This window comes from Oryctolagus cuniculus, chromosome 12, assembly GCF_964237555.1.
Source record: "Oryctolagus cuniculus chromosome 12, mOryCun1.1, whole genome shotgun sequence".
NCBI classification, from domain to species: Eukaryota; Metazoa; Chordata; class Mammalia; order Lagomorpha; family Leporidae; genus Oryctolagus; species Oryctolagus cuniculus.
This window is the reverse complement of record NC_091443.1, coordinates 94,205,085-94,277,173: the sequence shown is the minus strand read 5'-3', so window position 1 is coordinate 94,277,173 and position 72,089 is coordinate 94,205,085.

Genomic DNA, 72,089 nt, shown 5'->3' with positions numbered 1-72,089 from the left:
CTAAGAGGAGCTTTTGTCTTTTGAAAAAAGAAATGGAACACTTTTGCTGAGGGAACAGATATTAATTCCTTCCGAATCGAGTGTAAGAATTTCAGGTTATTTCAATCAGAATTCCACAGCCAGTCTGCTGGGAGGGGTGGATGAATCCGGGAACACCTGGTTTACTTTTGACTAAATCAAGCTTAATATTACTAAGGACTCTTGGCTTTCATTGTTTTTTTTTCACATTTTTCTTATATCTCATAGTTTGTAATGAACTTCTGCTGTGAGCCTGGTATTGAGACTGGAATATGGAGTTCAGGGCATGGGAGGAATGGTCTTTTTCATTGAGGGCACAGCTGTTGGCTTGCTCCAATTCTGGATTTCTGTCATTGTTTTGGGTGCTTCAGACGGTTTTTGGTTTCTTGATCAGCAATTTCCTAAATTGTCTCTAGGTCTGAGTTTGTTTTACCTTTTTCCTTCCCAAATTTTGTGTTCTGACGCAATACAAATAAGAGTTTAGACAGAGTATTCATAAGGAAATAAAAAACACAACAAATTGGCATTTCCTGCTTAGAAATCTACAGGCAAAATGACTAAGAGGAGATTTTGTCTTGAAAAAAGAAATGGAACACATTTGCTGAGAGGACAGATATTAATTCCCTCTGAATCGAGTGTAAGAATTTCACGTTAATTCAATCAGAATTCCACAGCCAGTCTGCTGGGAGGGGTGGATGTATCCAGGAACATCTATTTTAGTATTGACTAAATGAAGCCCAATATCACTAAGGACTCTAGGATTTCTTTGTTTTTTTTTTCACATTTTTCTTATTTCTCATCGTTTGTTATGAACTTTCTGATGTGAGCAATGATTTTTAGGCTGGAATTTGGAGTTCAGGGCACGGGAGGAATGTATTTTTCAATGAGGGCACAGCCTTGGGCTTGCTCCAATTCTGGCTGTCTGTCATTGTTTTGGGTGCCTCAGCCGATTTTGGTTTCTTCAGGGGCAATTTCCTAAATTGTTTCTGGGTCTGAGTTTGTTTTGCCCTCTTCCTTCCCAGATTTTTATTCTGACGAAATACTAACCAGAGGTTAGAGAGAGTATCCATTAGGAAATAAAAAACAGAACAAAGTGGCATTTCATACTTAGAAATCTACAGGCAACATGACTAAGAGGAGTTTCTGTGTTTTGAAAAAATAAATGGAACACTTTTGCTGAGGGGACAGATATTAATTCACTCCAAATAGAGTGAGTGCAGTTTCCAGTTAATTAAATGAGAATTCCACAGCCAGTCAGCTGGGAGGGTGGATGAATCCAGGAACAGCCACTTTCCTTGTGACTAAATCAAGCCCAATATCACTAAGGACTCTTGGATTTCTTTGGTATTTTTTTCACATTTTTCTTATTTCTCAGGATTTGTAATTAACTTTTTGATGCGAGCTGAGTTTTGAGGCTGGAATATGGAGTTCAGGGCATGGGAGGCATGGTCTTTCTCAATGAGGGCACAGCTCTTGGCTTGCTCCAATTCTTGCTTTTTCTCATTGTTTTGGGTGCCTCAGCTGATTTTTGATTTCTTGAGCGGCAATTTCCTAAATTGTTTCTGGATCTGAGATTGCTGTTCCTACTTCCTTCCCAAATTTTGTGTTCTTCTGCAATACAAATAAGAGTTTAGACAGAGTATCCATTAGGAAATAAAAAACACAACAAACTGGCATTTCATGCTAGGAAATCTAGAGGCAACAAGACTAAGAGGAGTTTTGTGTTTTGAAAAAAGAAATGGAACACTATTGCTGAGTTCCCTCCAAATCGACTGTGAGTGTGGTTTTCAGGTTAATTCAATAAGAATTCCACAGCCAGTCATGTGAGAGGGGTGGATTCATCAGGAAGCCTACGGTTTCCTTGTGACTAAATAAAGCCCAAGTTCACTAAGGAGTCTAGGATTTCTTTGTTTTTTTTTTAACATGTTTCTTATTTCTCATCATTTGTAATGAACTTTCTGATGTGAGCAATGGTTTTGAGGCTGGAATTTGGAGTTCAGGGCACGGGAGGAATGGTCTTTTTCAATGAGGGCACAGCCTTGGGCTTGCTCCAATTCTGGCTGTCTGTCATTGTTTTGGGTGCCTCAGCCGATTTTTGGTTTCTTGAGCAGCAATTTCCTAAATTGTTTCTGGGTCTGAGTGTGTTTTGCCTTCCTCCTTCCCAAATTTTGTGTTCTGCCGCAATACAAACCAGAGTTTGGAAAGAGTATCCCTTAGGAACTAAAAAACACAACAAACTGGCATTTCATGCTAGGAAATATAGAGGAAACATGACTAAGAGGAGTTTTTGTGTTTTGAAAAAAGAAATGCAATACTTTTGCTGAGGGCACAGATATTAATTCCCTCCAAATTGAGTGTGACTGCGGTTTTCAGGTTAATTCAATCAGAATTCCACAGCCTGTCAGCTGGGAGGTGTGGATGAATCCATAAGCAACAGCTTTCCTTGTGACTAAATCAAGCCCAATATCACTATGGACTTTTGGATTTCTTTGGGATTTTTTTCACATTTTTCTTATTTCTCCTGGTTTGTAATGAACTTTCTGATGTGAGCTTTCTTTTTGAGGCTGGAATATGGACTTCAGGGCACATGAGGAATGGTCTTTTTCATTGAGGGCACAGCTGTTGGCTTGCTCCAATTCTGGCTTTCTCTCATAGTTTTGGGTACCTCAGCTGAATTCTGCTTTCTTGATCAGCAATTTCATAAATTGTTTCTGGGTCTGAGTTTGTTTTGCCTTGCTCTTTCCCAAATTTTGTGTTCTGACGCAATACACATAAGAGTTTAGACAGAGTATTAATAAGGAAATAAAAAACACAACAAATTGGCATTTCATGCTTAGAAATCTACAGGCAAAAACGATTAGAGGAGCTTTTGTGTTTTGAAAATAGAAATGGTACACTTTTGCTAAGGGGACAGTTATTAATTCCCTCCAAATTGAATGTGAGTAAGGATTTCAGGTTAATTCAATCAGAATTCCACAGCTAGTTGCTGGGAGGGATGGATGAATCCGGGAATATCTGGTTTCCTTTTGAGTAAATCAAGCCCAATATCACTAAGGACTCTTGGATTTCTTTTTTTTTTCACATTTTTCTTATATCTCATGGTTTGTAATGAACTTTCTGATGTGAGCAATGGTTTTGAGGCTGGAATATGGAGTTCAGAACACGGCAGGAATGTTCTTTTTCAATGAGGGCACAGCTTTGGGCTTGCTCCAATTCTGGCTGTCTGTCGTTGTTTTCGTTGCCTCAAACGATTTTTGGATTCTTCAGTGGCAATTTCCTAAATTGTTTCTGGGTCTGAGATTGTTTTGATTTCTCCTTCCGAAATTTTGTATTCTGACGCAATACAAACCAGAGTTTAGAAAGAGTATTCATTGGGAAATAAAAAACACAACAAACTGGCATTTCATGCTAGGAAATCTAGAGGCAACAGGAGCAAAAGTTTTTGTGATTTGAAAAATGAAATGGAACACTTTTTCTGAGGGGACAGATACTAATTCCCTCCAAAGCGAGTGTGACTGCGGTTTTCAGGTTAATTCAATCAGAATTCCACAGCCAGTCAGCTGGGAGGGGTGGATGAATCTGGAAGCAGCCGGTTTCCTTGTGACTAAATCAAGCCCAATATCACTAAGGACTTTTGTATTTCCTTGGCATTTTTTTCACATTTTTCTTATTTCTCATCGTTTGTAATGAACTTTCTGATGTGAGCTTTCTTTTTGAGGCTGCAATATGGAGTTCAGGGCACAGGAGTAATGGTCTTTTTCAATGAGGGCACAGCTTTGGGCTTGCTCCAATTCTGGCTTTCTCTCATTGTTTTGGGTGCCTCAGCCGATTTTTGATTTCTTGAGCAGCAATTTCCTAAATTGTTTCTGGGTCTGAATTTGTTTGCCTTCTTCCATCCCAAATATTTTATTGTGACTCAGTACAAACAAGAGTTTAGATAGAGAGGCCATTATGAAATAAAAACACAACATATTGGCGTTTCATGCTTAGAAATCTACAGGCAACATGACCAACATGAATTTTTGTGTTTTTAAAAAGAAACGGAACCCTTCTACTGAGGGGACAGATATTAATTCCTTCCAAATCGAGTGTGAGTGTGATTTTCAGGTTAATTCGATCAGAGAAACTTATGGGATACAACAAAAGCAGTGTTAATTGGAAAGTTTATATCAGTAAGTGCCTACATCAAGAAATTGGAAAGGCGCTAAATGGATGAGCTTTCAGTTCATCTCAATCTTCTAGAAAATCTGCAGCAAACCAGACCCAAATCTAGTAGGAGAAGAGAAATATTTAAAATCAGAGAAGAAATCAACAGGATTGAATCCAAAAAAGCATTACAAAACATCAGCCAAATGAGGAGCTGGTTTTTTGAAGAAATAAACAAAATTGACACCCCATTGGCCCAATTAACTAAAAAAAGAAGAGAAAAGACCCAAATCAATAAAACCAGAGATGATACAGTAAACGTAAAACAGACACCACAGAAATAAAACGAATCATCAGAAATTACTACAAGGACTTGTATGCCAGCAAACAGGGAATCCTATCACAAATGGATAGATTCCTGGACTCATTTAACCTACCTAAATTGAACCAGGAAGACATAGAAAACCTAAACAGACCCACAAGTGAGACAGAAATTGAAACAGTAATAAAGGCCCTCCTGAAAAGTAAAGCCCAGGACCAGATGGATTCACTGCTGAGTTCTACCAGACATTTAAAGAAGAACTGACTTCAATTCTTCTCAAACTAATCAGAACAATCAAAAAAGAGGGAATCCTCCCAAATTCTTTCTATGAAGCCTGCATCACCTTAATTCCTAAGCCGGAAAAAGATGCAGTATTGAAAGAGAATTACAGGCTTGCGCCACGGCTCACTAGGCTAATCCTCCACCTTGAAGTGCCAGCACACCAGATTCTATTCCCGGTCAGGGCACTGGATTCTGTCCCGGTTGCCCCTCTTCCAGGCCAGCTCTCTGCTGTGGCCAGGGAGTGCAGTGGAGGATGGCCCGAGTGCTTGGGCCCTGCACCCCATGGGAGACCAGGATAAGACCTGGATCCTGCCTTCAGATCAGTGCGGTGCGCCAGCTGCAGTGTGGTGGCTGCGGCGGCCATTGGAGGGTGAACCAAAGGCAAAAGGAAAACCTTTCTCTCTGTCTCTCTCTCTCACTCACTGTCCACTCTGCCTGTCAAAAAAATGAAAAAGAAAAAAGAGAATTACAGTCCAATATCCGTGATGAACATAGATGCAAAAATCCTCAATAAAATCCAGTCATTTGCAACAAGATTCAGGAATCTGGAAAACATTGTGCTGAGTTAACTAAGCCAGGCCCAAATGGACAAATATCATATGTTCTCCCTGATGAGTGACAACTAACTGAGCACCAAAGGGGAAACCTCTTGAAGTGAAATGCAAACTCAGAAAAACAGTGACTTCATCAGCTCTTGTCCTGACTGTTTATCAGTATTTTCTCTTTGTTTTGTTCTAGTACTATCGGTTGAACTCTGTGATTAACACACAACTATTCTTAGGTGTTTAAATTTTAACAGAAAAATGATCCCTCTTAAATATAAGAGTGGGAATAAGAGAGGGAGGAGTTGTTCAATTTGGGACATGCTCAATCGGACTTACCCCAAATGGTGGAGTTAGAATCATGCCAGGGGATCCCAGGGGATCCCAATACAATCCCTTCAAGGTGGCATGTACCAATGCCATCTCACTAGTCCAAGCAATCAACTTCAGTTCACAATTGATCACACTGATAGGTCTAAGAGTCAAAGGGACAACACAAACAAGACTAGTGTCTGCTAATACTAGCTGACAGAAAAAACACAGAGAGAACAATCCATCATGGGAAGCAGGATACACAGCAGACTCACAGAATGGCAGATGTCCTAAGTAGCACTCTGGCCTCAGAATCAGCCCTTAAGGCATTCGGACCTGGCTGAAGAGCCCATGAGAGTATTTTAGGCATGGAAAGCCAAGACACTCTGGCAAAAAAGACCTAAATGAAAGATCTCTGTGAGTGAGATCCCAGGGGAAAGAACAGGGCCATCAAAGAAGCAGGTACCTTTCCCTGAAGGGAGGAGAGAACTTCCACTTTGACTATGAACCTGTCGGAATAAGATCAAAATTGGTGAACTCAAAAGGCTTCCATAGCCTTGGTAACTCACGACTAGAGCCTAGGGAGATTACTGACACCATAAACAAGTGTGTCAATTTGTTAAGTCAACAACAGGAATCACTGTGCACTCACTCCCCATGTAGGATCTCTGTCCTTAGTGTGTTGTCCAATGTGAAGTAATGCTATAACTAGTACTGAAACACTATTTTACACTTTGTGTTTCTGTGTGGGTGCAAACTGATGAAATCTTTAATTAATATATACTAAATCAATCTTCTATATATAAAGATAATTGAAAATGAATCTTGATGTGGATGGAATGGGAGAGGGAGCGAGAGATGGGTGGGGTGTGTGTGGGAGGGTATTATGGGGTGGGCAAGCCATTGTAATCCATTAACTGTACTTTGGAAATTTATATTTACTAAATAAAAAATAAATAACAAAAACAAGTGCCCGTATTATCAGAGAAATGAAATTATCATGCAGTACTGCTGCAAATGTAAAGTGATGCAGATAATATGGCCCACAGTACTGAAGACCTGCTGATGGTGTTCACTTTCTCACTCATAAAGTTCAGAAGCAGTGCAGGACATCAGAAAGAAAGAGTGTGGTATTGTTTTGATGGCCTCCATCTTCTTTTAAAAATGTCCATATCCAAGCAATTCTGAGACCTAGCGGGATTACCCCCAATTAATCCTTACTCATCTAGAAAGGCTCTAACTCTTAACACTATTGTATGATTAAATTTCCACCTTCTTCATGTCTCAAGTTGGATATATTCACAGTAAATCATATTCAAACCATTTCAGCATACAGTGAAGTATAATATGGTACAATATAGTACAATATGGACTGATTGTAAAGGCATACCGGTACATGAAATAAGCCATTACAAAATGATAATTATTTTGTGATTGAACTTCCATGAGGTTACTAGAGGAGACAAATTCATAGATTATAAAGTAGAGAATTGACTTCCATGGTCTGTGGTGGAGGGGCATAGGGATTTAGTTTCTGAGGCACAAAGTTTGACCTGGGGAGATCAAAGAAAGATAGATGGATGGTGTTGATTATTGCAGAAGAATGTGTATGGGCTTACTGACATAGACATTCACACTTTAAAATGTCAAATGATAGGTTATACTTTTATCTTACATAATACTTGATTTTAACAAACTAATAACCAAGTCCTCTTCCATAATCTTTTGCAATTATACATACATACATCTATTTTAATGCTAATTTAGATGTAAATTTAGATGTAACCAATGAAATATGATGATATAACATTTAACAGTATTTGAAAACATGACAAGCTATTTTATCAGGAGAGGGTAGAAATATACAATTTTGTATTATATCAAATTACAGAAAGAATCATATATACATGTGTGTATGCAAAATGTACAAGGCATATCTGAAAGTGTATCCTTATTCATTTACTTTTATTTGAAACACACACATGCACAGAGAGAGAGAGAAACAGGGAGGGAGAGATAAAGAGAAAGAGAGAAGGAGAGAGAGAGAGAAATAGACAAGAAGCATAGCAATCCCATAATCTTCTTTACTCCACAAACGCCTAAACAATGAAGGCTGTGTCAGGCTGGGTATCTTCAGGTGATGACAGAGACTCACCTGCAGTCTACTAACATCTGTATTAGCAGGAAGCTGGAATTAGGAGCAGATTCAGGACATAAACACACACTATCTATATGGAATTCAGGTGATGACAGAGGTATATTTTCTAAAATTTTATTGATTTGTTTTCATTTTGATTCGAATGGAGAGAGAGAAGAGGGAGAGTGGGAATATTTCATTTTCCAATTAATTCCCCCAAAAATCACTTCATCCAAAAATATACCAGGATACTGAAATTTAATTTGGTCACCCATTTGGCAGGGAGGGAGTCAAATATTTTAGCCATCAACTACTGCCTCTCAGGACACATATTCACAGGAAATGGAGAAAAAGGAGAGTAGTGAAACTTGAAATCAAGCAGTCTGATAGGGTATGTGGGTATTCAAAATGGCAACTTAAGCTAGTGACAAGCACTCACCATCTTAGTAACCAGGGTTCATGTTCTATGTCTCCTTTTTTTATGTACTTGATTTTGAGTCTGGTTCACTCGCATGTCCTAACTACTGATTGTATTCCCCTACTGACTCCTAAGCCTGTCATCCCATCTGAGGAGAGATAAAAGCTCAGCACTGAGCTAATGCATTCTTCAAGATGTTTGCCAAATTAATAATTCTCAATTTTTAAACTGAAAGCAGTAGTTATTATTTATATTCTATTTTATAAATATCAAGAAAATAGATTTACTGTAATTCAAAAACAATTCTAAGAATACAAGGATATATATATGATTACTTCCATTTTTAGAGAGTATATTCAGATATAAAATAAATATTTCAAAACAAAACAGCAAAAGTACTAGGATTTTAAACCAGATGACTTTAAAAATGAGAAAGTGGGAGGAGTTTAGGAAAAAAAAAACCATTTTGATGTATTGGCCAAGGCTAGCTCATAGTAATACCTTATACAAGTAAATGGAGAAATGAATAATGAGGCTTTCACTTTAGATATGTTCAGCATAAATTCACATTGGATAGCTACAAATAAGTATTCAATGGGGAATAGCAACTATGTTCTGAAAACTGTGGGAGAGGCTACCGTGGGAAGGAAGCAGGAATGTCATATCCAAGAGGGTCAAATCTGTAAACAAGATGTTGTGAATGGGAGAGTGTATGGAATACTTGGATGTGTAATACTGAGAAGAAAGTAGAATTATATTAGCAAGGAACTGGTTTGGAAGCAAAGCAGAAAGAACTTGAACCAGCCTAAATATGGAGTGTCCACATTGTAGGCAGTGGTATAACCCATTATACCACAGTGCTGTCCCCACTATTGTCTTTCTTAGCTTACTTTACTCCCTTTGTGTCTTTCTACCTGCCAAATACATAATTTATTTTATTGCATAAAAAATTCAAGTACAGGGGCCAGCACTGAGGCTCACTTGGTTAATCCTCCACCTGCAGCACTGGCATCCCATATGGGCACTGGGTTCTAATCCCAGTTGCTCCTCTTCCAGTCCAGCTCTCTGCTCTGGCCCAGGAGGGCAGTGGAGGGTTGCCCAAGTGCTTTGGCCCCTGCACCTGCATGGGAGACCAGGAGGAAGTACCTGGCCCCTGGCTTCAGATGAGCGCAGCGTCGGCCGTGGCAGCCACTTGGGGAGTGAACCAAGGGAAGGAAGACCTTTCTCTCTGTCTCTCTCTCACTCTCTAACTCTGTCAAATAAACAATAAAACAAGACAAAACAAATTCAATTACAGAAAACACTTTCAATAGTATAAAGCGATAATGAAGAAAGGAATGATTTGCCTTAAGATATTTTTTTGGAAAGGCAGCAATGCAACATGAATCTATAGACAGGCTGGGAGAATTGTATGGAGAGCTCTTTAAGGACTTGCCATGGGAGCTGGCATTGAGAAATAACAGGTTTAGCTACCACCTGCAAGGCTGGTATTTCATATGGATGGAGCTTTCAGTCCTAGCAACTCCACTTACAATCCAAGCTTTAGAAAATGTGCCAGGGAAAGCATTGGGAGATGGGCCATTGCATTGGGTGGGAGATCCAGATGAATCTCTTGCCTCCTGGCTTTAATATTGCTAAACTTTGGCCATTGTGACTCTTAGGGGAGTGAACCACCAGATGTAAGATTCTCAGATTCATTCTACCCTTCTTTTATTTTTGTAAATCTGCCCCCTTCAAAATAAAGCAATAAATCCTAAAAAAAAAAAAACAAAACACCTAACTGCTGCAGATTCTGTTCCCTACACATTCCTATTCCTGCCCATGAATTCCATTCAACCTCCAAGAAACTATTAGGAACCACACTATTCAAGAAATTCACCCACAAAAAAATAATATTCAGTCATTTGTTTTCTTAACACTAGGTAACTTTTTCCTAGTTTTTTTTAATTTTTAAAAATATTTATTTATGTGAAAGTGAGAGTTACACAGAGTGAGGAGAGATAGAGAGAGAGAGAGAGAGAGAGAGAGAGAGAAAGGTCTTCCATCCATTGGTTCACTTCCCAATTGGCCACAATGGCTGGAGCTGTGCCAATCCCAAGCCAAGAGCCAGGAGATTCTTCCGGGTCTCCCACGCAGGTGCAGGGGCCCTAGAACTTGGGCCATACTCTACTGATTTCCCAGCACAATGTAGATAACTGGATCAGAAGTGGAACAGCCAAGGCTGGCGCCATGACTCAATAGGCTAATCCTCCACCTGTGGCGCTGGCACCCTGGGTTCTAGTCCCAGTCAGGGTGCCGGATTTTGTCCAGCTCTCTGCTGTGGCTCAGGAGTGCAGTGGAGGATGGCCCACGTCCTTGGGCCCTGCACCCGCATGGGAGACCAGGAGAGGCACTTGGCTCCTGGCCTTGGAGCAGCCATTCTCACTGTCTAACTCTTCCTGTGAAGAAAAACAAACAGGCAGAGCCAAGATGGCAGAATAGTGAGGGCATGCACCAATAGTCCGGGAAAAAAAAGTTTAATAAAAGTGGAGTTACTGTAGCCACAGGAAAAGGCTCAGGAAAAAATTGCAGAGGAAACTCTCCTGGATCTAGTGGAGGTGACACGGAGGACCTACGGGGAGAGCAAGGTCACCCATCACGTGGAAGCCGAGCTGATGGAGCCGCGCCACCACAGAAGCAGAAGCCAAACCCCAGAAGCCACGCTGCTGCAGAAGCTGCACCACAGAGTCTGCGTGCCAGCACTGGAAGGGGAGGTGAGATGAAAACCTCGGTAACCCAAGACATTGGCGGGGAAAGGCAGAAAAAGCCTACAGGGAATGAAAGCCCCACTGGGGAAAGCTCACCAGGTGGACTGGAGGAGAGAAAAAATGAACAAACAAGGGGAACCGGCATGGACATTAACCTCTCTCTCCACTCACCTTACAAAGCTGAGCAAGACAAAGAGCCAGCACCATTTTATGTATGTAAAGAGGCGCCGGCCATTAGCCAAGCAGAAAAACCTGACTCTGGTGGGGAGAAATAACAGGAGTTTAAGAACTAGTTCGTGAAAGTGAAGAGCTAACGAACTGAGACTGTGAAAATCTGAGGGGAGGGTGAGAGAACTCACCGAGTACACAAACTCGGTAACTTGGGCAAACGGGGGAGAGACTATTGAGAAATTTGAGACCACACTGAGGGCTGCATAAACTCTTTGTGTGGTCCCAGGGGTAACCAGACAAATACCCACAGGGGCCAGATTTCATATATCAACTACCCTCAATTCCACTCAACTGTGTGGAATTACTTCCCAACTGAGTCAGAAAAAAAAGAGAGAGAGAGAGCGAGCGAGCAAGCGAGAGAACAATCTGGGTGAGTCACCTTTGGCACACGCTTATCCCCAAAGAACCAAACAGAGCTCTCTGGCCACACCCATCACAGCCTCTAAGGATCCATCAAAAGCAGACAGTCCACTTCATCTAGAGTCACAGTATAACAAGAAGAAAACAAAGAATATCTCCAATATGCCAAACAACAAATGCAGAAACTGAGGTAACAAGAACAAGGAAGACACTATGACACCCCCAAATGAAATAGACACCCCAATTCAAGATTATGAAGATGATGAGCTAGAAGAAATGCAAGAAGTGGATCTCAAAAAATTGATAAGAACATTAAGAAGTTCTCAAAAACAAATTCTTGAACTACAGAAATCCTTAATGGACAAGATAGAAAATCTCTCTTGCGAAAATGAAATATTAAGGAGGAATCAAAATGAAATGAAACATGTAGCAGAACATGAAACTGCGATACTGATGAGAAATCATAATGAAATGAAGAATTCAATTGATCAAATGACAAACACATTAGAGAGCCTTAAAAACAGAATGGGTGGAGCAGAAGAGAGAATATTGGACTTAGAAGACAGAGCACAGGAAAATATACAGTCAAACGAAAGAAAAGAAGAGGAAATTAGAAATCTAAAACATATTGTCAGGAATCTTCAGGATACTATTAAAAAACCCAACATTCGGGTTCTAGGAGTTCCTGAAGGCATGGAGAGGGAGAAAGGATTAGAAGGCCTTTTTAGTGAGATACTAGCAGAAAATTTCCCAGGTTTGTAGAAGGACAGAGACATCCTAGTACAGGAAGCTCACAGAACCCCTAATAAACGTGACCAAAAGAGATCCTCACCACGTCACATTGTAATTAAACTCACTGCAGTGAAACATAAAGAAAAGATCGTAAAATGTGCAAGAGAGAAACGTCAGATTACTCTCAGAGGATCTCCAATCAGACTCACAGCTGACTTCTCATCAGAAACCCTACAAGCTAGGAGGGATTGGCGAGATGTAGCCCAGGTACTAAGAGAGAAAAACTGCCAGCCCAGAATATTATACCCTACAAAGCTCTCATTCATGAATGAAGGTGAAATAAAGACCTTTCACAGCAAACAGAAGTTGAAAGAATTTGTTGCCACTCATCCAGCCCTGCAAAAGATGCTTAAAGATGTGTTACACACAGAAACACAGAAACATGGTCATCAATATGAAAGAAGGCAAACGAAGGAAACCTCACAGCAAAAGATCACAGGAAGTTCAAAACATATTAGAAAATAATCTTTGGCAAATGGCAGGGCACCGTTACTACTTAGCAACAGTCACATTGAATGTTAATGGCTTGAACTGTCCAGTGAAAAGACACCGATTGGCTGACTGGGTAAAGGAACAAAACCCATCTATTTGCTGCTTACAAGAAACGCATCTTTGCAGCAAAGATGCATACGGAGTGAAAAGGAAAGGCTGAAAAAAATATACCATGCTAGCAGAAATGAAAAAGAGTGGGCATAGACATCTTAATATCGGACAACATAAACTGTTCTTTAAGTTCCTTTTTAGTTCATGTCTTGATCTGACTGTGGCATCAATGCAATACTGCATTCAGAAAAGAAATTAAATCATATTCCATATTTATTACCACTTTTTATGAATCTGGGAAATTGAAGAGTGTTTTACTGCCTTGAATATGAGGGAAATTCTACAAATATAGGCCAGAAATTTTGCTTTTCGAATTTGTTCATTGGTTATTTTGATTTTTCAAACAGTGAGTCAACTTATTTTGTTTATATAGCAGATTCCTATGTTATTGAATATTTTTGATAATTTTATTTCATAAGGTGGTGGCCCTGGGTTTAAGTTTTTTTAAAAAAACTTATTTCTATGCATTTCAGAATATTCTTTAACTGTGTTGCTAAACTTTATTAATTTGGTCAAGAACAATGCTGTTTGGATTTCTGTCACTGGTTATCTGTGTTGCATATTTTTACTTTTTCTTAAGATTATACTAGTCTTTATTAATTCTACTCATTTTATAAAAAAATATTAATTTATTTGAAAGGAAGAGATACTGAGAAGCAGAGGCAGAGAGAGAGAGATGTATTCTATCCAAGATTTACTCCCCAAATGGCTGAAATGACCAGAGCTGGGCAAACCTGAAACCAGGAGTCAGGAGACTCTTCTGGCACTCACATGTGGGTGCAGGGGCCCAAGGATGTGTTCCATCTTCTACTGCTTTTCCAGGCCATAGAAGAGAGCTGTATTGGAAGTGGAGCAGTTGGGACTTGAACTGGCACGCATATTGGATGCCAACACTGCAGACGGCAGTTTTACCTGATACACCACAGTGCCAACCGTCTGCTCCTATGTTTAAAAACACTTTTCCTTTATTATTTGTTTCTGTGGTACAGTCTTACTAAAGGCATTATATTGATGATATTCTCCATTTTCACTATCCTATATTGCTGTATAGTTCATCTTAGATCTTAAGAAGGATGTCAGGATGATTAGGTCTCTGTCTTCTCACATAATATCTTGAGCCTATAAATTTATCTGTGCACTGATTTATATGACATCTCCTCTATTTCTTTCTGTGTTTGCCAATCCTCCATCACTCTGCCAACTATTTGCCCTATGTGCCTTCCAGCTATGCCAGACTAGTATCTCTGATCTTGCTCCTGAAACCATATATTATCAGCAATTTTACCATTTTCTGTGGCTGGATCTGATGTTCATCCTTGTAATCTTGCATTTAAAAATCTTTGACATTCAAGCCTGCTCTTAGTAGCCTATCCTTGTGCCTGCAGCAAGGGCTGGCTTCAGGGTCTCCATCCCTTTTGTTTACACCACCTCTTTCCTCAAGTGGCTCCTACTGTGCTTGTATCTTACACCAATCCTCATGAGTCTCCAGCTCCTCTACATGTAGCCATTATCTTCCCCTCACATGCTGACCTCTCTGATTCATACAGCCCATGTCAGGACACCTGTGTCTCCATTCCTTTGTACACATTGACTTCACTCCTAATTCCTGGTTATTGCTGCATTCCTCTAAAGAAGGCTAAAATTCCCAATTGGTTTGCAATATTTGTCTCACTGTTGCAAATATATTGAGAATTACTGCCTGGCCTGAAAGTTGGTTGGTGGACAATCAGTTGAGAAATCACACAGATATTCGCTATCAGTACAGCTGCAGTGTCCTTTCAGATTTTTCAAAACAAAATGCTAATGTTACACACAAATGGCGTAACCACAAACAATGCCTGCCCTGCAACAAGGAAACAGAAACCACTTATTATTGAATGAGACAACTGTGCAGAATAGATATTCAAAATATAACCTATTTAAATACTGGATTTTGAATATAAGTATATATTTGACCCTCAGGTCAAACCAAATCTCCTGGCTCTGATGTCTAATAGCCCCTGAAATTAGGCTCTCACTATCAAACTGACCTGGAAAATCCCCAAGCACAAACATCCAAGAAGCGTGCACAGCAGCAGCTTCCTGACACACTACTGAGTGTACCACCATGTGAATTCTCCCTGACTTCCCTTTATCCATTATCCACCGGCTGGTACCCAATCTGGCCATCCACAACAAAAGCAGAATACTCTGTACTTGATGCTGTGCTGAGGGGGCTCCTAAGTTGATGGATTTCAGGGAAATCTCATGGGTTCCTCTGGACCTTCCTTGACACTGATGAGGCTCATCCACCCATATAGTCACCAGATAGTCACCAGTGATAGGCCCACTGGCATACTGGGTCTGAAACCCCACAGGCACTCCTCGCATTAAATAAAAGTTAAAAAAAGAAGGCAGTGAGAGAGGCATCCTCTGCAAGCTAAGGAGAGAGAGGCCTCAGAGGAATCCAACTCTGCCTACACTTCAATTTTGAACTTTCAGCTTCCAGAGCAGTGAGACAATAAATTTTTGTTGTTTAAGACCCTCAAAAAAAGAACATATCTTTATAAAAAGAGGTACAAATATTTTAAGCAAAATGTTAATAAAGGGCAAAATATGAAATCACAAGAGATCAATAAAAAAGCAAGATAGAGTCAAAGATGCCAAGGTGTTTAACATTTCAAAATAAAACATGTAAATAATTCATGTGGAAGAGAAACACAAAAAAATCACATGGTAACTGCAATTAAAAGATGAAAAGTTTCGAATAAAATTAAGCATCTAATCACAAAAATAAACTGTGAGCAAAGCAGTAAAAATAGTTATTACATGTTATAACTAAGATGGACTGCAATGCACCTATAATATAAAGCATAATTGTCATAGAACACTGAAAGCTATTTCCCTCGGAACACAGCTGTACAAGACGCTCTCCTTTTATTTTCTGTCTTCAATAATGTCCTAGATGTGCAGTTAGGAAATTTAAAAAAGAGAAAATTTTATGTATAAGGATATGCTTTTAAGCAGCAAAACCATCAATAAATGTTAATTAAACTATTATATATGGAGATAATCCCATAAAATTCAAAACAAATAAAAACTGACGAGAGAATTATGCAGGATTACTGTGTATAAGATCAATATATAAACCCAATGTGTTATGACATGCCAGTAAGAGTGAAACAGACAACAATATTAAATTACAGAATACAGAACTACAAGTGAATATCTGTAATGGAAACAAGAGGAAGAGAGGTCAATCTATGTAATGTATTTTTTAGTATCTTAAAATAGTCCTGGAGTCAATTTTTTTTAAAAGTCAAATGACCTTAAAAAAGAGCCAAGAATATAAATAATATAAAGACCCAGATAAAGACCCAGAATACCGGAAAGATTCAGCATTCTGTTACACATGAGACCATTATTGAAAGTCCAAGGGTCACAAGATTTTAATAGGGTCCTGGCAAAAGGAGGGAGGGATAGTGCTCTGATGTCATGATCATCAGGGAGGTGAGAGCGGCCCCTGCTGTTGGGAGGATCAAGCTGCAAAGATGAGGCAGTTTCAGACCTGAGACCAAGCAGAGTTCCTCTCTGCCCCCACCTGCCACAACCCCAAGCTACGGCCCTCATGCTAGGAGCATTTGGATTGGCTGTGTGTTCTCTGATGTTATGCATGTTCATTGTTAGGGAAGACTTTAAAATCAGGTGTTCAAAGGCAACACCGCTGAACCACACAGCATCTTCTTTCCTGGCATCCCAATGTTAGGCTTTCTGGGTTTGTTCCTGAGAGAGGTCTCAGGTGTTTCACCCATTGCTGCTCTGTGAACTTCCCTCACCACACTCAGGAGCCCTCAGGAGGATGCTGGGACTCGTTGGAAGCTGGAAAGTGGTGAGTGTCAGAGACCAGTATTCTATGGTCACAGGAGGTGAGCTGGGCCAGTAGCCAGGACCTTGGTGTCCTGTCCTGTGTCTAAAGGAAAAGGGTTTGTGTGAACCGTGGGGCCGCACAGCTTTCCAAATTGATGGTGATTACAGAATCCACATGGAGAAATGAACTTCCACATGTGATCTGATATCCTTTGGTTGAGAAACGAGGTCACTAGTTTACAATTCAGTCCTGTCAGCACGGCTCTTCCTAGGTTCTGAGTCAGGTTTTGTTTGATGCTAATAACAGAATAGTGCAGGCTCAGTAATTTAGAAAGAAATGATATTTGTCTCATGGGTTGGGTCCAAGGTCGGAGGGCAGTATCTGTTGATGGTCATCTTGTTGGCAGAGGTTTGGGTGGCACAGAGACCATATGACCAAATAATGAAATTGCAGGAGGTTCAAATATGAAGTAGTTTCTATAGCACACACCTGGGAATAAGCAGTCACTCAATAATCACATGAATTGATTTAGCCTAATCACGTCATTAGGGTCCCACCTGTTCCCAATGATTAATCTCTCTTAATTGGGATTAAATGCCTTCACACCCTTGTGTGGAGAGTAAAATCTTTGTAAAGGCCAATCATTCTTCACTCCCCAACCCCAAGCTAACTGGTGTGAGAACTGAGAATCAAATAAACTGTTGAACACACAGTAGTTTCATTATGCATCCAAATTTGGTTTAGTCAAATGATAGCTTGTAGCATTTGAGAATATCTCAGAATATCAGATTCTGCTGGCTATAAAATGGTTTATAAATTTGAGAGTTCATTTGTGACTGGTAAAAGAAAAAAATTCTTTTCTCCTCAATTCCTGTACCTTTGATTTTAAGACTCAGATATTTCATGGGCAATATGAGTGGCTATGATTCTGTCTAATACACAAATTTCAGGCCATAGCTAAGCTCATGCAAATAAGATAGCTTTAAAGGGGATCTCTGGATAACTTCATACTTTTGACTGGAGCCAGAAAATCAAATACATGCTTTTCTTTTTTTTAACTTTTATTTAATGAATATAAATTTCCAAAGTACAGCTTATGGATTACAATGGCTTCCCCCCCATAACGTCCCTCCCACCCACAACCCTCCCCTATCCACTCCCTCTCCCCTTCCATTCACATCAAGATTCATTTTCGATTTTCTTTATATACAGAAGATCAGTTTAGCATACATTAAGTAAAGATTTCAACAGTTTGCTCCCACACAGAAACATAAAGTGAAAAATACTGTTTGAGTACTAATGCATTCAATCTCAATGTACAGCACACTAAGGACAGAGATCCTACATGAGGAGTAAGTGCACAGTGACTCCTGTTGTTGATTTAACAAATTGACACTCTTGTTTATGGCATCAGTAATCACCCTAGGCTCTAGTCATGAGTTGCCAAGGCTATGGAAGCCCCCTGAGTTCACCGACTCTGATCATATTTAGAAAAGGCCATGGTCAAAGTGGAAGTTCTCTCCTCCCTTCAGAGAAAGGTACCTCCTTCTTTGATGACCCATTCTTTCCACTGGGATCTCACTCGTGGAGATCTTTCATTTAGGTTTTTTTTTCCCCCAGAGTGTCTTGGCTTTCCATGCCTGAAATACTCTCATGGGCATTTCAGCCAGATCCGCATGCCTTAGGGCTGATTATGAGGCCAGAGTGCTGTTAGGACATTTGCCATTCTATGGGTCTGCTGTGTATCTCACTTCCCATGTTGGATCATTCTCTCCCTTTTTGATTCTATCAGCTAGTATTTGCAGACACTATTCTTGTTTATGTGATCCCTTTGGTTCTTAGTCCTATCATTACGATCAATTGTGAACAGAAATTGATCACTGGTACTAGTGAGATGGCATTGGTACATGTACAAATACATGCTTTTCATTGGTATATGCCTGGGATGTGTTGACGCTAAAATCTTCATCCATTATGTCTACTAACTCTATATAATGTCAGAATTGAACGTTGGTAAGTCATAGGTGTTATAGATGTGTTGTTTGATATTAAGCAAACAACACACATTTGGTGTTAGTGATCACGAAAATGACTGCACAGGTCACAGACTTAAACTGATTTTAAGTGTTTGGCTTCTGGTGAGAATTAAGACCTTGGAGGAGGAAGCCAATGCAAACTGTTGGGAGGGAAAAGTAAAAAGTGTAGAACTCTCGGAATTAAATGTTCTGGCTGCTGAGGATTGTCTTAGTTCCTGAGAGTTAATCCCCTTAGTCTGCATCTCCTGAGAGTGATCCCCAAAGTCTGGGAACCTGAGTTTGGTGTCCCTTGATACTGTGGGATAAATAGGCTGTTTCCTTTCAATTGCACTTAGTACACCAGTTTAGAAATTATGTGCCATGATTTCATGTGAGACATATATACTCTTGCATAGATCCCTAATATACAGTAATAAAACCTGAAAGGAAGACAATTGTTGACATCTTTGTTTTCTGCTAAATTTGAATAAGAATGTTAACATCCATAGAACTAATATTCAGGAAAATATAGGGGCCTTGGTCAGTTCAGGTATTTTCCCAATCTCTTCTACTTCTGCCCCCAAGAGGGAAGTCCTGGTTCTTTGATGTTTTTGTTTCCTTACTTTCTGTTTCTCTAAACCATGAGTTTTGCTAGCTTTGTTTGGTATTTGTGACAATATCTTTCTTGATTTTTGTTCCTCATCTGCTAATTCTTGGCCTTTTTTGTTACATTATGGCAAAATGCTGTCATGTTATAGATTGTGTATAGACTGTGCTTCTGTAGGAAACATTGATAGTTAAAATGGATTGTCTATCTTTTCTTCCATTTGTACTGATTTTTGTGCTTTTTCAACACTTGAAGTGACCTCATTTATTTATTTTCTCCATCTAGTGTTAGCTGATGTACCTGCACAATGACATATGGATAACTATTAATTACCCCTGGTTGGGTATTTATGCCATTGTATTTATTTGTTCTGATAAACACTGGGCAATCCTTGCAGTTTTGTAAGCATTTTTCTTAAATATTCTGATGCTCTATCTATGAACACTGATATGAAACACTGTACTATCCTCATAGAAAATGATCTGCTCATCTCACTGTGTAACCCTTTTAAATTTTCTGACACAAATCCTGATTAACCTGAAGTGCATATTGCTTTTCCAGGCTTCAATGTAATGGTGTTATAATGGACCATGTTTCTGCATATTTTCTATTTAATCATTTTATATCTTCATTCTATTTTACTTTTGAAACCTGCACATATGTATCTTAAGTTCACAAAAATGTAATGTATTTAGCACATAAAATTGGTTTGGAACACTATTTCTTTGGAAGCTCAGATATCTTATAAAAGAATGCTCTCAACTCTTTACTCCTATTGTTTATATAATTTCTGTCATTATTTTTAATGATCAGAAACTGTAACAACACTGTTTATTGTTAAGCTTTTATTAAAATGATAATATTATCTGTTAGGCTACATTGGAATAAAGAATATAAATATTTTGCTATACCTCCATTTGCTTTCAGTCTTTACTTGGATGACTTCCAAGACTATGTTGCTCTTTATGTCTAATGAATTATTTTCTAAAATTGACTTGATAGAAAACAAGAGACAATGAATGAGAGAAAGAGCTCCTATTCACAAGTTCACTTTGCAAATGTTCACATCTTCCAGGGAGGGATCAGATCTAAACCTGAGAGCAGGTAACTCACTTCAGGTTTTCCATGTGGGTGGCACAAACCACATGTCTTGAGACATCATCATGACTTCCCAGGGTCTGCTTTAATTGGAAGCCGGAGTTAGGATCAGAATCAGGAAATGCACCCGGGTTCTCAATTGTGGAATACAGTTTTATTAATCTTAACAGTTACCCTAAGCCTTTTTTTAAACTGAAATACGTGGATCCAAGTTTGAACATCATGCCTGTAATTTGACAACAGTATTAAGAATGAATGAAACAGTATAAAGGGATGGGGTCATGAGCAGTGAGTTAAGCCACGACTTGGGATGCCCTCATCTCATATTTATCGTCCTCATTCAGGTCCTGGCCATTCCCCACTTCCAATCCAGATTCTTGCTACAATGTATCTGAGGGGCATTTGATGATGTCTTCAGTACTCATGTACCTTCTGCCTACATTGGAGATACAAAAGGTGTTCCTGGCTCCTAGATTAAACTGGAACCAGCCCCAGGTTTTGCAAACATTGACAAGTGAACTAGTGGATGGAAGATCTATCCACTACTGTCCCTCCTCCTTTCAAGTAAATAAATACATATTAAAACCTTACAACGATTCTTCCATTTAGGTTCAAGTTTAGCTTTGCAACAATGGCATTCATAGAATATCAGAAAGTCATGCAAGGGATGAGCAGAAAGTTCAATGGGAAAGGCAACCTTGATTTTTAGATTTTAAGATTATTTAAATAATCCTTAGCAGGACTGGAGATTATTGCCTTATTACTTCCTTATGCTTTGTAAATGATGTCATTTGTTAATCACATATTACAGATAGTTCATTGATAGAATATAGAGACATTTCTGATTTTTAAAATTTTGCTCAGTCTTTGATTAACACTACTTGTATATTATTACAGGATACAGTGAAGCATTTGAGTACATACACAACATAATTTAATCAATCTAGAAAATGAGGATTTTCCTTGCTTATTTTGTGTTTAAGGCCTACAAGCTCCCCCATTCCAATTTCTTATACAGTGTATCTTATCATGAACTAAAGTCACAACACTGTATTATGGAACACTGCAACTGGTTCGTCCTTTCTAACTCTGTTTCTATATCTGTTATCATACCACCCAGTATCTCCAGTAATGAATCTTCCCATCCTAATTAAAAACATTTATATTTATATCCACCATTTTTTAGAAACCCATAGATCAGAGAACATGTGAAATTTATTTCTTCCTATGCCAGTCTTACTTCACTTAAGGATCTCCAGTTCCACCCATTTTGAAGCAAATAATATTTCAATCCTTTTTAATCACTGAATTAGGATTGGAAAACCTGTAACACATTGATAGATTCCTAGGTTGGTTCCAAATATTTACTACTATGAATACTGCTGTAGTCAAAACAGAAAGCAGAAATCTCTTTTGCATGCAGATTGAATTTCCTTCTGATACATACACAATGGTTGGAGAGGTTTATCCCTTCTCATTTTTTGAGGGATGGCCATACTAAGTCTTCATAATGCTCAGGCTAACTTGCATTCTTATCAATATCTTATATTTTAAAATATTTATTTATTTGAAAGTCATAGTTACAGATAGAAAGAGAGAGAGAGAGATCTTCCATCCACTGGTTCACTCCCCAAATGGCTGCAATGGCTAGAGCTGGGCCAAAACAAAGCCAGGAACCAGAAGCTTCTTCCTGTGTCTCCCATGTGGGAGCAGAGGCCTAAAGACTTGGGCCACCTTCCACTGATTTCCCAGGCCACAGAAGAGAGCTGGATCAGAAGTGGAGCAACTGGGACTCAAGTCCCCATACAGGATTTTGGCACTGCAGGTGGCGGCTTTAATTGCTACACAACAGTGCAGGCTCCAATAACTTATTAAAGTTTAATTTTCTTCATACCCCACTAGCATTTGTTAGTGAGGTGACACCTAGTGTCTTTTGATTTGCATTTTCCTATATAATAATTATATGGCATGTTTTCCCATTTTTGTTGACCATGGGTATTTCTTCTTTACAGAAATGCCTGTTCAGATCCTTTCCCAATTCTTAGATGTATTTGTGCATAATTTCAGCAGTTTCATATGTATTCTGAATTTCAGTTCTTCATGAAATGCAGAATTGGCAAATACGTTATCCCAGTCTACTGGGGTATTAAAATAATTTTATTCATATAAGGTGAACAAATTTCATGTATTTCATATACACAGACTTAAGAGCATAATATTTCCCACCCTAACCTCCCTCCTGCCCATGCTCTGACCCTCTGTCCTCCTTCCTCTCTTATTGTTTCTTTTTATATCCATAATTGCATAATTTCAATTTATTTTATAATCACAAGCTTAACTCTGCACCAAATAAAGAATTGAATGGAACAAGTAGAAAAATCACTGTTTATCAAGAGTATAGACAAGGATTGTAAGCAATAACCAAAACTCAACATTGCATTTTTGTGCTTTGTTTCTTTGTGCTTTGTTTATTTGTTTATTTTGTGCTGGTTTATTTGACTGAGAATAATGGCTTCCACATGCATATACTTTGTTGTAAAAGACAAGATCTTATTAATTTATATAGCTGAGTAGTTTTGCATAGTGTATATATACCACATTTTCTTTAACCATTATTCAGTTGATGAATCTCTAGGTTGATGTCAGATGTTAGCTATTGATCTGCAATAACCATAAGGTGCAGACTAGTCTTCCTTATGCTGATTTCATTCCATTTGGGTAAATTTTTAGGAGTGGGATGGCTGTGTATACGGTAGAACAATTTTCAGATTACTGAAAAATTACCAGACTGTGTTCCATAATGGTTGTACTCTTTTACAATTTAAGCAGCAGTGGATTATAGTATTTTATCACCCATGTATTTGCTAACATTTATTGTTTTATAATTTTTGAAAGATAGCCACTCTAATTGGGGTGAGGTTTCACCCTCATCATCCTTTTGATTTGCATTTCCTGATGGCTAATGATCCTGAGTATTTTTAAATGTTTCTGTTGACCATTTGAATGTCATCCTTCAAAAATGTCTGTTTTGTCCTTTGCCCATTGCTTGACAGGATTTTTGTTGTTTTTGCTGTTCTGGATTACTTGAACTCTTTGTAGATTCTGGATATTAGACCTTTAACCATTGCAAGATTTGCAAATATTTTCTCCTGTTCTCTTGGATGCCTCTACAATATGTTGAGCAATTCCTTTGCAGTGCATAAGCATCTTAGCTTAATGCAATCCTATTTGTTTATTTTTGCTTTGATTGCCTATCATTCTGGGGTATTTAACAAGAGTTCCGTGTGTATGCCAATGTCTTCCTGAGTTTCCCAATATTTTCATCTAGTAATTTGATGTTATCAGGTTATTGTTTTATTTCATTGATCCATCTATAATTCATTTCTGTATAAATTGTAAGGTGGTGGTCTTGTTTCATACTTCTACATGCAGAATCCAAGTTTTCCAGTAACATTTGTTGAAGAGTACCTTTTTTTCAGGCATTGATTTTGGCTCCTTTGTCAAAGATCGGTTGGTTGTACACGAGTGTATTACATTCTGGAATTTCTACTCCAGTCCATTGGTCTACATGTCTATTTTTGTGCCAGTATTAGGCTTTTTTTGATTCTAACTGACCTGTAGTTGTCATGAAATTTGATATTGCAATGCCTCTGGCTTTGTTTTATTCTTTAAGTTTGCTTTAGCTATTCAGGATCTCTTGGGCTTCCATATGAATTTTAGCATCATTTTTTCTATCATTTTTTTTCAGAAGAATGTCATTGCTATTTTGATTGGGATCATATTGAACATGTAAATTGCTTTCAGTAGTATGGACATTTTGATTCTATTAATTCTTCTAATCCATGAACATGACAGATATTTCCGTTTTTATGTTCTCCTATTTATTTAAAAAATGTTTTGTAATTATCATTGTAGAGATATTTGACCTCTTTATTTAAATTTATTCCCATTTGTTTGGCTATTGTGAATTGAACTGATCTTGCATGTCCTTTCTCAGCCATAGCATTGTCTTTTTATACAAATGCTATTGGATTTTGTGTATTGATTTTATCTTGCAAATTTACCAACCTCTCTTGAGTTCCAATAGTCTCTTGGTGGAGTCTTTTGGCTTCCCTATATATAAAATCATATCTTCTGTCAACAATAATAATTTGACTTCAACCTTTCCAGTTTGTATCCCTTTGCTTGGATTTTGCTTGCTGGTGGCTCTCAGTAAGCCTTCTAGAACTATATTGAATAGCAATTATGGGGGTGAGCATCCTTGGAGATCTTAGTGGAAATGCTTCCAATTTACCCACACAATTTGATGGTGGCTCTGTGTTTGTCATAAACTACCTTGAATGTGTTCATGAATATTCCTTCTATTCCCAGTTCAAGGTTTTTATCAAGGACATATTTTATCTAGTGCATTCCCACTTGGTCTGGGTGAGTTATATTTCTAATGTGTTGTTATGTTTGATTAGCAAGTATTTTGAGGATTTTTTGCATCTGTATTTATCAAATATATTGGTCTTAGTTTGCTTTGTGCATATACCTGGTTTTAGAATTAAAGTGATGCTGGTTTTATAGGAGTTAAGAGGGGTTTTATCTTCACTCTGATGTCTTCTTTGTTTGTCTTCTTTGTCTTCTTTGTTGTGAATTATCTTCTTAGTTTGATATAAGGTTTCTCTATTAGTTTTTTATTGCCTGTTCTTAGGGTATCTTATCAAGAAGCCATTGCTTATGTCAATGTCTTAATAGTTTTCTCTATATTTTGTAAGTTTGAGTTCTTACATTTACATCCATGACTCACTTTCAGTTGACTTTGTATAGGAAAAGAGGGGTGGTCATCTGGGTTTAGTCATGTCCATATGGATATCCCGTTGCCTCTGGACAATTTACTGAATAGACTATACCTTTTCCAGTGTATTTTTGTTAGCTTTGTAAAAGATCCATTGTCTGTATGTATCTGTATTTCTTTTTGGGAGCCTCTATCCTCTTACACTGGTCTATTCATCAGTTTTTATGCCAGGGTTTACCATACTTCTATGGTATGTATTGAACTCATTTGTTGTAACTCCAGACATGTTCTGTTTCTCAAGAGTTACTTTTCTATGTGGAACATTTTTTAATATATGTGAAGATATGAGGTTTAGGTTTATTTTTCTAGATACATGATGAATTCCATTGATTTTGATGGAAAACATATTGTGTCTGTAAATTAACTTGGATAATATGGAAATATTAGAAAGTATTTCAATCTGTGAATATGAGCGGTCTTTTGATCTCAGATTCTTTATCATGGCTTTAGAATTGTGGCTGTAGAGGCATTTTACATCACAAGTCAAATTTATCCAGGGTATTTTATTTCTTATTGTGAATTTAATTTCTTTTTTAATTTATTTTTTCAGTGGGTTCACAATAGTATAGGTATATAAAACTTATTCTGATTTTTTGTGCTTACTTTATATCCTACAAATCTACCAGTCCATTTACCAGTTCAGGTGGCCTGTTGTTGAACTCGTTGCATTTCCATATAAATAGAATAAAATCATCTGGAAAAATAAATAATTTCAATTTCTTCTTTTCTATATCTGTGTCTTTTATTTCCTTCCCTTTTCTTTTTGTTTTGCCTAGACCTTACATTGCAGTATTGAATATAGAAGTAAAAAATGTGCATCATTTTATGGTTCCAATTATAGGGTAAATGCTTTCATTTTGTTGGCATTCAATAGAATCTGGCTCAGGTTCCTCAAATGCAAGGGTTTTGTAATTGAAGTATATGCAATCTCTAAGTGTTCTGCTCAATTTACTTCTCATAAGTGAATGTATAATTTTATACAAAATGTTTTCTGCATCTAGTTTATTATACTGATGTTTATTTTTGATTGATGTGAATTATTGGAATTATGAATTACATTCATATTTTCCCTGTTTCTATATTACATCTGGCTTGATTATGATATCTGACCATTTTATTTTATTTTTTGGGGGGGGGATTCCAAACTGGATTCAATTACTATCAAATTTTGCACAGATATTCTAATATAAATTCTATTAGGATGACAGTGTTGCATTATATTCAGCAGGAACTCTGCTTTGTAAGTTTTTATTTGAAAAAAGAGAATCAGAGATAAACAGAGATCTTGCATCTATCAGGTCACTTTAGAAAAAACCGGCCTCATATAATGAGTTTGGAAAAGTTGCTCCCTAATGATTTGTATAATACTTTTCAAAAAATTGGATTTTTTTGGATTCCAAACTGGATTCAATTACTATCAAATTTTGCACAGATATTCTAATATAAATTCTATTAGGATGACAGTGTTGCATTATATTCAGCAGGGACTCTGCTTTGTAAGTTTTTATTTGAAAAAAGAGAATCAGAGATAAACAGAGATCTTGAATCTATCAGGTCACTTTAGGAAAAACTGGCCTCATATAATGAGTTTGGAAAAGTTACCTTCCTAACAATTTGTATAATACTTTTCAAAAAATTGGTGTTTTTTTTATTTTGTAGATTTTAGCAATGAAGATGTTTGTTGTTGATCTTTCGTTTGAACACATTATTCCTCATTTAATGTTCTTCCTCAGTATTGCTCTATTCAGAGATATTATTATTATAGAAAACTTTTTATAATTTCCTTAATTAAACTTTATTTATTTATTTTTAACTTTTATTTCATAAATATAAATGTCCAAAGTACAACTTTTGGATTATAGAGGCTTTCCCTCCCACCCATAACCTCCCTCCCACCCACAACCATCCCATCTCCCACTCCCTCTCCCATTCCATTCACATCAAGATTCATTTTTTCAATTATTTTTATATACAGAAGATCAATTTAGTATATGCTAAGGAGAGATTTCAACAATTTGCACATACACAGAAACACAAAGTATAGAGTACTGTTTTAGTAGTAGTTTTACCATGAATTCACATAGTACAACACATTAAGGACAGAGATCCCACATGCAGAGTAGTGCACAGTGAATCCTGTTGTTGACTTAACAATTGACAGTCTAATTTATGACGTCAGTAATCACCCGAGGCTCTTGCCATGAGCTGTCAAGGCTATGGAAGCCTCTTGAGTTCACCACCTCTGATTTTATTTAGACAAGGCCATAGTGAAAGTGGAAGTTCTCTCCTCCCTTCAGAGAAAGGTACCTCCTTCTTTGATGACCCCATTCTTTCCACTGGGATCTCATTCACAGAGATCTTTCATTTAGGTCTTTTTTTTTGCCAGAGTGTCTTGGCTTTCCATGTCTGAAATACTCTCATGGGCTTTTTAGCCATATCTAAAACCTTAAGGGCTGAGTCTGAGGCCAGAGTGCTGTTTAGGACATCTGCCATTCTATGAGTCTGCTGTGTATCCCACTTCCCATCTTGGGTTGTTCTCTCCTTTTTATTTTATTTTTATTTTTTTAACTTTTGTTTAATGAATATAAATTTCCAAAGGACAGCTTATAGATTACAATGGCTTACCCCCATAATGTCCCTCCCACCCGCATCCCTCCCCTTACCCACTCCCTCTCCCCTTCCATTCACATCAAGATTCATTTCGATTCTCTTTATATACAGAAGATCAGTTTAGCCTACATTAAGTAAAGATTTCAACAGTTTGCTCCCACACAGAAACATAAAGTGAAAAATACTGTTTGAGTACTAGTTATAGAATTCAATCTCAATGTACAGCACACTAAGGACAGAGATCCTACATGAGGAGTAAGTGCACTCCTGTTGTTGACTTAACAAATTGACACTCTTTTTATGGCCTCAGTAATCACCCTAGGCTCTTGTCATGAGCTGCCAAGGCTATGGAAGCCCCCTGAGTTCACCGACTCTGATCATATTTAGAAAGGCCATGGTCAAAGTGGAAGTTCTCTCCTCCCTTCAGAGAAAGGTACCTCCTTCTTTGATGACCTGTTCTTTCCACTGGGATCTCACTTGCGGAGATCTTTTTTTAGGTCCCCCCCGCCCAGAGTGTCTTGTCTTTCCATGCCTGAAATACTCTCATGGGCTTTTCAGCCGGATCCACATGCCTTAAGGGCTGATTCTGAGGTCAGAGTGCTGTTTAGGACATCTTCCATTCTGTGGGTCTGCTGTGTATCTCACTTCCCATGTTGGATCATTCTCTCCCTTTTTGATTCTATCAGCTAGTATTTGCAGACACTATTCTTGTTTATGTGATCCCTTTGGTTATTAGTCCTATCATTATGATCAATTGTGAACAGAAATTGATCACTGGTACTAGTGAGATGGCATTGGTATATGCCACCTTGGTGGGATTGAATTGGAATCCCCTGGTATGTTTCTAACTCTACCGTTTGAAGTAAGTCAGCTCGAATAGCTAAAGCAATCTTGTACAACAAAAACAAAGCTGGAGGCACGACAATACCACATTTCAGGACATACTACAGGGCAGTTGTTATCAAAACAGCATGGTACTGGTACAGAAACAGATGGATAGACCAATGGAACAGAATTGAAACACCAGAAATCAATCCAAACATCTACAGCCAACTTATATTTGATCAAGGATCCAAAACCAATCCCTGGAGTAAGGACAGTCTATTCAATAAATGGTGTTGGGAAAATTGGATTTCCATGTGCAGAATCATGAAGCAAGACCCCTACCTTGCACCATACACAAAAATTCACTCAACATGGATTAAAGACTTAAATCTACAACCTGACACCATCAAATTATTAGAGAGCATTGGAAAAACCCTGCAAGATATAGGTACCGGCAATGACTTCTTGGAAAACACCCCAGAAGCACAGCCAGTCAAAGCCAAAATTAACATTTGGGATTGCATCAAATTGAGAAGTTTCTGTACTGCAAAAGAAACAGTCAGGAGAGTGAAGAGGCAACCAACAGAATGGGAAAATATATTTGCAAACTATGCAACTCATAAAGGGTTGATCACCAGAATCTACAAAGAAATCAAGAAACTCCACAACATCAAAACAAACAACCCACTTAAGAGATGGGCCAAGGACCTCAATAGGCATTTTTTCAAAAGAGGAAATCCAAAGGGCCAACAGGCACATGAAAAAATGTTCAAGATCCCTAGCAATCAGGGAAATGCAAATCAAAACCACAATGAGGTTTCACCTCACGCCAGATAGAATGGCTCACATTCAGAAATCTACCAACAATAGATGCTGAAGAGGCTGTGGGGAAAAAGGGACACTAACCCACTGTTGGTGGGAATGCAAATTGGTTAAGCCACTATGGAATTCAGTCTGGAGATTCCTCAGAAACCTGAATATAACCCTACCATTCAACCCAGCCATCCCACTCCTTGGAATTTATCCAAAGGAAATGAAATTGGCAAACAAACAAGCTGTCTGCACATTAATGTTTATTGCAGCTCAATTCACAATAGCTAAGACCTCGGTCATTTGCAACAAGATGGAGGAATTTGGAAAACATCATGCTGAGTGAATTAAGCCAGTCCCAAAGGGACAAATATCATATGTTCTCCCTGATTGGTGACAACCAACTGAGCAGCAAAGGGGAAACCTCTTGAAGTGAAATGGACACTATGAGAAACAGTGACTTGATCAGCTCTTGTCCACACGGTTGATGTACAATGTAATACTTTATCCATTTTAGTATTTTTTTGTTCTAGTACCATTGGTTGAACTCTGTAATTAACACACAATTATTCTTAGGTGTTCTCTCCTTTTTAATTCTATCAGTTAGTATTAACAGATACTAGTCTTGTTTAGGTGATCCCTTTGACTCTCAATCCTATCATTATGATCAATTATGAATTGAAACTGATCACTTTGACTAGTGAGCTGGCATTGGTACCTGCCACCTTAATGGGATTGAATTGGAATCCCCTGGCATGTTTCTAACTCTACCACTAGGGGTATGTCTGATGAGCATGGGCCATACTGTACATCCCCCCACCCTCTTATTTCCACTCTTATATTTAACAGAGATCACTTTTCAGTTAAATTTAAACACCTAAGAATGATTGCATGTTAATTAACGAGTTCAACCACTGGCATTAAGTAGAACAAAAATACTAAAAGGAACAAAATAGTAAGTTGTTCTTCAACAGTCAGGACAAGGGCTGATCAAGTCATTTTTTCTCATAGTGTACATTTCACTTCAACAGGTTTCCTCTTAGGTGCTCAGTCAGTTGTCACCATTCAAGAACGTATGATATTTGTCCCTTTGGGACTGGCTTATTTCACTCAGCATGATGTATTCCAGATTCCTCCATTTTGTTTCAAATGAACAGATTTCATTTTTTAATGCTGTATAGTATTCTATAGAGTGCATATCCCATAATTTCTTTATCCAGTCTTTTGTTGATGAGCATTTAGGTTGATTCCAGGTCTTAGCTATTGTGAATTGAGCTGCAATACACATTAGATATAGACAGCTCTTTTATTTGCCAACTTAATTTCCTTTGGGTAAATTCCAAGGGATGGGATGGCTGGGTTTTATGGTAGGGTTATTATTCAGGTTTCTGAGGAATCTCCAAACAGACTTCCATAATGGCTTTACCAGCTGGCCTCATATGATGAGTTTGGAAAAGTTACCTGTCTAACTTTTCAAAAGATTGGTGTTATTTTTTTAATCTTGTAGATTTTATTAATGAAGATATTTTTGCTGATCTTTCATTTGAACACATTATTCCTGATTTAGTGTTCTTACTCAGTATTGCTCTATTCAGATATGTTATAATTATAGAAAACTTATTTAATAAATGTAAATTTAAAAAGTACAGCTTTTGGATTATAGTGATTCTTTGCTCTATAACCACCCTTCCACCCACAAACCATCCCATCTCCTACACCCTCTCCTATCCCATTCTTCATTAAGGTTCATTTTAAATATCTTTATATACAGAAGATCAACTCTATACTAAGTAAAGATTTCAACAGGTTGCACCCACACAGAAAGACAAAGTATAAAGCATGGTTTGAGAACTAGTTATAGTGTTAATTCTCATAGTAAAAAACATTAAGTACACAGGTCCCAATATAGGGAGCAAGTGCACAGTGAATCCTGTTGATGATTTAACAGTTCAGACTTTTATTCATGATGTCAGTAATCACCTGAGGCTCTTTTCATGAGCTGCCAAGGCTATGGAAGCCTCTTGAGTTCACAAAGTCCAACATTATTTATACAAGTCATAATCAAACTGGAAGTTCTCTCCTCCCTTCAGAGAAAGGTACCTCATTCTTTAATGTCCGCTTCTTTCTGCTGGAATCTCACTCACAGATGTCTTTCTTTAAGGTCATTTTCGCCACAATGTCCTGTGTTTCCATGCCTGAACTACTCTCATGTGCTTTGTAGCCAGATCCAAATGCCTTAAGGTGTGATTCTGAGGCCAGAGTTCTGTTTACGGCATTTGTCATTCTAAGAGTCTGCTCTGTGACCTGCTTCCCATCCTGGATTGTTCTCTCCTTTTTAATTCTGCAATTATTAGCAGACACTGGTCTTATTTGTGTGCTCCCTTGACACTTAATCCTCTTTATGATCAGTTATGGACTTAAACTGATCACTTTAATTAGTAAGGTGACATTGGTACATGCCAATTCTTAGTATTTCGAGTCCCATGGCAAGTTTTAAGCTTTACCCTTAGGGGTAAATACCTGGGAGCATGTGCCAAACTGTATATCCCCTCCATCTCTTATTCCAACTCTTATTTTTTTATTTCAATTTGATTTAAGCACCTAAGAATAATTCTGTGTTAAGTAAAAAGCTCAACCAATGGTATTAAGTAGAAGAAGAAAATACTACAATGAATAAAATAGTAAGCTGTTCCTTGACAGTCATCACAAGGGCTGATCAAGTCATTGCTTCTCATAGTGTCAGTTTCACTTCTACAGTTTTCCTTTTAGATGCTCAGTTGTCACATATCAGGGAGAACATATGATAGTTGTCCCTTTGGAACTGGCTTATTTCACTCAGTATGATGTTTTCCAGATTCCTCCATTTTGTTGCAAATGACCAGATTTCATTTCTTTTACCACTGTGTAGTATTCTGTAGAATACATATCACTTAACTTCTTTATCCAGTCTTCTGTTGATGGGCATTTAGGTTGATTCCATGTCTTAGCCATTCTGAATTGTGCTGCAATAAACATTGAGGTGTAGACAGCTCTTTTATTTGCCAATTTAATTCTCCTTGGGTAAATTCCAAAGAATGGAATTGCTGGGTCATGTGGTAGGGATACATTCAGATTTCTGAGGTATCTCCAAACTGTATCCACAGTGGCTTTACCAGTCTGCATTCCCACCAACAGTGGGTTATTGCGCCTTTGCCCCCACATCCTCACCATCATCTGTTGTTAGTTGATTTCTGTATGAAAGCCATTCTAACAGGAGTGAGGTGAAACCTCATTGTGGTTTTGATTTGCATTTCCCTGATGGCTAGTGATCCTGAACATTTTTTCATGTGCCTGTTGGCCATTTGGATTTCCTCTTGAAAAATGTCTTTTAGGCTCTTGGCCCATCTCTTAAGTGGGTTGTTTGTTTTGCTGTTGTGAAGTTTCTTGATCTCTTCGTAGATTCTGGGTTTTTTTTTTTACGGGCAGAGTTAGACAGTGAGAGAGAGAGAGACAGAGAGAAAAGTCTTCCTTTTCCTTCGGTTCACCCCCCAAATGGCTGCTACACTGGTGCACTGTGCTGATCCAAAGCAAGGAGCCAGATGCTTCCTCCTGGTCCCCCATGCGGGTGCAGGGCCCAACCACTTGGGACATCCTTCACTGCCTTCCCAGGCCACAGCAGGGAGCTGGACTGGAAGAGGAGCAACTGGGACAGTACCCGGCACCCCAACAGGGACTATAACCCAGGATGCCAGCTCCACAGGCAGAAGATTAGCCAAGTGAGCTGTGGTACCTGCCAGATTTTGGTTATTAATCCTTTATCAGTTGCATAATTTGCAAAGATTTTCTCCCATTTTTCAGTTGCCTCTTCACTTTGATGACTTTTTCTGCAGTACAGAAACTTTTCAATTTGATGTAATCCCTGTTGTTAATTTTGGCTTTGACTGCCTATGCCACTGGAGATTTTTCCAAGAAGTCTTGCCTGTGCCTATATCTTGCAGACTTTCTCCAATGTTCTGTAATAATTTTATGATGTTGAGTCATAGATTTAGATCTATGTTGGGTGGATTTTTGTGTAAGGTGTAACATAGGTATCTTGCTTCATACTTCTGCATGTGAAAATCCTGTTTCCCCAACAATATTTGTTTAAAAGACTCTCCTTGCTCCAGGACTTGGTTTTAGCTCCTTGATCAAATATAAATTGGTTGTAGATGTTTGGATTGATTCCTGGTGTTCCTATTCTGTTCTATTGCCTATCCATCTGTTTGTGTACAGTACCATGCTGTTTCGATTATAATTGCCCTGTAGTAAGTCTTGAAATCTGGTATTCTGATGCCTCCAGCTCTGTATTTGTTGTATAAGACTTGTTTATCTATTTGAGGTCTTCTGCACCTAAATATATGTTTCTATATGAATATCAGCATCATTTTTTCTAGGTCTGATAAGAATGTGTTTGATATTTTCATTGGTATCACACTGAATCTGTAAATTGCTTTTGGAAGAAGAATGGACATTTTGATGATATTGATTCTTCCAATCAGTGAGCATGGAATATTTTTCCATTTTTTGGTATCCTCTTCTAGTTCTTTAAGATTTTGTAATTCTCATTATAGAAATATTTGACATCCTTGGTTAAGTTTTTTCCAAGGTATTTGGTTTTTTCTGGTAGCTGTTGTGAATGGGATTGACCTTAGAAGTTATTTCTCAGTTCTGGCAGTGTCTGTATACAAAGACTGTTGATTTTTATGTATTGATTTTATATCCTGCTACTTTGCCAAACTCGTCTATGAGTTCCAACAGTCTCTTAGTGGAGTTCTTTGGATCCCTTAAATAAAGAGTCATGTTGTCTGCAAAGATGGATAGTTTGACATTTTCCTTCCCTTTTTGTACCCCTTTTAATTTCTTTTTCTTGACTAATGGCTTGGCCAGAACTTCTAGTGCTATATTGAATAGCAATGGTGAGATTTGGCATCCCTGTCTGGAACTGGATCTCAGCGGAAATGCTTCCAACTATTCCCCATTCAATAGGTTGCTGGCCGCGGGTTTTTCATAAATTGCCTTAATTGTGTTGAGGAATTTTCCTTCTATACACAATTTGGTTAGAGTTTTCACCATGAAATGGTTTTGTAATTTATCAAATGCATTTTCTGCATCTATTGGGAGGATATATGATGTTTCTTCTGCAGTTTGTGTGGGGAGCAACCGGACTAGACTGAGTTACTGGAATTAAGATTTATTGTATGCATCTGCTCTCCCACAATATGGCACTGGGAGAGAAGTAAACAGCTTCCGCACAGCTGCCTCCAGTTCAACTAATAAACTGTAGGACTTGCTACTGATTGGAGGAGAGCAGCGTACTCGGCGTGTGGGCAGCCGAGTTAGGATTGGCGGAGGAGGACTATAAAGGAGGAGAGAGACGGCATGCACCAGGAACATCTATGGGGAACATCTAAGGGGAACATCTGAAGGAACACCTGTGCAGCCCCCCAGAGAGCCGGCCGGCGGTGTGCTGCTCCCCTGCGGAAGTGGGAAATGTGGCCAGGGGGAACTGCCCTTCCACGGAGGTGGAAGGGATAGTAGCCAACCCGGGAAGAACCAGCAGCAAACCCGGGGAGGGCCGAGCAGACAGAAAGAACAGCGCAGGGTCCTGTGTCGTTCCTCCACGAAGAGGGGGAGCGACAGTTTGTTAATGTGGTGTATCACATTGATTGATTTGTGAATGTTGAACCATCCCTGCATACAAGGATAAATCCCACTTGGTTGGGTTGGATGATCTTTCTAATTTGTTGTTGGATTATTTTGGCTTGAATTTTGTTGAGTATTTGTTGTATGTTCTTTAGAGAAATTGGTGTGTAATTCTCTTTCTCTGCTACATCTTTTTCAGGTTTAGGAATTAAGTGATACTGGCTTTGTAGAAAGAATTTGGGAGGATTCCCTCTCTTTCAATTGTTTTGAATAGCTTGAGAAGAATTGGAGTTATTTCTTCTGTAAATGTCTGATAGAATTCAGCAGTGAATCTCTCTTGTCCTGGGCTTTTCTCTGTTGGGAGGGCCTTTATTACTGATTCAATTTCTGACTTTGATATGGGTCTTTGTTGGTTTTCTATGTTTCTTGCTTCAATTTTTGTAGGTTGTATATGTCCAGGAATCTATCAATTCCTGACAGATTTGCATGATTGCTGGCATACAACTCTTTGTAGTAATTCATAATGACTCTTGTTATTTCTGTGGTGTCTGTTGTTACATTTCCTTTTCATGTCTAATTTTATTGATTTGTGTCTGCTCTCTCCTTTATTTGGTTAGTTGGGCCAATGGTGAGTCAATTTTGTTTTTTTTTTTTTTCAAAAAATCCTTTCAACATTTTGCTTCTCTTTTGTAATTTTTTGGATTCAATTTTGTTGATTTTCTCTCTAATCTTAATTATTTCTTTTGTCCTACTAGTTTTGGGTTTGGTTTGCTGTAGTTTTTCTAGATCTTTGAGATGCATTGATAGCTCATTTATTTGGTGCCTTTCCAATTTCTTGATGTAGGCACCTATTGCTATAAACTTTCCTCGTAACACTGCTTTTGCTGTATCCCATACGTTTTGATATGTTGTGTTGTTATCTGCATTTGCTTCCTGAGGGTTTTTGATTTCTGTTTTGATTTCTTCTATGACCCAGTGTTCATTCAGGAGCATGCTGACATTCTCCATGTGTTTACTTATGCTCTAGAGAATCCTTGAGTTGCTGATTTCCAGCTTCATTCCATTGTGGTCTGAGATGTATGGTTTGATTTTGATTTGTTTTAAATTTGCTGAGACTTGCTTTATGGCCTAATATGTGGTCTATCCTAGAGAAAGTCCCATGCACTAGTGAGAAGAATGTGTATTCTGTATCATTAGGATGAATATTTCTGTACATATCTCTTAGATCTGTTTGTTCTCTAGTGTCAAGTAAATCTGCTGTTTCCTTGTTGATTTCTGTCTGGTTGATCTGTCCATTGCTAAAAGTGGAGCATTGAAGCCCCCCAATATTATTGTATTGGAGTCTAAGTCTCCCTTTAAGTTCCTTAACATATCTTTTAAATAAACTGGTGCCCTGTAATTAGGTGCATATACATTTATAATAGTTACATCTTCCTGTTGAATCATTATATAGTGCCTCTCTTTATCTCTCTTAACATTTTTTGTGTTAAACTCTATTTTTCTGATATTAAGGTGGCTACATCAGCTCTTTTTTGGTTTCTTTTGGCATGGAATATCTTTTTCCAACCTTTCACTTTCAGTCTGCATGAATCTTTGTTGGAAAGATGTGTTTCTTCTAAGCAGCAAATAGATGGGTTTTGTTTTTTAATCCATTCAGCCAGTCTGTGTCTTTTATTTTAAACTTTTATTTAACGAATATAAATTGCTGAAGTACAGCTTATGGATTACAATGGTACCCCCCATAACTTTCCTCCCACCGGCAACCCTCCTCTCCCCTACTCCCTCTCCCCTTCCATTCACATCAAGATTCATTTTCAATTATCTTTATATGCAGAAGATCAATTTAGCATATATTAAATAAAGATTTCAACAGTTTACACCCACACAGAAATACAATGTGTAAAATACTGTTTGAGCACTAGTTATAGTATTAAATCAAAATGTACAGCACATTTAGGACAGAAATCCTACATGATGAGTAAGTGCACAGTGACTTCTGTTGTTGACTTAACAAATTGCAATTGTTGTTCATGGCATTAGTAATCACCCTAGGCTCTTGTCATGAGTTGGCAAGGCTCTGGAGGCCTTTTCAGTTTTCCGACTCTGATCATATTTAGACAAGGTCATAGTCAAGGTGGAAGTTCTCTCCTCCCTTCAGAGAAAGGTACCTCCTTCTTTGATGACCTGTTCTTTCCACTGGGATCTCTAGAGTTGAGGCCATTTACTTTCAGTGCAGCTACTGATAAGTAGTGACTTTGCCCTGCCATGTTCCCAAAGATATTTCTAATATATGGTTTGAACTTCCTGTGATCCCTTACTGCAAGGTTTTCTTCCTTTACCCTCTTTCTGTTGATGATTGTGTTTCTGTGTTTCTGTTTGTAAAACATCTTCAGCATCCTTTGCAGGGATGGATGAGTGGTGACAAATTCATTCTGTTTGTGATGAAAGGCTTTTGTTTCTTCTTTATTCCCAAATGAGACCTTTGCAGGGTATAATAGAATAGGATGACTGTATTTTCTCTAAGTCTTGGGCTATATCTCACCATTCTCTCCCAGCTTGCAGGGTTTCTGATTAGAAGTCTGATGTGAATCTAATTGGAGATCCTTGAAAGTAATCAGGCATTTCTCTTTTGCACATTTTAGAACCTTTTTCCTATACTTCGCTGTGGTGAGTTTGATTACAATGTGTTGTGTTGATGATCTTTTCTGGTCATGTCTGTTGGAAGTTCGCTAATATTTTGCTTAATAAAAGGCCTTCTAACACTTTCTCCCTCTCCATAACTTCAGAAACTAGTAGAACACAAGATCTTGTTTTTTATATATTGTACCCTATAGGTTCTCAACAATATGTTTTAGATTTCTAATTTTCTCTTGCAGACTTTAGCTAGACTGTATACTTTTCTGTGCTCTGTCTTCTAAGTCTGATATTCTCTCTTCTGCCTGATTTGGATTTTAAGGTTCTCAAATGCATTTTTTATTTGTTCTGTTGAATTCTTCATTTTCATTTTGTTTTCTCTTCAATATCTCGATTTCGTGTTCTATTGAGTTTTTTAATTTCATTTTTATTCCTCCTTATAAAGTAAATAGGCAAACAAAAAAGCTGTCTGCACCTTAATGTTTATTGCAGCTCAATTCACAATAGCCAAGACCTGGAACCAACCCAAATGCCCATCAAGAGTAGACTGGATAAAGAAATTAAGGGTCATGTACTCTATTGAATACTATACAGCAGTCAAAAACAATGAAATCCAGTCATTTGCAACAAAACGGAGGAATCTGGAAAATATTATGCTGAGTGAATTAAGCCAGGCCCAAAGGGACTAATACCATATGTTCTCCCTGATCGGCGACAACTAACTGAGCAGCAAAGGGGAAACCTCTTGAAGTGAAATGGACACTCAGAGAAACAGTGACTTGATCAGCTGTTGTCCTGTTGATGTACAATGTAATACTTTATCCATTTTAGTATTTTTTTGTTCTAGTACTACTGGTTGAACTCTGTAATTAACACACAACTATTCTTAGGTGTTTAAATTTTAACTGAAAAGTGATCTCTGTTAAATATAAGAGTGGGAATAAGAGAGGGAGGAGATGTACAATTTGGGACATGCTCAATCGGATTTGCCCCAAATGGTGGAGTTAGAAACATGCCACGGGATTCCAATACAATCCCATCAAGGTGGCATGTACCAATGCCATCTCACTAGTCCAAATGATCAACTTCAGTTCACAATTGATCATAGTGAAAGGACTAAGAATCAAAGGGATCACATAAACAAGAGTAGTGTCTGCTAATACTAGCTGACAGAATCAAAAAGGGAGAGAACGATCCAACATGAGAAGCGGGATACACAGCAGATGCATAGAATGGCAGATGTCCTAAACAGCACTCTGGCCTCAAAATCAACCCTTAAGGCATTCGGACCTGGCTGAAGAGCCCATGAGAGTATTTTAGGCATGGAAAGCCAAGACACTCTGGGAAAAAAAGAAGACCGAAATGAAAGATCTGCTCGAGTGAGATCCCAGTGGAAAGATTGGGGCCATCAAAGAAGGAGGTACCTTTCTCTGAAGTGAGGAGAGAACTTCCACTTTGACTATGACCCTGTCAGAATAAGATCGAAGTCGGTGAACCCAAAATGCTTCCATAGCCTTGGTAACTCATGACTAGAGCCTAGGGAGATTACTGACGCCATAAACAAGAGTGTCAAATTGTTAAGTCAACAACAGGAGTCACTGTGTACTTACTTCTCATGTGGGATCTGTCCTTAGTGTGTTGTCCAATGTGAAGTAATGCTATAGCTAGTACTGAAACTGTATTTTTACACTTTGTGTTTCTGTGTGGGTGTAAACTGATGAAATCTTTACTTAATATATACTGAATCGATCTTCTGTATATAAAGATAATTGAAAATGAATCTTGGCCGGCGCCGCGGCTCACTAGGCTAATCCTCCGCCTAGCGGCGCCGGCACACCGGGTTCTAGTCCCGGTCGGGGCGCCGGATTCTGTCCCGGTTGCCCCTCTTCCAGGCCAGCCTTCTGCTGTGGCCAGGGAGTGCAGTGGAGGATGGCCCAGGTGCTTGGGCCCTGCACCCCATGGGAGACCAGGAAAAGCACCTGGCTCCTGGCTCCTGCCATCGGATCAGCGCGGTGCGCCGGCCGCAGCGCGCCGGCCGCGGCGGCCATTGGAGGGTGAACCAACGGCAAAGGAAGACCTTTCTCTCTGTCTCTCTCTCTCTCACTGTCCACTCTGCCTGTCAAAAAAAAAAAAAAAAAAAAAAAAAAGAAAATGAATCTTGATGTGAATGGAATGGGAGAGGGAGCGGGAGATGGGAGGGGTGTGAGTGGGTGGGAAATTATGGGGGGAAGCCTATGTAATCCATTATCTGTACTTTGGTAATTTATATTTACTAAATAAAAAATAAAAAAAGGATTTTAATTTCATGAGAGATTTTCTTTCATGTTCTCCATGGATTACTTTTATAGTCCATGCTTTTGCTTTTGATTACTTCTGTACAATCTTATCATCAATATTTGGAATTCTATTTCTTGCATTTCTTCTGTCTCATCATCTTCATAATCTTGTATTCAAGTGTTCTGTTTTCTTGGGAGCATGATGTTGTCTTCCTTATTCTTGTCTCTTGGGTTGTTGCATTTCTTGTTCAGCATTTGTGGAGGTACTCGTTGGTTTCTTCTCCCCCCCCCCACTTTGGCAGCTTTTATCATTGTACTATGACTCTATAGATAAGTGGAATGTCTGCTTTCAGTGAATGTCTAGAGGCTTGTAGTGGATGTAGCCAGAGAGCTCTGTTCAGTTCTCTAGAGTTAAGGGCATGCCTAAGTTGATACTCTCCGGTTTGACATGGTAAATCTTCACTCTCTTTTTTAATCAGAAGGGAATTATTTCTGCTCAGCCGAGCTCTTCTCCTTGATGGAGTCCAGTGCCTGAGCACTAGCCAAAGTGGATATAATATTCCTCTGCTCTGTCCCAAGGACCACACAAAGGATCTGTGCAATCCTCAGTATAAGTTAAGATTTTCAGCAATGTCTCTCACCAGGTGTCCAGGACTTCTGGAGCTTGTGGTGTCCCACTGAGACTGCTCAAAGTCTCATCCACACCATGAGTTCTTCCACACACACACTCATTTTTTCCACAGTCCTGGTTCTGAAGCTTCACACATTCACAAGCTTCTAACCTCCTGTTATTTCTCCCCACTGGAGTCAGGAATCTCCAGTCGGCTGATTGCCAGGCACAGAAATGAGCTGGTGCAGCTGTTATGTATGTCCAAATTGGCCTGCTCTATTGGCTTGTATGGCTTTGTAAGGTGATCAGAGAGAAATGTGTTCATACCCTCTTTTTTTTCTCTCCTCTAGTTAGGCTGGTGCACTTTCCCTCACGTAGCTTCAAACCTCACTTCCTCTAGGGTCTTCCTTCTGCTTTTTCACCAGAGTCTCAGGCTTCTGCCATCTTGTTTCACCTCACTTTGCAGCGATGGTGCATAGGCTCTTGGATATTGGAGTCCTGAGCCATGGGTGCCCATGCCCTCCAAGTAGTAGAGTTTCCTCTGCCTTTTTTTCATAACTCTTCCCCAAGACTACCACCTTTTTAAAACTATTTTCCCCTGGGCTAGAGAAATAAGCTCCCTCCCTATTCTGCTATCTTGTAACCACCACTGGCTTGCCAATAGGCTTCTTCTAAAGGGCATTTGTAGATTGGCAGCGACAGCAAGCAGAAAGTAAGGTCACTGTGTACTTCCTACCTCCTGCTAGCAGGTGGCTTCCTCTATGACCAACATCCTGCATGGAGAGCATGTTGGCTGTGGCTAAAGAACAACATTCACAATGATCATCACCCAAAGCCGCAACCCCATGGGAGACCTGGATTCTCAGATATGTTATATCTACTTGGATCAGTTTTGGTAGGTTATATGTATCCACAGATAAACAATTTTTTACATTTTTTCATTTATCTTTGTTAATATAAATTAGTGATGCCTATTATATCTGTGATATGCATTGTAGTTTCCCCTTCTTTGATTTTATTTACTTGAACCTAGTTTTTAAAACCTAGCGAAAGGATTGTTTCTTCTATTAAAAATAAAATCTTTATTTTGCTTATCTTTAATGTTAACATTCCATTTATGACCTATGCTATTAATTTCATCTTGTATTTGGCTTATTCTTGTTTTCTAGGACTCTTGAGATGGATACTTAGGTTGTTGATTGGAAATCTTTCTGTTTAGATGTTTGGCCATGGCAATGTCTGTGTATAGAAAGGCTATTGACTTTTGTGTGTTAATATTATATTCTGCTACTTTAACAAAGTTTTTTTTATGCGTTCTAATCATCTACTAGTGGACTCTTTTGGCTTCCCTACGTTGAGAACCATGTCATTTTCAAATAGGAATAATCTGAATTCCCACTTTTTAATTTGTATCCCTTTGATTTCCTCTTCTTATCAAATGGTTATGTCTAAAACTTCAAGGTGTATATTGTTTGTCTTTTTAAACAATAAAATAAAAAACAAAAAAACTGAATTAATAGAAAAATACATGATGAGGCAACAGAGGTATATGACTAAATATTTTTAATGATGGATCTGAAATGACTAGTGTTTGTGGCACACATTATTTTGCAATGGGATTGGCCACTGCTTGCAATGCTGGCCTCCTATGTTGTAGTGTTACTTTGTGTATATTCTATTAATGAACCTGGGAAGGCAATGGAACATGACCCAAATGCTTTGGAATGTGCCCATATAGCAGATGTAAATAAAATTATTTGCTCCTGGCTCTGTCCTCGCCAAAACCTGTTTATTTTAGCATCTTGGGAAGTGAGCCAAGAAAAAGATGCTTCATGTGTCTGTGTCTCTTTTTTTGTCTTTCATTTCTCTGCCTTTCAAATAATTAAATATTTAAAAAGAAAAGGCTGAATTCAGTTAATAATCCTTGAGGTTATTTTAATTAGCTAGACTCACTCTTTGCTCATCACTCCCTTTATTTATACCACTTGGACTATATAATCTTCTGTACTCAGGACAAATTAATCACTATAGCTTCCTTATTGACTCAAGAGTCAGACAAAGGAGTGGCTTATGATTAGCCAATTTTTTGGTGAGTATGATGTTCACAATTTTTCTCATTTTGGAGTATCCCTTGGAAACTATATGTCCATTCCCAGAAGGAACAACTCCTATTGGCAGAGGTGTGTGATGAACAAAGAGAGCAATTCCAGGAAAAGGACATATAAACTCACAAAGTCCATGGTGCTGAGCTAGCTCATTCATCCCTGAAATTTCATTTTTATCTCAAGCAATATGAAATTGGGACCTATTTTTTCATCATGTACTAGTTTCTGAGCTCTGAGATGAGGGAACCTAGGCTTGGAAGCTCAAGTTTAAGGTTCCCACATTTGTAGAATATCACTTATGACAATGGCAGTATAGAAAAAACACAGGAATTTGAACAGGGAAAATCATATCTGTGCAATAAAGGAAACCAGGGAGAGGCTGTGGGCCTAAAACCAGTACACTGTCTTACTCCCACTGAAGTTCACATTAGCCATGGCCATTCCCTGTTAGACAAGAACAACAGTGGCAGTAGAGGCTCTATGTAATTCTTGTGTTGATATCTTGCATGAGTTATAGAAGAAACTAGCGAACAGAGAAAGTTAAGATCTGACTCTCAGACCTATAAATAAAGATTTGATAGATCATCAAATGAATGTATAGAGAAATGAATTTCAAGAGTTTTGAATTAATTCCCAGAGACTGGAACTTTTGTTTTGTGCAATGAATTTAAATGCACCCACAGTAAGACTCATTATTTTATTCTGGTAAATGTACTATAGTAGTTTTCTGAATTCTGGAATATTACCCATGAATAACACACTAATTATTTGATTAGGTCACAGCAAATATCTTTTGATGGATTAGATATAAGTTGCCATAGGAATATTAGCTTCTTGTTTAAGTATCTTAAAGTAGAACAGCATCATGTTTTCCATATTTATACATGTATCTATAACAAGCAGATGTGTGTTTAGAAATACAGTATAATTATCAGAAGGGAAAGCAAATAATAATCATCATAAAACCTGTTCCCACATTTGAATTTATCCATTTTTAACTTTTATTTAGTAAATATAAATTTCTAAAGTACAGTTTATGGATCACAATGGCTCCCCCCCCAATAAATTCCCACCCACCCACAACCCTCCCATCTCCTGCTGCCTCTCCCATTCCATTCACATCAAGATTCATTTTCAATTATCTTTATGTACAGATCAATTTAGTCTATATTAAGTAAAGATTTCAACAATTTGCACCCACACAGACCAATTAAGTGTAAAATACTGTTTGAGTACTAATTATAGCATTAATTCACATTGAACAACACATAAAGGACAGAGATCTACATGAGGAGTAAGTACACAGTGACTCCTGTTGTTAACTTAACAAATGGACACTCTTGTGTAAGGCATCAGTAATCTCCCTAGGCTCTAGTCATGAGTTACCAAGGCTATGGAAGCATTTTGAGTTCACTGACTTCGATCTTATGTCAACAAGGTCATAGTCAAAGTGGAAGTTCTCTCCTCCCTTCAGAGAAAGGTACCTCCTTCTTTGATGGCCCCGTTCTTTCCACTGGGATCTCACTCACAGAGATCTTTCCTTTAGGGTTTTTTTTTTTTTTTTTGCCAGAGTGTCTTGGCTTTCCATGCCTGAAATACTCTCATGGGCTCTTCAGCCAGGTCTGAATGCCTTAAGGGCTAATTCTGAGGCCAGGGTGCTGTTTAGGACATCTGCCTTTCTATGATTCTGCTGTGTATCCCGCTTCTCATGTTGGATCGTTCTCTCCCTTTTTAATTCTATCTGTTATTATTAGCAGACTCTAGTCTTGTTTCTGTGATCCCTTTGACTCGTAGGCCTATCAGTATGATCAATTTTAAACTGAAGTTGATTACTTGGACTAGTGAGATGGCATTCGTACATGTCACCTTGATGGGATTGAATTGGAATCCTGTGGAATGTTTCTAACTCCACCATTTGAGGCAAATCCAATTGAGGATGTCCCAATTTGTACATCTCCTACCTCTCTTATTCCCACTCTTACATTTAACAGAGATTACTTTTCAGTTGAATTTAAATACCTAAGAATAATTGTGTGTCAATTACAGAGTTCAACCAATAGTTTTAAGTAGAACAAAAAAATACTAAAAGTGATAAAGTTTTAACTTATAGATCAACAGTAAGGACAAGGGCTTATCAAGTCACTGTTTCTTATAGTATCCATTTCACTTCACCATGTTTCCCTTTTGGTGCTCGGTTAGTTGTCACCAATCAGGGAGAACATATGATATTTGTCCCTTTGGGACTTGCTTAATTCACTGAACATGATGTTTTCCAGATTCCTCCATTTTGTTGCAAATCACAACAGTTCATTGTTTTTTACTGCTGTATAGTATTCTATGGAGTACATGCCCCATAATTTCTTTATCCAGTCTGCTGTTGATGGGCATTTGGGTTGATTCCAGGTTCTAGCTATTCTGAATTGAGCTGAAATAAGAATTCATCTATTTTTAACACATGCCTTCAAATATGAGTTTGAAACCCTAAAATTTAACCACTAGAGTTCCACTTCATTAGTGTGTGGTTGAAGATGAATTCTTTTGCATCAAGCATTTTGTCTTGCGAGTGAAGCGATTACTCAGGAAACATACAAATCACTCTTCTTGTTTCTTTTTGTATCTCAAAGAAACATTTTATTTAATGAGTACAAATCTCATCAGTACAACTTTAGGAATATAGTGATTCTTCTCACTATGCTGCCCTCCCTCCTCCACTCTCACCCCACTCCTCCTCCCTTGCTCATTCCAAGTTCCATTATCCTTTAAGATACATTTTATTGAACTTTATACATAGAAGACCAACTTTTACAAAGTAGATTTCAACAATTTACACATACGAACAAGCACAGACAAACACACACACAAACCGAGAACTAGTTTTACAGTTAATTCTCATAATACAATTCATTGCAGACAGAAGTCCTTTATGGAGAGTATGTGCACAGTGACTCCTGTTGTTAATTTAGCAAATACCACTCTTATGTATGATATCAGTGATCACCCAAAACTCTTGTCATGAGCTGTCTACGTTATAGAAGCTACAAAGGCTATAGTTGTATCCAAAATCTGTATCAGTATCTAGACAAGTCCACAAGCAAAGTTGAAGTACTCTTCACCTGTCAGACAAAAGTACATCCTTCTTTTATGGCCACTTCTTTCCACTGGGGTCTCTCTCACAGAGATCCTTCATGTAGAGAATTTTTTACCACATTGTCTTGGCTTTTGATGCTTGAATTTCTCTCATGTGACTTTAACCTGACCAGAATGCCTTATGGGCTGATTCTGAGGACAGAATGTTATTTAATGTGATTCTCATTCTATGTGTCTGCTCTGTGTACTGCTTCCCATGTTGGAATATTCTCTCCTTTTTAATTCTGTTTATTATTACCAGACATTTCATATTATTTATATGATCCATTTAACATGTAATCCTATCTATATTATCAATTTAACACTTAATATGTTCACTTTAACAATTAAGATGACATTTTTTACTATCCAGTTTGATGGGATTTGAGGTCCCATACCAAGATTTTAAACTGTACCCTTAGAAGTAATCTGTAGGAAAGTATACTGGACAATAGAGCTTCACAGTTACAAAATTCCTCCTTCCTGTGTTATTCCAAACATTATGCTTAATGAGATCTATTTTCAATTGACTTTATAAACCTCCACTGTGATATAGCCTTGACTAAACAAGTTCAGAGTTGGTGAACTCAAGGGGCTCCCATAGCCTAGACAGCTCATGGCAAGATCCTCAGGTGATTGCTGACATCATAAATAAGAGTGCCAGTTATTAAATCAACAATGGGAGTCACTGGGTACAAGCCCCCCATGTAGGATCTCTGTCCTTAATGTGTTTTACTATGAAAATTAAAGACAACATTACTAGTTGAACAATACCCTCTACTTTGTGCGATTGTGTGAAGGCAGTCTGTTGAAATCCTTGCTTAGTATATACTAAGTTGATTTCTCTATATGAAGGTAATTGAAAGTGAAACTCGATGAAGAGCAGGATGGGAGAGGAAGTGGGAGAGGGGAGGGTCACAGGAGGGAGGGAAGTTTGGGGGGAAGCCACAACAATACAAAAGTTGCACTTTGTAAATTCACATTTATTAAATAAAAAAGCACATGATTAACTCAACGTTAAGAAAGAGTTCAACAAATAGTATGATGCATAGAAAAAAAAAAAACTCTCTCTCAACAGTCAAGACCAAAGCTGTTCAAGTCATTGCTTCTCAAAGTGTCAATCTCAGTTTTACGCATTTTCTTTTAGGTGCTCTGTTAGTTATCACAGATCAAGGAAAAATATGGTATTAGTATATTGGGACTGTCTTATTCCACTCAGTATGTTTTCCAGATTCATTCATTTTGTTGCAAATGAATGGATTTCATTGTTTTTGTCCATTGTGTAGTATACAATAGAGTATATATCCCATAATTTCCTTATCCAGTCTTTAGTTGAAGGGCATTTACGTCAATTCCATGTCTTAGCTATTGTGAATGCAGCTTTAATAAACATTGAGGTACAGATAACATTTTTCATTTGCTGATTTCATTTCCGTTCGGTAAATTTCCAGGAGTGAAATGGCTAGGTCCTATGGTAGGTCTATATTCAGATTTCTGAGGTATCTCCAAACAGTCTTTCATAGTGGCTTTACAAGTTTACATTCCCACCAGCAATGGGTTGGGGTACCTTTTGCCTCACATTCACATCAGCATTTGCTGCTTGTTGATTTATGTATGAAAGCAATTCTAAATGGAATGAGGTGAAACCTCACTGTGTTTTTTAAAGATTTATTGAATTTATTTGAAAGAGTTACAGAGAGAGTTAGAGAGAGAGATAGAGGTCTTCCACCTGATGGTTCACTTCCCAGATGGCTGCTATGCCTAGAGCAGTGCTGATCCGAAGCCAGGAACTTCTTCATGGTCTCCCACATGGGTGCAGGTTCCCAAGGACTTAGGCCATATTCTATTTTTTCCCAGGCCATAGCAGAGAGCTGTATAGGAAGAGGAGCAGCTGGGACTAGAACTGGCACCCACATGGGATGCCTGCACTTCAGGCCAGGGATTTAACCCACTGCACCACAGTGCCAGCCACATCACTGTGGTTTTAATTTGCATTTCCTTGATGGCTAGTGATTCCAGATATTTTTTTATTTGTCTCTTGGCCATCTGTATTTCCTATTTTGAAAAATATCTATTTAAATGCTTGGCCCATTTTTCACTGGGTTGTTTCTTTCATTGTTGTGGAGTTTCTTGATCTCTTTATATATCCTGGTTATAAATCTTTCATCAGCTGCATAGTTTACAAATAATTTCTCCCATTCTATAAGTTGTCTCTTCACTTTCTGAGTGTAATCCCATTGTTAATTATGGCTTTGATTGCCAGTGCTCCTGGTTTCTTTTCTAAGGACTCTTTGCCTGAGCCAATTATCTTGCTGACTTTTCCCAATGTTCTTTAATAATATGGTGTTATCAGCTCATAGATTTATGTCTTTGATCATTTTGAATGGATTTTTGTGTATGGTGTAAAGTAGGGGTTTTGCTTCATATTTTTGCATGTGGAAATCTAGTTTTCCCAGCATCACTTGCTGAAGAGACTGTCCTTACTCCAGGGATGTGTTTATGCTCTTTGGTTGAATATAAGTTGGTTGAAGATGCTTGGATTAACTTCTGGTGGTTTTTTTTGGTTTGTTTGTTCATTTTGTCTATCCATCTTTTTTTCACCATTACTAGGCTGCTTTTATTATAACTGCCTTGAAGCATGTCTTGAGACCTTGTATTGTGATGCCTCTGACTTTGTTTTTGCTCTATAATATTGCTTTAGCTATGCAAGGTCTCCTGTGTTTCTTCATCATTTTTCTAGATCTTAGAAGAATGTCTTTGCTATTTTGATTGGTATCACATTGAATTTGTAAATTGCTTTTAGAATAATGGACATTTTGATGATATTACTTCTTATAATTCATGAACATGGATTTTTTTCCATTTTTATCTTCTATTTTATTTTTAATGTTTTATAATTCACATCATAAAGATCTTTGGCATTGTTGGTTAAATTTACTCCATGTTATTGTGAATGGGAATCATCTGAGAATTTCTTCCTTAAACATGCCATTGTGTATACAATCTGTGTATACAAAGGCTGTTTTAATGTCTGTGTATTGGTTGTATATCCTCCTGCATTACCAAACTCTTCCATGAGTTCACATAATCTCTTGGAGGAGTCTTTTGGATCCATCTGCAAATAGAGATGTCATCTGCAAATAGAGATAGTTTGACTTTCTCTTTACCAATTTGTGTCCCTTGATTTCTTTTTCTGGCTAATGTCTCTGGTTAAATCTTCCAGGATTATACTGAATAGCAATGTTGAGCGTGGGCATCCTTGTCTAGTTCCAGATCTTAGTGGGAATGCTTCTAACTTTTCCTCATTCAATGGGATGCTGACTATATTTTTGTCATAAATTTCCTTGATTGTGTCAAGAGTTTTTCCTCTATACTCAATTTGCTCAGTTTTCATCATGAAAGGGTGTTGTATTTTATCAAATGCTTTCTCTGCATATAGAGATAATCATTTGGTTTTTGTTCTTAAATTTGTTAATGTGATGTATCACATTGATTGATTTGCAAATATTGAACCATCCATGCATACCAAGGATAAATTCCACTTGGTCTGGGTGAATGATCTTTAGATGTGTTGTTGGATTCCATTGACTAGAATTTTATTAAGGATTTTTGCATCTATTTGATTTAGGGAAATTGGTGTGTAGTTCTCTTTCTCTATTGTGTCTTTTTCCGTGTGTAGAAATTAAGGTGATGCTGGCTTCATGGAAAGATTTTGTGAAAATTCCCTCTCTTTCAATTGTTTTGAATAACTTGAGAAGAATTGATATTAGTTCTCTTTAAATTTCTGTTAAAATTCAGCAGTGAAGCCATCGGGACTTCAGATCTTCTTTATTGAGAGGGTCTTTATTACTGATTCAATTTTCACCTTGGAAATTTGTCTGTCTAGGTTTTCTATATATTCATTGCTCAATGTAGCTAGGTTGTTTGTTTCCAGGAACCAGTCCATTTCATTTATGTTTGCTGACATGCAGCTCTTTGTATTAATTTCTTGTTATTCACTTTATGATGTCTTTTGTTACATTTCCTTTTTCATCTCTAGTTTTATTAATTTGCATCTTTTTTTTTGGTTAGTTGCCCAATTATGTGTCAATTTTATGTTTTAAAAAATCAACTCTTTTTTGTTACAGGTAGAGTGGACAGTGAGAGAGAGAGACAGAAAGAAAGGTCTTCCTTTGCCGTTGGTTTGCCCTCCAATGGCCGCCATGGCCAGCGTGCTGCAGCTGGCGCACTGCGCTGATCCAAAGGCAGGAGCCAGGTGCTTATCTTGGTCTCCCATGGGGTGCAGGGCCCAAGCACTTGGGCCATCCTCCACTGCACTCCCTCGCCACAGCAGAGAGCTGGCCTGGAAGAGGGGTAATTGGGACAGTATCCAGCACCCCGACCGGGACTAGAACCTGGTGTGCTGGCACTGCAAGGCTGAGGATTAGCCTATTGAGCCACGGTGCCGGCCACAGCTCTTTATTTTGCTGACATTTTATATTGTTTTTTGGATTCATTTTTTAAATTTCCTCTCTAATTTTCATATTTCTTTTCTCCTATTAGTTTTGGGTTTGGTTTGCTCATTTTCTAGATCCTTGAGATACATTGATAGCTCATTTATTTGGTGTATTTCCAGTTTCTTGATATAGGCACCAATTGTTACAAACTTTCCTCTTAACATTGCTTTTGCTGTACACCATAAGTTTTCATATTTTGTTCTTGCTTCATTTGTTTCCAGAAATTTTTTAATTAAACACATCTATTTGCTGCTTACAAGAAACACAGCTTTCCAACAAAGATGCATACAGACTGAAAGTGAAAGGCTGGAAAAAGATATACCATGCCAACAGAAGTGAAAAAAGAGCGGGCGTAGCCATCTTAATATCAGACACCATAAACTTTACCACAAAAACTGTTAAGAGAGACAAAGAGGGACACTGTATGATGATTAAGGGATCAATTCAACAGGAAGATATAACAATTATCAATGTATATGCACCTAACTACTGGGCACCAGTTTATCTACAAGATTTGTTAAGGGACTTAAAGGGAGACTTAGACCCCAATACAATAGTACTGGGGGACTTCAATACTCCACTCTCAGAAATAGACAGATCAACAGGACAGAAGATCAACAAGGATACAGTAGATTTAAATGACACTATGGCCCAAATGGATCTAACAGATATCTACAGAACTTTCAATCCTACAGCTAAAGATTTTACATTCTTCTCAGAGGTACATGGAACCTTCTCTAGGATTGACCACATACTAGGTCATAAAGCAAGTCTCAGCAAATTCAAAAGAATTAGAATCATACCATGCAGCTTCTCAGACCACAGTGGAAATTAGCAACTCAGAAATCCCTTGAGCATACACAAACACATGGAGATTGAACAACATGCTCCTGAATGAACAATGGGTCATAGAAGAAATTAAAAGAGAAATCAAATTTTTTTCTGGAAGTAAATGAGAATAACAGCACAACATACCAAAACTTATGGGATACAGCAAAAGCAGTGTTAAGAGGAAAGTTTAATTTCAATTTTAATTTCTTCTATGACCCACTGTTTATTCAGGAGCATATTGTTCAGTCTCCAATGTTTGCTTATGTTTCAGAGATTAAGTTGCTGATTTCCAGCATCATTCCACTGTGATGTGAGAATAAGTGTAGTATGATTTTGATTTTTTTTTTATAATTTGCTGATGTTTGTTTTATGGCCTAGTATGTGGTCAATCCTAGAAAAAGTTCCATACACTCCTGAGAATAATATGTATTCTGGAACTGTAAGATGAAAATTTCTGTAGATATCTATTAGATCCATTTGGTCTATAGTGTTGATTACCTCTGCTGTTTCCTTGCTGAATTTCTGTCTGGTGGATCTGTCCATTCCTGAATGTGGGGTATTGAAGTCACCCATTACTATTATGTTTGAATCTATGTCTCCCTTTTGTTCCTTTAACATTTGTGTTAAATAGTCAGGTGCCCTGTTATTAGGTGCATATGCATTTATAATAGTGATATACCCTCCTAGCCTGTAGGATTTCTGATGAGAAGTCCACTCTGAGTCTAACTGGAGATCCCTGAAATAAATCTAGTGTTTTTCTTGTGAAGATTTTAGAATCTTTTCTTTATGTTTTACTGTGGAAAGTTTGATTATAATCTATCATGTTGAATACAGTTTCTGGTCATATATTTTAGGAGTTCTATGTGCTCCTAGTACTTAAATGTCCCTTTATTTCTCCAAATTAGGGAAGTTTTCTGTTATTATTTCACTGAAAAGGCCTTGTAATCCATCCCATCTTTCCAAAACTTCAGAAATTCCTAGAACTTTTATGTTGGGTCATTTGAGAGTATCTAAAATTTACCAACAGTGTGTTTTAAATTCTAATTTCTTCTTATGTTTGATCTCTTTCCTTTTTTTGTCTTCTAAGTCAGATATTCTTTCTTTTGATTCACAGATTCTTTTGTTAAGGCTTTCCACTGCATTTTCTAATTTGCTCTATTGACTTCTTCATTTCCAAGATTTCATTTTGATTTCTCCTTAAGTTCTCCATTTCATGGGAGAAAATTTCTTTCATGTCATGTGTAGATTTTATTAGTTCATGTATTTTCTACTGATTACTTTTAGGCAATCCTGTGATCAATATTTTGAATTCTATATCCGGATATTTTTTAATCTCATCATCTTCACAGTCTATTATTGTGGTATTGTGTTCTTTGGGGGGGGCATCATTTTGTCTTCCTTATTCTTGTTTGGTGCATTTGTTATTTAATATTTGTGGAGATACTCGTTGTTTTTGTTTGTTTTTTGCTGTGAGAGCTTTTATCTGTGGACAATGTCTGTGTTCATTATCAGATTGTCTGCTTTCAGGAAATACCTAAAGGCATGTGGTGATTGTAGCCAGGGAGCTCTGTTCATTGCTTCAGAGTGAAGGGTGTGTCTGAAGTGACACACCAATTTTGGCATCTTAAATCTCTTTTTTTATTAGAGGGGAGGTTTCTTCTTGTCTGTTGGTGTAGATTCATCTGAGCTCCTCTCCTCAAATGAGACCAGTGCCTGGGTGCTAGCCCCGGAGGGTATATTATTTGTTGGCACTGCCACAAGGACCACACAAAGGATCTGTGCCATTTTCAGTATAAGTTTGGATTCTCCAGCAATGACCCTTGCCTGGTAACCAGGGAATGCTGATTGTGTGGAGCCTCCCACAGTGACTACTCAAAGTCCCAGTGACACCCTGAGTGCTCCCACACAACCTCAGTATTTACACAGTCCTAGCACAGAAGCCTCACACAGTCTCAAGCAGCTCTCCCCACCAGATCAGGATTCTCTGCTTGGCTGCTTTCAAGATGCTGACACAAGGTAGCACAGCTGTCATATGTGTCAAAATGGCACTTGTTCTATATCACTTTCTTACATGTTGCAGTTGCAGGGTGCTATGGACAGAGAAAATATGCCCCCTCTTTTTTTTCTCCTCTAGTTTGGCAGGTACATTATCCCCCAATTGGCTCCAAGTCAGATTCTCTCTAGGCTCTTCCTGCAGCTTTTTCACCCATGGATTTGGCTTATGCAGTCTGGTCTCACCACACTCTCCTCTCTGATGTGGAGGCTCTTGGCTGCTGGAGTTCTGAGTTGTGAATCCCTCCATGTAGGTCCACTTTGTCCCTCCAATGTGTAGAGTTTCCTCTGCTTTTTTATCCAAAACTCTTGCCTGAATCTGCACTCTTTCCATTTTTTAAAAACTATCTTCCCCAAGAATAGAGCAGCAAGCTCCCTCCCTACTCTGCAATCTTGCCCCTGATCCCTATTATTGTTTTCTAATGGAGGAGAGCTTACACGTATCTGTGGATTTGTTCAACATCAAATGTTAATAACCTTGATGAGTAGGGGAGAATTTAATTGCATGCAAAGTTAAATCAGAAGAAATTAACATATATGTTCAGGTACAGTACTCCATCCTTTATTAATGTGTGGGTTGTAGGAACCCAAGTGCTTACACACCAACTACTGCCTCATAGACATCTTACCAGGATGCTTCCTTGAATATGCAGAATATCAATCACGCAACTGGGCATGTTGGTATTAGATATGGTATTTCCCAAGCAGCAGACTAACTTGCATCACAACATTTAACATTCCCAAGTCTGATGGTTTGCTATGAAATTTTGCCTGGGTCCTGTATCTCCAACAGGAAGTTCTGAGGCTTCTTCATAATATAACTTTTCAAATCATGCTGGTGTTATATTCACTGAATGCCAAGAAGCATTTTAGGGAAGAACTACATGAATATTTGGAAACTGGGAGGTGTCTTTTGCAATAATTACTATAAAGATATAGTATAATAAATGTGTATTATATTCATTTTTCTACACAGCTGTGGACAAAAATACCCTGGTTGCAAGAATAATATATTCTATAGAACAGCAGTGTATAAAATGAAAATATATTCTAGTGAAACTAACAATATGAAGTACCATGAAGTATATTTGTAGTAATAGAACAATAGTTAACATCACCCAAGCATTTTTCTATAGGGTAGATTTTAGTTTAGTGACAGCATTTGTTTCTTTCTGTGGTATTTTGCAACTTGACTCATAAGCATTCTTAAAATAACCAATTGCTTCTTGGCAGTAGCATTTTAAACAAATTAAGTAGCAAGTACATGTTTCTTTTAAGATAAGGATTACTTGTGCCTTATCACTGCCAATCAGTATAATTGTTGGTGCTCTTTGAAGGAGGTCTTCCTTGGCCCTTGTCATGTGTAAAGCACTGTTACTACTGAGGGAAGCTGACTTTTTTTCTACAGCTAATGAATTTGGTATTTTGTATTCATGATATTGTTATGAGTATAGGAGCAAATCATACAGGTTCTCTCACATTTCCATTTTTCTTCTCATCCAGGTACAGTCCTAATGCCCACTACATGTTTCCAAGGCCAAAGAAAATGAACACACACCAGTAAGTTGTTTATTTTTGTTTGCATTATATTGTGATATAGCAGCTTTATGAGTGTATTTTATTAAAATCATGAAATAAATATTTGACAACATAAAATTGTCATGATTATAAAGCATTAGAAATATCAAACCTGATATCAAATTTGTTTCCAATCTCTGTGATGCTATAACAGTAACATGCTTATCATGTTATTCAAATTGGAACATAGAATTTCCTAAATTATTGTAAAATATAAAGTCTGAATTTGTATTTATTGGTCTTATCGATGATATAGTAGAAGTGGTTTAGTACCAACATAGTAATATATACTGAACTAGTAAAAAATTGGGACCAGCACTGTGGCACAGTGGGTTAATGCCCTGGCCTGAAGTGCTGGCATCTCAAATGGGTGCCTGTTTGAGACCTGGCTGTTCCACTTCTTTTTTTGTTTGTTTGTTTATTTGTTTGTTTGACAGGCAGAGTTAGACAGTGAGAACGGCTGCTCCAAAGCCAGGAGCCAGGTGCCTCTCCTGGTTTCCCATGCAGGTGCAGGGCCCAAGGACATGGGCTGTCCTCCATTGCACTCTCCAGCCACAGCAGAGAGCTAAACAGAATCTGGCACCCTGACTGGGACTAGAACCCAGAGTGCCAGCGCCACAGGCAGAGGATTAGCCTATTGAGTCGTGGCACCAGCCTTGGCTGTTCCACTTCTGATCCAGTTCTCTACTTTGTGCTGGGAAATCAGTAGAGTATGGCCCAAGTTCTAGGGCCCCAGCACCTGCGTGGGAGACCTGGAAGAATCTCCTGGCTCTTGGCTTGGGATTGGCACAGCTCCAGCCATTGTGGCCAATTGGGAAGCGAACCAATGGATGGAAGACCTTTCTCTCTCTCTCTCTCTCTCTCTCTCTCTCTCTCTCTCTATCTCTCCTCACTCTGTGTAACTCTCACTTTCACATAAATAAATATTTTTAAAAATAAAAAAAAAAACTAGGAAAAAGTTACCTAGTGTTAAGAAAACAAATGACTGAATATTATTTTTTTGTGGGTGAATTTCTTGAATAGTGTGGTTCCTAGTAGTTTCTTGGAGGTTGAATGGAATTCATGGGCAGGAATAGGAATGTGTAGGAAACAGAATCTGCAGCAGTTAGGTGGTTTTTTTTAGGATTTATTGCTTTATTTTGAAGGGGACAGAGTTACAAAAATAAAAGAAGGGTAGAATGAATCTGAGAATCTTACATCTGGTGGTTCACTCCCCTAAGAGTCACAATGGCCAAAGTTTAGCAATATTAAAGCCAGGAGGCAAGAGATTCATCTGGGTCTCCCACCCAATGCAATGGCCCATCTCCCAATGCTTTCCCTGGCACATTTTCTAAAGCTTGGATTGTAAGTGGAGTTGCTAGGACTGAAAGCTCCATCCATATGAGATGCCAGCCTTGCGGGTGGTAGCTAAACCTGTTATTTCCCAATGCCAGCTCCCATGGCAAGTCCTTAAAGAGCTCTCCATACAATTCTCCCAGCCTGTCTATAGATTCATGTTGCATTGCTGCCTTTCCAAAAAAATATCTTAAGGCAAATCATTCCTTTCTTCACTATCGCTTTATACTATTGAAAGTGTTTTCTGTAGTTGAATTTGTTTTGTCTTGTTTTATTGTTTATTTGACAGAGTTAGAGAGTGAGAGAGAGACAGAGAGAAAGGTCTTCCTTCCCTTGGTTCACTCCCCAAGTGGCTGCCACGGCCGACGCTGCGCTCATCTGAAGCCAGGGGCCAGGTACTTCCTCCTGGTCTCCCATGCAGGTGCAGGGGCCAAAGCACTTGGGCAACCCTCCACTGCCCTCCTGGGCCAGAGCAGAGAGCTGGACTGGAAGAGGAGCAACTGGGATTAGAACCCAGTGCCCATATGGGATGCCAGTGCTGCAGGTGGAGGATTAACCAAGTGAGCCTCAGTGCTGGCCCCTGTACTTGAATTTTTTATGCAATGAAGTAAATTATGTATTTGGCAGGTAGAAAGACACAAAGGGAGTAAAGTAAGCTAAGAAAGACAATAGTGGGGACAGCACTGTGGTATAATGCGTTATACCACTGCCTACAATGTGGACACTCCATATTTAGGCTGGTTCAAGTTCTTTCTGCTTTGCTTCCAAACCAGTTTCTTGCTAATATAATTCTACTTTCTTCTCAGTATTACACATCCAAGTATTCCATACACTCTCCCATTCACAACATCTTGTTTACAGATTTGACCCTCTTGGATATGACATTCCTGCTTCCTTCCCATGGTAGCCTCTCCCACAGGTTTCAGAACATAGCTGCTATTCCCCATTGAATACTTATTTGTAGCTATCCAATGTGAATTTATGCTGAACACATCTAAAATGAAAACCTCGTTATTCATTTCCTCATTTACATGTATAAGGTATTACTATGAGCTAGCCTTGGCCAATACATCAAAATGGTTTTTTTCCTGAACTCCTCCCACTTTCTCATTTTTAAAGTCATCTGGTTTAAAATCCTAGTACTTTTGCTGTTTTGTTTTGAAATATTTATTTTATATCTGAATATACTCTCTAAAAATGGAAGTAATCATATATATATCCTTGTATTCTTAGAATTGTTTTTGAATTACAGTAAATCTATTTTCTTGATATTTATAAAATAGAATATAAATAATAACTACTGCTTTCAGTTTAAAAATTGAGAATTATTAATTTGGCAAACATCTTGAAGAATGCATTAGCTCAGTGCTGAGCTTTTATCTCTCCTCAGATGGGATGACAGGCTTAGGAGTCAGTAGGGGAATACAATCAGTAGTTAGGACATGCAAGTGAACCAGACTCAAAATCAAGTACATAAATAAAGGAGACATAGAACATGAATAATTTCCTGGTTACTAAGATGGTGAGTGCTTGTCACTAACTTAAGTTGCCATTTTGAATACCCACATACCCTATCAGACTGCTTGATTTCAAGTTTCACTACTCTCCTTTTTCTCCATTTCCTGTGAATATGTGTCCTGAGAGGCAGTAGTTGATGGCTAAAATATTTGACTCCCTCCCTGCCAAATGGGTGACCAAATTAAATTTCAGTATCCTGGTATATTTTTGGATGAAGTGATTTTTGGGGGAATTAATTGGAAAATGAAATATTCCCACTCTCCCTCTTCTCTCTCTCCATTTGAATCAAAATGAAAACAAATCAATAAAATTTTAGAAAATATACCTCTGTCATCACCTGAATTCCATATAGATAGTGTGTGTTTATGTCATGAATCTGCTCCTAATTCCAGCTTCCTGCTAATACAGATGTTAGAAGACTGCAGGTGAGTCTCTGTCATCACCTGAAGATACTCAGCCTGACACAGCCTTCATTGTTTAGGCATTTGTGGAGTAAAGAAGATTATGGGATTTCTATGCTTCTTGTCTATTTCTCTCTCTCTCTCTCCTTCTCTCTTTCTCTTTCTTTATCTCTCCCTCGCTCTTTCTCTCTCTTTCCCTCTCTCTCTCTCTCTCTGTGCATGTGTGTGTTTCAAATAAAAGTAAATGAATAAGGATACACTTTCAGATATGCCTTGTACATTTTGCATACACACATGTATATATATGATTCTTTCTGTAATTTGATATAATACAAAATTGTATATTTCTACCCTCTCCTGATAAAATGGCTTGCCATGTTTTCAAGCACTGTTAAATGTTATATCATCATATTTCATTGGTTACATCTAAATTTACATCTAAATTAGCATTAAAATAGATGTATGTATGTATAATTGCAAAAGATTATGGAAGAGGACTTGGTTATTAGTTTGTTAAAATCAAGTATTATGTATGATAAAAGTATAACCTATCATTTGACATTTTAAAGTGTGAATGTCTATGTCAGTAAGCCCATACACATTCTTCTGCAATAATCAACACCATCCATCTATCTTTCTTTGATCTCCCCAGGTCAAACTTTGTGCCTCAGAAACTAAATCCCTATGCCCCTCCACCACAGACCATGGAAGTCAATTCTCTATATATCTATGAATTTGTCTCCTCTAGTAACCTCATAGAAGTTCAATCACAAAATAATTATCATTTTGTAATGGCTTATTATTACTACTAACATTCGCCTAATGATAAGCAATGTTGGCAATCTTGTGTGGTAATTAGCCATTTGTAAATCTTCTTTGTAAGAATGTCTATTTCTTTCTCCATTTTGGAATATGGTTTTATTACTTTTTATTTGTAGGATTTTCTTTCATATCATATATTGCCAATAATACTTTCCAAGCAATATAAATCTTTTTTATTATGTTGATTTCCTTTTTTCTCTTTTTGTGAGTCTTTTGATATACACAAGGTTTTAATTTCATAGTTACTCTTAACACTGTCTTTTGTTACCCATGCTATCTTAAATTCACAATCTACCTTTAGAACACAAAATATCAGTGGCTATTTATTTAAAAACTGATACAGAAATTAAATGTAGGATGTCTGGTAACTTACTATCCTTTGAGTGTAATGACTTTTTAATATTCATAAAAGTGCCAAATGTTCTTGGATAAGTTCCTAGGACCATACTAAACTGAACTTGCCTTTAGATTCTACCTCAAAGGTGGGAACAGGAGAGAAGTTTGGATGATGACAAACTATCTAAAATGCCATTGTTATGGTACAATTTATCAAATATATTTTTAATTTCTCTTGATCTTTTTTTTTTCCTTCATGGATTCTTTAGGAGAATAGTTATCTCATTTTTAAATATTGAAAGCTCTTTTGTTAATTTAAAAAAGTCTGTACTTAATTCCATGTGTTCAGAGACTACATTATGATTTTAGTCTCTTTAAAAACATATTGTTGTTTTTATGTTATCTCTTGAAACATTACTCTTTTTTCTATATATTTATATATTTTTGGAAGAGTTTCAGAAAGAGAGGGATAGAGAGAATTATTCCAACCACCAATTTACTTCCCAGATGCCTTTAATGGCCAGGGTTGGACCAAACTGAAGCCAGGAGCCAGAATTTTTTATCCATTCCTCCATGTGGCTATCAGTGTCTCAAGCCCTTGGTCTATCTTGTTTTGCCTTTTCAAGCCATTACCAGGGAGCTGGATCAATGCGGAACATCCACAGCATATACCAGAGCCCATATGGGAGGCTGGTGATGCAGGCAATTGATTGACAAACTAAGCAAAATTTCCAGCCCCCTGACTTTAGTCTTGGATGATGGATCAGCAGGTGTTCTAACTTAGTTCTATAGAGTGGTGTACATATATTATTTAGATTATTATACTGAAATATATGCTTATAATTGACTGATTTTTATCAATTCATTTCATCAATTACTATAAAATGAGTATAAATAGTCTAACATTATTTGTAATTTCTTTTAAGTGCCTTTTTTAGTTCTGTGCACTTTGCTTATTATCTTTTGAGACTTTTTTAAGGTACATTAACACTAATTGTATCATTCTGATGTATAATCTAAGCTGTATACACAACTCTTTGTAGGTATCTTTTTACGTCTTTTACTTTGTCTGTTTTTGTCTTGTTTTTTATATGTGGCACTTTCAGATAGCACACTGAGATCTCTTGTTTTGTGATCAAGTTTAAGAACGGCAGCCTTTATTTTTAGTCAGTTTACTTAGAAACAAACTGTTGATATAGCTGAATTTATTTATGCCAATTGCTGACTTATTTTTTGTTTGTTTCATCAGATTTGTTCCTCTGTTTCTCATTAATTACTTTAGTTTTCATTCATGAAAGATTATTAATGACCATTAAGCTATTATTTTATTTGTTCATTGGAATACAGATAAAATGAACCTCCAACAATTGGTTTACTTTCCAAATGTTTGCAATGGCTGGGTGTAGCCTGAGCCTTACTGGAGCTAAGAACTCAGAGCTCAATCCAAGTCTTTATCATAGGTAGCTGAAATCTGGTTTCCTGAGCCATCATCACTGCCTACCAGGGTCCATTCTTACAGGAAGCTTGTGTCAGGATGCAGACATGGGCATCAAATTTAGGTACAAAATTGTAGTACACAGGTATCTTAACTGATATCTTAAGTACTATAGTAAATGAATAAAATATTTTAAGTATTGAATAGTGGCTTTTCTATTGCCTGCTTAACTCAATGTCATAGACTAAATATGTTCTCCCCAAAATACATATGTGGACACTAAATCCCAATTGACTGTATGTGGGCTAGGATCCTCTCATGGGTAATTAAGTTTAATTGAGGTCCTATATGTATGCCCCTTCCCAGTTCAACTGGTATCCTTAAGAGACACACTGGGATGGGAGCACAGAGAATAAAGGCCATGTGAGGACATGGTGAGAAATTGGCCATCCTAAAACACAAACAAAAGATCACAGGAAAAACTAAACCTCCAAGCAGTTCTTGAACTTTCATTCTGCAGAATTATGAGAAAATAGGTTTATGTTTAAATTGTCCTATCTATAGCATTGCATCTCCATCAAACAATTATACTGCATTTTTCCATTAATTTCCTTTGATTTACAAACAATGATGTGCTTATTTCATTTCTAATTGCTAGAAAAACTTGCTGTCTGTATAACATCACTGCACTGTTTCATATACATTATTGGGATTTTTCAATTGATAGTCCTATATATGATTCCTCTACACTGTACTGTTATAAACTTACATTTAAATAATGATTGAATGTATGCATTTCTCACATAGTGTGATAAGTCTTGCTTCAAAAAGTCATATACCTTGAATAAACTAAGAAAATAAAAGTGTTTATAGTTCTTTATATTTACCTATATATGTGATTACCATTTTTAATGATAATGATTCATTCCTGCAAATGAGGGAGTCAAGGAAATCTAACAGGACTCTTTGATTTCCTTGGGTTTTTTTCACATCTTTCCTCCTTATCATGGTTTATAATGAATTTTCTGATATGAGCTTTGGTTTTGAGGCTGGAATATGGAGTTCAGGGCACGGGAGGAATGGTCTTTTCCAATAAGGCCACAGATTTTGACTTGTTCCTATTCTTGCTTTCTGTCATTGTTTTGGGTGCCTCAGCCGAGTTTTGGTTTCTTGATCAGCAATTTCCTGAATTTTTTCTGGGTCTGAGTTTGTTTTGCCTTCTTCCTTCCATAACATTGTATTCTGATGCAATACAAACAAGAGTTTAGACAGAGTATCCATTGTGAAATAAAAAAAAAAAAAACACAACAAATTGGCGTTTCATGCTTAGAAATCTACAGACAACACGACCAAGATGAGTTTTTGTGTTTTGGAAAATGCAATGTAACCCTTTTGCTGAGGGGACAGATATTAATTCCCTCCAAATCGAGTGTGACTGGGATTGTATGGTTAATTATATCAGAATTTCACAGCCAGTCGCCTGTGAGTTGTGGATGAATCCTGAAACATCCCATTTACTTGTGACTAAATCAAGTCCAATATGACTAAGGACTCATTGATTTCTTTAGATTTTTTCACATTTTTCTTCTTGATCATGGTTTGTAATGAATTTGCTGATGTGAGCTTTGGTTTTGATGCTGGAATATGGAGTTCAGGGCTCGGGAGGAATTGTCTTTGTCAATCAGGGCACAGGTTTAGGCTTCCTCCAATTCTGGCTTTCTGTCACTGTTTTGGGTGCCTCAGCCTATTTCTGCTTTCTTGAGGGGCAGTTTCCTAAATTTTGTCTGGGTCGGAGTTTGTATTACCTTCTTCCTTCCAAAAGTTTGTATTCTAACACAATAGGAACAAGAGTTCGCAGGTACTATCCATTATGAAAAACAACCTCAACATAATGGTTTTTCATGCTTAGAAATCTACAGGCAACAGGACCAAGATGAGTTTTTGTGTTTTGGAAAATGCAATGTAACCCTTTTGCTGAGAGGACAGATATTAATTCCTTCCAAATCGAGTGTGACTGGGATGTTCAGGTTAATTACATTAGAATTGCACAGCAAGCCCCCTGAAGGGGTGCATTAATCTGGAAACAGCTGGTTTATTTGTGACTAAATCAAGTCCAATATCACTAAGGACTCTTTGTTTTCTCTGGGTTTTTTCACATTTTTTTCTTGATCATGGTATTTAATGAGTTTTCTGATGTGAATTTTGGTTTTGAGGCTGGAATATGGAGTTCAGGGCTCGGGAGGAATGGTCTTTGTCAATCAGGGCACAGGTTTTGCATTGCTAAAATTCTGCTTTCTGTCCTTGTTTTGGGAGCCTCAGCTGATTTCTGGTTTCTTGATCAGAAGTTTCCTAAATTGTTTCTGGGTCTGAGATTGTTTTGTCTTCTTCCTTCCCAAATTTTGTATTCTGACACAATACAAGCTGATTAAACAGAGTATCCTTTATAAAATAAAAAACACAACAAATTGGCATTTCATACTTAGAAATCTACAGGCAAAGTGACCAAGATGAGTTTTTGTGTTTTGGAAAATTAAATGCAACCCTTTTGCTGAGGGGACAGATATTAATTCCCTCCAAATCGAGTGTGACTGGGATGTTTAGGTTAATGACATCAGATTTCACAGCCAGTCGGCTGGGAAGGGTGGATGAATCTGGAAACATCCCATTTACTTGTGACTAAATCAAGTCCAATATGACTAAGGACTCATTGATTTCTTTGGATTTTTTTCATATTTTTCTAATTGATCATGGTTTGTAATTAATTTTCTGATGTGTTTTTGGTTTTGATGCTGGAATATGGAGTTCAGGGCACGGAAGGAATGGTCTTTTTCAGTAAGGGCACAGGTTTTGGCTTGCTGCAATTCTGGTTTCTGTCCTTACTTTGGGTGCCTCAGCCGAATTCTGGTTTCGGGATCAGCAATTTCCTAAATTTTGTCTGGGTCTCAGTTTGTTTTGCCTTCTTCCTTCCCAAAGTTTGTATTCTGACGCAATACGAACAAGAGTTCAGATTCAGTATCCATTATGAAATAAAAAACTCAACATAATGGAGTTTCTTGCTTAGAAATCTAGGGCAACACCACCAAGATGAGTTTTTGTGTATTGGAAAATGAAATACAACGCTTTTGTTGAGGGGACAGATATTAATTCCCTCCAAATAGAGTGTGACTGGGATGTTCAGGTAAATTCAATCAGAATTTCACAACCAGTCGGCTGGGAGGGGTGGATGAATCCGAAAACATCTGGTTTACTTGTGACTAAATCAAGCCCAATATCACTAAGGACTCTGATTTCTTTGTTTATTTTTTCACATTTTTCTTCTTGATCATGGTTTGTAATGAATTTTCTGATGTGACTTTTGGTTTTGAGGCTGGAATATGGAGTTCAAGGCACGGGAGGAATGGTCTTTTTCAATCAGGGAACAGGTTTTGCCTTGCTACAATTCTGGCTTTCTGTCATTGTTTGGGTGCCTCAGCTGATTTCTGGTTTCTTGATCGGAAGTTTCCTAAATTTTGTCTGGGTCTGAGTTTGTTTTACCTTCTTCATTCCCAAATTTTTTATTCTGACGCAATACAAGCTGATTAGACAGAGTATCTGTTATGAAACATAAAACACAACAAATTGGTGATACATGCTTAGAAATCTAAAGGCAACCTGAGTAAGATGAGTTTTTGTGTTTTGGAAAATGCAATGTAACCCTTTTGCTGAGCGTATAGATATTAATACCCTCCAAATCAAGTGTGACTGGGATTTGTGGTTAATTACGTCAGAATTTCACAGCCACTCGGCTAGGAGATGTGGATGAATCTGGAAACAGCTGGTTTCCTTGTGACTACATCAAGTCAAATATCACTAAGGACTCTTTGTTTTCTCTGGGTTTTTTCACATTTTTCTTCTTGATCATGGTTTGCAATGTATTTTCTGATGTGAGCTTTGGTTTTGAGACTGGAATATGGAGTTCAGGGCATGGGAGAAATGGTCTTTTTCATTCAGGTCACAGGTTTTGGCTTACTCCAATTCTGGCTTTCTTTCATTATTTTGGGTGCCTCAGCCAATTTCTGGTTTCTGGATCAGCAATTTCCTAAATTTTGTCTGGGTCAGGGTTTGTTTTGCTTTCTTGCATCACAAAGTTTGTATTCTGATGCAATACAAACGGATTAGACCAAGTATCCCTTATGAAATAAAAAAAAAAAACACAACAAACTGGTGTTTCATGCTCAGAAATCTACAGGCAACACGACCAAGGTGAGCTTTTCTGTTTTGGAAAATGCAAGGTAACCCTTTTGCTGAAGGGACAGATATTAATGCCGTCCAAATCGAGTGTGACTGAGATGTTCAGGTTGATTCCATGAGAATTCCACAGCCATCAGCTGGGATGGTGGATGATTCCAAAAGAGCTGCTTACTTTTGACTAAATCAAGCACATTATCACTAAGGACTTTTGATTTCTTTTTTCACATTTTTCTTCTTGATCATGGTTTGTAATGAATTTTCTGATGTGACTTTTGGTTTTGAGGCTGGAATATGGAATTCAGGGCACGGTAGTAATGATCTTTTTAAATCAGGGCACAGATTTTGGCTAACTACAATACTGGCTTTCTATCATTGTTTTGGGTGCCTCAGCCAATTTCTGGTTTCTGGACCGGCAATTTTCTAAATTTTGTCTGGGTCTGGGTTTGTTTTGCCTTCTTCCTTCCCAAATTTGTATTCTGATGCAATACAAACAGATTAAACTGAGTAACCCTTATGAAATGAAACAAACAACAAACTGGTATTTCATGCTTAGAAATCTAGAGGAAACATGACCAAGATGAGTTTTTGTGTTTTGGAAAATGCAATGTAAACTTTTGCTGAGGGGACAGATATTAATTCCCTCCAAATCGAGTGTTACTGGGAAGTTCAGGCTTATTAAATTGGAATTCCACATCCAGTCGGCTGGGAGGGGTGGATGAACCGGAAACAGCTGATTTACTTGTGACTAAATCAAGCCCAATATCAATAAGGAATCTTTGATTTCTTTAGATTTTTTCACATATTTCTTATTGATCATGGTATTTAATGAGTTTTCTGATGCAACTTTTGGTTTTGAGTCTGCGTTATGGAGTGCAGAGCATGGGAGGAATGGTCTTTTTTAATCAGGGCACGGGTTTTGGCTTGCTCAATTCTGCTTTCCGTCATAGTTCTGGGTGCCTCAGCTGATTTTTTGTTTCTTGAGCGGCAGTTACTTAAATTGCTTCTCCGACTGAGTGTATTTTCCCTTCTTCCTTCCCAAATTTTTTATTCTGGTTCAATACAAAGAAGAGTTCAGACAGAGTATCCATTAGTAAGTAAAAAACACAACAAATTGGCATTTCATGCTTAGAAATCTACAGGCAACACGACCAAGAGGATTTTTTGTGTTTTGAAAAAAGAAATGCAACCCTTTTGCTGAAGGGACAGATTTTAATTCCCTCAAAATGGATTGTGACTGGGATGTTTAGTTTAATTAATCAGAATTTCACAGCCAGTCAGCTGGGAGGGGTTGTTGAATCATGAAACATCCCATTTACTTGTGAGTAAATCAAGCCCAATATCACTATGGACTCTATGATTTCTTTGCATTTTTTCACATTTTCTTCTTGATCATGGTTTGTAATGAATTTTCTGATGTGACTTTTGGTTATGATGCTGTAATATGGAGTTCAGGGCACGGGAGGAATTGTCTTTGTCATTCAGGTCACAGGTTTTGGCTTGCTCCCATTCTGGCTTTCTGTCATTGTTTTGGGTGCCTCGGCTGATTTCTGGTTTCTGGGTCATCAATTTCCTAAATTTTGTCTGGGTCTGAGTTTGTTTTGCCTTCTTCCTTCCCAAATTTTGTATTCTGACACAATACAAAGAAGAGTTCAGACCGAGTATCCCTTATGAAATAAACAACACAACAAATTGGCGTTTCATGCTTACACATCTGCAGGCAACACGACTAAGATGAGTGTGTTTTGGAAAATGCAATTTAACCCTTTTTATGAGTGGACAGATATTAATTCCTTCCATATCGAGTGTGACTGGGATTTTGTGGTTAATTACATGAGAATTTCACAGCCAGTCAGCTGGAAGGGGTGGATGAATCCAGAAACATCCCATGTACTTGTGGCTAAATCAAGCACAACATCATTAAGGACTCTTTGATTTCTTTGGATTTTTTTCACATTTTTCTTGTTGATCATGGTTTGTAATGAATTTTCGGATGTGACTTTTGGTTTTGAGGCTGGAATATGGAGTTCACGGCATGGGAGGAATGGTCTTTTTTTAATCAGGGCACAGGTTTTGGTTAACTACAATACTGGATTTCTATCATTGTTTTGGGTGCCTCAGCCAACTTCTGGTTTCTTGATTGGCAATTTCCTAAATTTTGTCTGGGTCTGGGTTTGTTTTGCCTTCTTCCTTCCCAAGGTTTGTATTCTGACGCAATACAAACAGATTAGACCGAGTAACCCTTATGAAAAAAAAAAAAAACCAACAAACTGGTGTTTCATGCTTAAATATCTACAAGCAACACGACCAAGGTGAGTTTTTGTGTTTTGGAAAATGTCCCCCTTTTGCTGAGGGGACAGATATTAATGCCCTCCAAATCGAATGTGACTGGGATGTTCAGGTCAATTAAATCAGAATTTCACAGCCCGTCTGCTGGGAGGGGTGGATGAATCCGGAAATAGCTGGTTGACTTGTGACTAAATCAAGCCCAATATCAATAAGGAATCTTTGATTTCTTTAGATTTTTTCACATTTTTCAATCAGGTCACAGGTTTTGGCTTGCTCCAATTTTGGATTTCTTTCATTGTTTTGGGTGCCTCAGCTGATTTTTGGTTTCTTGGTTGGCAATTTCCTAATTTTTGTCTGGGTCTGAGTTTGTTTTGCCTTCTTCCTTCCCATATTTTGTATTCTGACGCAATACATGCTGATTAGACTGAGTATCCATTATGAAACAAAAAACAAAGCACATTGGTTTTTCATGCTTAGAAATCTACAGGCAACACCAATAAGATTAGATTTTGCGTTTTGGAAAATGCAATGTAACCCTTTTGCTGAGGGGACAGATATTAATGCCCTCCAAATCGAATGTGACTGGGATGTTCAGGTCAATTAAATCAGAATTTCACAGCCCGTCTGCTGGGAGGGGTGGATGAATCCGGAAATAGCTGGTTGACTTGTGACTAAATCAAGCCCAATATCAATAAGGAATCTTTGATTTCTTTAGATTTTTTCACATTTTTCAATCAGGTCACAGGTTTTGGCTTGCTCCAATTTTGGATTTCTTTCATTGCTTTGGGTGCCTCAGCTGATTTTTGGTTTCTTGGTTGGCAATTTCCTAATTTTTGTCTGGGTCTGAGTTTGTTTTGCCTTCTTCCTTCCCATATTTTGTATTCTGACGCAATACATGCTGATTAGACTGAGTATCCATTATGAAACAAAAAACAAAACACATTGGTTTTTCATGCTTAGAAATCTACAGGCAACACCAATAAGATTAGATTTTGCGTTTTGGAAAATGCAATGTAACCCTTTTGCTGAGGGGACAGATATTAATTCCCTCCAAATCAAGTGGGCCTGGGATGTTCAGCTTAATTCAATCAGATTTCCACAATCATTTGGCTGGGAGGGGTGCGTGAATCCAGAAACATCCCGTTTACTTGTGCCTAAATCAAGCCCAATATCACAAAGAGCTGTTTGATTTCTTGAGATTTTTTCACAATTTTCTTCTTGATCATGGGTTGTATTGAATTTTCTGATGTGACTTTTGGTTTTGAGGCTGGAATATGGAGTTCAGGGCATGGGAGGAATGGTCTTTGTCACACAGGGCACAGGTTTTGGCTTGCTCCAATTCTGGCTTTCTGTCATTGTTTTGGGTGCCTCAGGCAATTTCTGGTTTCTTGATCAGCAATTTCCTAAATTTTGTCTGGGTCTAAGTTTGTTTTCCCTTTTTCCTTCCCATATTTTGTATTCTGACTCAATACATGCTTATTACACAGAGTATCCATTATGAAACAAAAACACAACAAATTGGTGTTTCATCCTGGGAAATGTACAGGCAACACCACCAAGATGAGATTTTGCATTTTGGAAAGTGCAATGTAACCCTTTTGCTGAAGGGACAGATATTACTTCCTTTCAAATCGAGTGTGACTTGGATGTTCAGGTAATCACATCAGAATTTCACAGCAATTTGGCTAGGAGGGGTGCGTGAATCCAGAAACATCCCGTTGACTTGTAACTAAATCAAGCCCATATCACTAAGGACTCTGATTTCTTTAGATTTTTCACATTTTTCTTCTTGATCATGGTTTGTAATGAATTTTCTGATGTGACTTTTGGTTATGATGCTGTAATATGGAGTTCAGGGCACGGGAGGAATTGTCTTTGTCATTCAGGTCACAGGTTTTGGCTTGCTCCCATTCTGGCTTTCTGTCATTGTTTTGGGTGCCTCGGCTGATTTCTGGTTTCTGGGTCATCAATTTCCTAAATTTTGTCTGGGTCTGAGTTTGTTTTGCCTTCTTCCTTCCCAAATTTTGTATTCTGACACAATACAAAGAAGAGTTCAGACCGAGTATCCCTTATGAAATAAACAACACAACAAATTGGCGTTTCATGCTTACACATCTGCAGGCAACACGACTAAGATGAGTGTGTTTTGGAAAATGCAATTTAACCCTTTTTATGAGTGGACAGATATTAATTCCTTCCATATCGAGTGTGACTGGGATTTTGTGGTTAATTACATGAGAATTTCACAGCCAGTCAGCTGGAAGGGGTGGATGAATCCAGAAACATCCCATGTACTTGTGGCTAAATCAAGCACAATATCATTAAGGACTCTTTGATTTCTTTGGATTTTTTTTCACATTTTTCTTCTTGATCATGGTTTGTAATGAATTTTCGGATGTGACTTTTGGTTTTGAGGCTGGAATATGGAATTCAGGGCATGGGAGGAATGGTCTTTTTTTAATCAGGGCACAGGTTTTGGCTAACTACAATACTGGCTTTAAATCATTGTTTTGGGTGCCTCAGCCAACTTCTGGTTTCTTGATTGGCAATTTCCTAAATTTTGGCTGGGTCTGAGTTTGTTTTGCCTGCTTCCTTCCCAAATTTTGTATTCTGACACAATACAAAGAAGATTTCAGACCGAGTATCCCTTATGAAATAAACAACACAACAAATTGGCATTTCATGCTTACACATCTGCAGGCAACACGACTAAGATGAGTTTTTGTGTTTTGGAAAATGCAATGTAACCCTTTTTATGAGTGGACAGATATTAATTCCCTCCAAATCAAGTGGGCCTGTGATGTTCAGCTTAATTCAATCAGATTTCCACAGTCATTTGGCTGGCAGGGGTGCGTGAATCCAGAAACATCCCGTTTACTTGTGCCTAAATCAATCCCAATATCACAAAGAACTGTTTGATTTCTTTGGATTTTTTTCACATTTTTCTTCTTGATCATGGTTTGTAATGAATTTTCGGATGTGACTTTTGGTTTTGAGGCTGGAATATGGAGTTCAGGGCATGGGAGGAATGGTCTTTTTTTAATCAGGGCACAGGTTTTGGCTAACTACAATACTGGCTTTAAATCATTGTTTTGAGTGCCTCAGCCAACTTCTGGTTTCTTGATTGGCAATTTCCTAAATTTTGTCCGGGTCTGGGTTTGTTTTGCCTTCTTCCTTCCCAAAGTTTGTATTCTGATGTAATACGAACAAGAGTAGACCTAGTATCCATTATGAAAAAAAAAAAAAAACACAACAAACTGGTGTTTCATGCTTAAATATCTACAAGCAACATGACCAAGGTGAGTTTTTGTGTTTTGGAAAATGCAATGTAACCCTTTTGCTGAGGGGACAGATATTAATGCCCTCCAAATCGAATGTGACTGGGATGTTCAGGTCAATTAAATCAGAATTTCACAGCCAGTCGGCTGGGAGAGGTGGATGAATCTGGAAATAGCTGGTTTACTTGTGACTAAATCAAGCCCATTATCACTAAGGACTCTTTGATTTCTTTAGATTTTTTCACATTTCTTTCTTGATCATGGTATTTAATGAGTTTTCTGGTGTGAATTTTGGTTTTGAGGCTGGAATATGGAGTACAGGGGATGGGAAGAATGGTCGTTTCCAATCAGGGCACAGGTTTTGGCTTGCTCCAGTTCTGGCTTTCTGTCATTGTTTTCGGTGCCACAGCCGATGTTTTGTTTCTTTAGCAGCAATTTCTTAAATTGCCTCTGCGTCTCAGTTTGTTTTGCCTTCTTCCTTCCAAAATTTTTTATTCTGACGCAATACAAACAAGAGTTCAGACAGAGTTACCATTAGTAAATAAAAAACACAACAAATTGGCATTTTGTGCTTAGAAATCTACAGGCAACACGATCAAGAGGAGTTTTTGTGTTTGGAAAAAAGAAATGGAAACCTTTTGCTGAGGGGACAGATATTAATTCCCCCAAAATAGAGTGTGACTGGGATGTATAGATTAATTAATCAGAATTTCACAGCCAGTCAGCTGGGAGGGGTGGATGAATCCTGAATCATCCCATTTGCTTGTGACTAAATCAAGCCCAATATCACTAAGGACTCTTGGTTTTCTTTGCATTTTTTCACATTTTCTTCTTGATCATGGTTTGTAATGAATTTTCTGATGTGACTTTTGGTTTTGAGGCTGGAATATGGAATTCAGGGCACGGGAGTAATGATCTTTTTAAATCAGGGCACAGGTTTTGGCTAACTACAATACTGGCTTTCTATCATTGTTTTGGGTGCCTCAGCCAATTTCTGGTTTCTGGACCGGCAATTTTCTAAATTTTGTCTGGGTCTGAGTTTGTTTTGCCTTCTTCCTTCCCAAGGTTTGTATTCTGACGCAATACAAACAGATTAGACCGAGTAACCCTTATGAAAAAAAAAAACACAACAAACTGGTGTTTCATGCTTAAATATCTACAAGCAACACGACCAAGGTGAGTTTTTGTGTTTTGGAAAATGTCCCCCTTTTGCTGAGGGGACAGATATTAATGCCCTCCAAATCGAATGTGACTGGGATGTTCAGGTCAATTAAATCAGAATTTCACAGCCCGTCTGCTGGGAGGGGTGGATGAATCCGGAAATAGCTGGTTGACTTGTGACTAAATCAAGCCCAATATCAATAAGGAATCTTTGATTTCTTTAGATTTTTTCACATTTTTCAATCAGGTCACAGGTTTTGGCTTGCTCCAATTTTGGATTTCTTTCATTGTTTTGGGTGCCTCAGCTGATTTTTGGTTTCTTGGTTGGCAATTTCCTAATTTTTGTCTGGGTCTGA